General features: G+C 41.5%; 3 protein-coding genes across 8 annotated transcripts in view; 2 read left to right on the top strand and 1 right to left on the bottom strand.

Moving 5' to 3' along the window:
• Window positions 1–24,876: 24,876 nt before the first annotated feature.
• On the top strand, window positions 24,877–44,025 carry LOC121711733 (interleukin-15 receptor subunit alpha-like). Of its 2 annotated transcripts, XM_042095561.1 has the most exons (5): window positions 24,877–24,962; window positions 26,821–26,856; window positions 36,744–36,920; window positions 37,351–37,412; window positions 43,671–44,025. In XM_042095561.1, exons 1-5 carry the CDS (start codon window positions 24,932–24,934, stop codon window positions 43,671–43,673), a joined length of 309 nt encoding a protein of 102 aa, XP_041951495.1. In that variant the 5' UTR covers window positions 24,877–24,931; the 3' UTR covers window positions 43,674–44,025. The 2 variants fall into 2 exon arrangements, with proteins under 2 accessions (XP_041951495.1, XP_041951496.1); XM_042095562.1 differs by lacking the exons at window positions 24,877–24,962; window positions 26,821–26,856 and adding an exon at window positions 28,029–28,468.
• A 6,368-nt stretch (window positions 44,026–50,393) lies between these two features.
• Window positions 50,394–60,100, bottom strand: LOC121712104. 5 transcript variants are annotated; one of them, XM_042096087.1, is made up of 10 exons: window positions 58,661–58,967; window positions 58,163–58,230; window positions 55,278–55,480; window positions 54,218–54,910; window positions 53,898–54,109; window positions 53,734–53,800; window positions 53,291–53,456; window positions 52,166–52,238; window positions 50,985–51,095; window positions 50,394–50,888 (listed from the first exon to the last, which is right to left on the bottom strand). In XM_042096087.1, the coding sequence occupies exons 3-10, from the start codon at window positions 55,474–55,476 to the stop codon at window positions 50,853–50,855; spliced, it is 1,557 nt and encodes a 518-aa protein (XP_041952021.1). In that variant the 5' UTR covers window positions 55,477–55,480; window positions 58,163–58,230; window positions 58,661–58,967; the 3' UTR covers window positions 50,394–50,852. The 5 variants fall into 5 exon arrangements, 4 of the variants coding, with proteins under 4 accessions (XP_041952021.1, XP_041952019.1, XP_041952022.1 ...); XR_006032513.1 differs by having other exon boundaries at window positions 50,985–51,090; window positions 53,898–54,910; window positions 58,661–58,966; XM_042096085.1 differs by having other exon boundaries at window positions 53,898–54,910; window positions 58,661–58,966.
• Window positions 60,101–65,803: 5,703 nt separating this feature from the next.
• Window positions 65,804–72,089, top strand: part of LOC121712105 (protein unc-93 homolog A-like) — a 10,516-nt gene continuing 4,230 nt past the window's right edge. Inside the window, exons 1-2 of the mRNA XM_042096089.1 lie at window positions 65,804–65,912; window positions 68,296–68,478. Of these exons, the coding sequence (XP_041952023.1) occupies window positions 65,826–65,912; window positions 68,296–68,478 (270 nt within the window). The 5' untranslated portion in view covers window positions 65,804–65,825. The remainder of the gene's footprint in view (window positions 65,913–68,295; window positions 68,479–72,089) is intronic.

Here is a 72,089-nt window from a genome sequence, read left to right as displayed (position 1 = left end):
TTGCATGTGTACTGTTAAGACTCCCCATAGAGAATGAATGGGGGAAATTACGGAGGTCATAGTTTGACGATGTCATACTCCCGTGCGGGCCAGATGCTATATACCACGTACATGTTTTGGGGGGCCACCACAAATGAGGTGGCGGGCCGTATCTGGCCCGCGGACCGTAGTTTGGGGACCACTGCCTTAGTTGATTGAACTTGTTTGATTTAAAATATTAGTCAGACCAACATGCTATCTTTATTTGATGCAACTTCATTATAATAAATTATATGATCAATTAACTTACAATTTGAAGGCAATCAGGTTACTCACTTTTTTAAAGTTAAAGCAGCAAGTACATTTTTACAGTGTGCATGCATATGCTTGTTTGTGTGCACGTCTCTTTTATAGTGAGGTATACATTCACACATGATAAGGTTTTGGACATGTGGTTGTTCTTCTCTATGTAAGTAAAGAATACTTGGAAATTAGACAAATTAGTCAACTCTCATTGTACTGCACTGTTTTTGTATGCTTTACTGAAGTGCACTTTAAAAATTGATCTGTGTTAGTATGCTCTGTTGAACTGCAGTTCCCTTCTCACTCCACTAGAGGGAGCAGCATCTGCCCAGAGAGCTGAGGAGAGGGAGATAAGACGAATATGAGGCCGCTGCTTTGCAGGAGCTCCCCCTAGTGTCACATCAGAGTCACTACACACCCCGGGCTCAGAAGTGAAGAGGAGTTCCCCAGTCAGCTCTGCAGGATGCCACTATGAGTCTCCCAATATCACACACACACACACACTCCCAATATCCTATAGTCTCAGTGTCATTCACACACACACACACACACACACAAACACACACTCATCCACACACACACACACACACACACACACACTCATCCATCCACACACACACACATCCACACTCATCCATCCACACACACACACACACACACACCTGCACACAGCAGGTGGAGACGACTCTGGCCCTTCCTATATCGGGCATCTGTGTGTCCAGTCCAGTCTGTTGTTAAGGTGAACACCCAGGTATTTGTAGGCTGATAGCACACACACACACACACACACTCATCCACAAACACACACACCGATCCATCCACACACACACACACACACAGGTGATGGGTGAGGTTATGCAGGGAATACTGATACCAAAACATTTTACACTTCATCACACACTAATAATCTTGTTTGTATTTTAATTCATATATTTTGTGCTTGTGTGTTGTCTTAATGATAGCATGTTAGTTATTATGTGTGAGTTTGTGAGTTTTTAAACCAGTAGGATTCAATTCAACTCTGCAATCTATCAGCTCAAACCAGTCTTTAGTAAAGGTCAATTTCGGGTGTCCGCAATGCCAAGACTCGCAAAACTAGACAAAGACGTGAAAAGGATGAAATGTAGAATGAGTTTTGTTAAGCTAAAAAGAGTTGTCGACAGAGGGCTGTTAAACCAGAGTGTCTGGAAGAGTTGCCATAAAGCTACTTCCTCAAACTGCTGTGGTCTTACATACAGTAGAAGTAAGGTTGCCAAATCGTCCCGAATTGTCCGGGACATCCCGTATTTTGGGTGATTTTGATTTGTGCAGTCAGGGACAGCTCCAGTCCCGAATTTCAGTCTCAGCCTACCTGGAACAAAGTGTCCAGTGCCGCCACTACAACCTCGCGCATCACACACTGTGCGTAGCCTACGGCACCAAGGAACAGAGGGGACACCACAATTTAGCCAGAGAAGCTGTAATCTACTGTTAACTGCTTTTCACTCTTCTTAGAGAATGATTACAATGTCAAAATGCAGCAACAGCAGCTTACATAAGTTATTGTTAATATTTGTTGTTACAAAGCACAATCATATTGTGCTATAAATTTGGCACAAACAATGTTAGAGTTTGTGGAATAACCATAGGCTATATTTGAATGGAGCTGGCAAAATATTATGAATACTGTAGACAATGGTCTTAAAGTGACAGTGCATCATTTGTAAATGAGTTACAGTTTTTCTCGATCGTTTTGATACCTGTGTCAACTCTGACATCACATTCTCAAAACAGTTAACACCCGTGTCTGAACAAAAGCACTCTGGACAAAATGACACATTTTGCTTGCAAAAGGCTGTTACTCTCTCAAAACACTTAAAACATGCAGCAAAAGCAAATCTTGCCTTCAAACACTACAACTTGTTGCCAATTCAAAAACACTCTTTAATCAATCATTACACACTTGACAACAAAATGCAAAATCTAGTTCTCAAAATGAGCATTTTTGCTATGTCTGTTCCATTACTTAGTCATTTTTCTGGTATCAGAAAAAAACTGTGAAAAGACAAAATTTACTGAATACTGTAAAAAAATAATTTATTACAGTAATTCCTCCCAAGATGTACTGTAACTGTCATTGACATGTAAGACATACAGCAAACATCTAGCAAGATACTGTAAATTTCATTGAACTACAACTTTCATCGAAATAAACCTACAGTAAACACCTTTTGTACCGTTTTCTCCACCAAATAGGCAATACAGTACTTACAGTACTAGATCCATAACCTGACCCTAGCCAGATAAATTTCGTTCCGCTTAGCTCCGCCTAGCTTTACTCACATTCATCTGGGACCTCTTCCATTGAGAGTGATTTCTGCAACCGACTTTATGGTTCAGCCAATCAGGACGCAGGGCGGGAGTTTCATAGATGTGACATAGCGTAGAAGCGACTGTGAGACTGTTATTAGCGTCACGGGTTGGCTTCGATGTGAGTGGTTGAAGTAGCACGTCAATAGATGACGGACAAGTGGCTTATTCAATCATATGCAAGCATTTTTTGATTAGGCCCAGCCTTCTGAAGCAACACTTCAATGGATCGGTTCCAGATGGATGAGTGGAGCTAGGCGGAGCGAAATTCATCTGGCTAGGGTCAGGTTATTAGATCCATACTTTCAAATAGCAACACAAAACAGACATCTCTTATGTATAATGAATGATTGCTGATTGAAGAATTGTGCAAAGGAGTTTCACACAGGTGTATCAGAGATTTAGACTTATGCAAGGAATCTATACCATCTGTGAAAAGATGTTTTACTTTTGTTTAGCATGGGAAAACCAGAAATGTATGTATTTTAAAACAAAATTACATTGTCATTATTACCATTGGCAACCCTACAGTACATAGCAAACCATGCATGGTCACAGGGATGTCAGGAGTGTGATGTACTCTTAGCATTGTCAGAAAGAAACACACATTACTGTACATCTCCAATCTCTCCTGTTGATCACCGGTCGAGACATGTGTTAGCATTAGCTTTAGCTTCACACACTTTTATTTTTCTCAGGCCAAATCTCAATCCCAATTACACAAGCTGAGGTACAGTATAGTCATCAATTTTGCACAAAGAAACACAGCAGAAGAGTAATACAATTATGACAAAAAGAAAAAAGAACTATCAGCATTCAACTTGCATTCAACACAACAGAATGAGAAGAGAGTTCTACAGCATGAGAAGAGGGTTCTACAGCATGAGAAGAGGGTTCTACAGCATGAGAAGAGGGTTCTACAGAATGAGAAGAGGGTTCTACAGCATGAGAAGAGAGTTCTACAGCATGAGAAGAGAGTTCTACAGCATGAGAAGAGGGTTCTACAGAATGAGAAGAGGGTTCTACATAGAAGAGAGTTCTACAGAATGAGAAGAGAGTTCTACAGCATGAGAAGAGAGTTCTACAGCATGAGAAGAGAGTTCTACAGCATGAGAAGAGAGTTCTACCAGAGAGGGTTTAAGCAGAGCTAGTAATCAAGGATCTTTGGTTCTACAGCATGAGAAGAGAGTTCTACAGAATGAGAAGAGAGTTCTACAGCATGAGAAGAGAGTTCTACAGAACGAGAAGAGGGTTCTACAGAATGAGAAGAGAGTTCTACAGAATGAGAAGAGGGTTCTACAGCATGAGAAGAGAGTTCTACAGAACGAGAAGAGGGTTCTACAGAATGAGAAGAGAGTTCTACAGAATGAGAAGAGGGTTCTACAGCATGAGAAGAGAGTTCTACAGAACGAGAAGAGGGTTCTACAGAATGAGAAGAGAGTTCTACAGAATGAGAAGAGGGTTCTACAGAATGAGAAGAGAGTTCTACAGCATGAGAAGAGAGTTCTACAGAATGAGAAGAGAGTTCTACAGCATGAGAGGAGAGTTCTACAGCATGAGAAGAGAGTTCTGGGTAAAACACTACAAGCGCAGCCTGACATAGGACAGGTGTGACAACTTCTGCAACTCCTATGTTCATTAATATGTTAAATACGTTAAAACTCCTCACTCTAATGTTAAATATTTAATGTCCTAACCGTAATATCACCAATTTAGTTACAAGCTTTGTTACACTTGTTAATTTATAATCTAAATTTATAATGATAAATTCAATCTGACACATGTATAATGTTTAAAAAGTGCATACATCCATAGTCATAACCGTTGTACTATAATCAGTTTAACTAGTAAGACAGATACAGTAGCTGTTGTCATTAGTTTATGGTCATTGTTTTTCACTCCAGTGAATGAAATCCCCTATAACACAATGAAATCCCTCACAATAAGATCATGGAACATTCAAGGACTAAACTCCTCAGCATTTGGACTGAAGAGTCAAAACAATGAGTTCCTAAGTAAAATAAATAGACCAAGATATTATCATTTTACTTGAGACATGGTGTAACGTAGACACAGACACACACTGCCTAAAAGGATATATAGAAATCCTGCTACCTTCTATTAAACATGATCACATTAAACATGGAAGAAAATCTGGGGGAATTATAATCTGGTACAAAGAAAATCTGGCAACTCGAGTGAAACAAGTGAAAAAAGGAATAACACACACTTGGCTCAAACTGAAAAAAGGCACAATTAATTGTGAAAATGTCTATTTATTATAATCTATTTATCTCTGCAGCCTATGTACCACCCCAGGATTCACCATATTATGATGAGGAATTCTTTAATGGGCTCCATACAGAAATCAGAAGCTTCCAGGCCCAGGGAAATGTCCTACCGTACAGGCACAGAGCCTGACTGTATAGACACAGCAGGAAACAAACATATATTCAACAATCTATCAGCCCCCCTTATCCCCATTACATAGAAACGGAATAATCCTGACAATTCCATCAACAAGAATGGTAAAGAGTTAGTGCACCTCTGTCGAGCCTTAGGCCTGTACATGCTTAATGGCAGGATCAGAGGGGACTCTAGGAAGGTTGACGTATTGCTCAGCTCTTGGGACTAGTGTAGTTGACAGTGTGAACTCTGACAGTGCAACTGAATTCAATAAAACAATCTGTTCTGTTGAAATCACTAACATTCTAAACACATTTCTTTTGAAGGATTTCAACTTAAATAGTGACGATGTCAACCAGGCAGCAGAGGACATTTCTAACATATACCACAAAGCTGCCAAAAAAGCGAACCTGTTTAAAAATGGCAATAATACAAAAAGGAAACCGGCAAAGGAAAAGAATGTAGAAAGAAACAAAAAAATCTCAGACAATTATCAAACAAAAAACATCACAATCCAAAAAATATCTGTCTGAGAAAAGATTATTGTGAAGCCCTAAAAGATTACAAATTAACAATTAAAAACAAAAAACAAGAACACTACAACAAAGCTCTACAACAAATTAAAGACTCTCTCCAAACAAATACATTTTGGGAGAGCTGGAAACACTTAAATCCATCCCCACCAACAGAATTGGCCATACAAAACCCAGATACTTGGAAAACCTTTTACCAACGTTTATATAAACCTATGCCGGATAACATCACACAGGAACACAATTATATAAAACAGCATTTAAAAATGTTTGAAGATGCCATTAAAGCAAACCAAAATCCCCTTGACTATGACATCTCCACAGATGAACTTCTGAATAGCCTTAAAAAAACTCAAGCCAAGAAAAGCTTGTGGTCCCAACAACATTCGGACAGAGATGTTAAAATGTAGCCCCCCCTTACTGAAAAGGGCCCTCCTCAAATGATTTAATCTTGTTTTTCAAGCTGGCTGCTTCCCTGATGTCTAGAATAGGGGGCTTATATCCCCAATACACAAGAGTGGAGACAAATTAGATCCAAACAACTACCGAGGCATCTGTGTGAGCAGTAACCTGGAGAAGGTATACTGCTGTATCCTCAATGCCCGGTTACAGGCCTTCCTTATCAGGCACAATGTCTTGAGTAAAAGTCAAATTGGTTTCTTACCAAATTACATATACATACGCTAATAAAGCAAAATGTTCACCAAAAAATATTTGCATGTTTCATTGATTTAAAAAAAGCATTTGATTCAGTTTGGCATGAAGGATTATACTTTAAAATCCTCCAAAGCGGTGTAAGGGGCAAAATGTATGATGTCATCAAATCAATATATACAGGCAACAAATGCAGAGTAAAAATTGGCAACAAAAGAACTGAATACTTCACTCAAGGGCGTGGGGTGAGACAGGGTTGCAGTTTGAAGTCAAAAGTTATGATCTTCCAAAAACAACCCAAACCTCAAGGAACCAGACACCCGTTCACTCTAGGTAACACCGCCCTAGAAAATGTTACAAACTATAATTATCTTGGTTTAAAAATAAATGCCTCGGAAAACTTTGGTCTTGCAGTGAATGCACTAAAAGAAAAAGCACAAAGAGCATTTTATACTATAAAAAGACATTTTCAGCAAATAGATATTCCAATTAAAATCTGGTCAAAATATTTGACACCACCATCCTGCCTATTGCACTTTATGGAAGTGAAATATGGGGTCCACTCAGTATGCAAGACTACACTAGATGGGATAAACACCCTGTAGAAGCCCTGCATGCTGAATTCTGTAGAAATGTGTTACACGTCCAAAGAAAAGTGCCCACAAATGCCTGCAGGGCAGAATTAGGCCGATTTCCACTACTGATTAATATCACTAAAATTCTGGATTCACCTAAAATTAAGCCCCCAAAATTCACTACACTTTAAAGCATTTCAATCCCAAGAAGTGAGCCCTAAATCCAGTCCCCTAAGTCAACTTAGAAACTAACTTGAAACTAACTAATCCACTAACCCCTAACACAGATTATGTTCAGACCAGCACTGCTTCCCAACCATGTAAAGTTAACCAAATTAACAAGAAAAACATTGGAAGAACGAAACAATTTGGAACATTGGAAGAACAAAATCAAAACACAACACAAATTAGAATGCTATTTGGCCATAAAAAAAGATCATCAATTGGCAGAGTATCTCTACACTGTCAGAGATACAAAGCAGAGACAGACCCTAACCAAGTACAGGTTGAGTGACCACAGTCTAGCCATAGAGAAAGGCAGACACAAAAAATCATGGCTACCCACAGGGGAGGTTGAGTCAGAGGTGCACTTCCTTCTATATTGTGATAAGTACACACCCCAAAGGGATGAATACTTTGATAGACTTGACCAAGCCATCCCAGGCTTCCTCACATTAGAAGAGCAGAAGAGGCTCGCAATAGTCTTGGGAGAGGATCCCGGAACCTGCCGATTAGCAGCGGGCTATGTCTCCTCACTACACAGTGTGAGAGAAGGCATTACTGTATAATTGCAATCCCACCCCACATATTATGTCTGTTACACCATTTCTCTTTTTTATCTGTTTCATGTGTGTTATCCTTTTTTTTTTCTCTTATAACAAACTGTGTGTGTGTGTGTGTGTGTGTGTGTGTGTATGTTTTTTTTTCTCCTTCTCTATATGTATTCACAAATGTTGTTTTATGACTGTTATTTAGTCTTGATTAGTTCTAGACACTGTATGCTTTGGCAACACTTTTTTCACGAATTGTCATGCCAATAAAGCGTTTTGAATTTGAGTTCTTCAGAATGAGAAGAGAGTCCTAGAATGAGAAGAGTTCTCCAACATGAGATAAGAGTTCCACAGAATGAGAAGAGAGTTCTACAGAATGAGGGAATAGAGTCCCGAAGTGTGACGTAGCGTTTCCATGACGGCAGAATCACTGGATCTAAACAAACTTCCGAAGCGGCTTAAATAGCATTGAATGAGACTTGTGGCATCATTTCTAGCTAATAAAAATAAATATATCCATTTAAACGTGTTTTACCTGCTAGGCAGCAGCTTAGCCACATAACACAGATCCCCTGGCAGGTCTAATAGAAAGAAACAAAATTCCAGTTCTCAAAGACTGGCAGCTGTTAAGAGCGACGTTTTTGGCCAAAAAACAAAGCCAAAACACGTTCGTGAATTTATTCAACAGTCTATTCAACAGAATGAGAAGGGTTTTCAACAGAATGAGAAGTGTTTTCTTAAAATGTGAGTAACTGTCTCAGCTTCTGCTTTCTCAAAGTGAGAACTTGAACAGCAAAAATAAGATAACTTGTTAGAACACAGCAGGACACATGAAAGTTTTTCTGTTGAAGCACAACAAACTTAAAGCAGAGGAACATCTTAAAATACTCTAACACTTAAACAATAGGATATGCTGTTGATCTACTAAAGGGGTGTGTGTGTGTGTGTGTGCGTGTGCAATTGTATACGTGTGTGTGTGTGTGTGTGTGTGTGTGTGTGTGTGTGTGCAATTGTATACGTGTGTGTGTGTGTGTGTGTGTGTGCAATTCTATACGTGTGTGTGTGTGTGTGTGTTAATTCTGTGTCGTATCATTCTACTGGACGGTTGCATAACCAGTGTTGGGGTCCACAGGTCTGCTGCTGGTCTGGTCCTTACCACCAGATAACTGCATGATGCTGCTGTAGGTCACAGTGTCCTCAGACTGCTTCTGTAAACAAACAAACAAACAAACACACACAGAAACGTATCACCCCACACTGAGGAGCATAAACATTAAGGATAAACAAACATGATGAGTAGTGACTCACTGCAGAAGGCCCAGCTGGAGTTGGGTTGGGGTGCTGCAAGGCCTCATAGTACATATCAGCTCCTTCCTGAGAGAGAGGGGGGGGGGAGGGAGAGAGAGAGAGAGAGATTGTTATGAGGATGTTGTATCAACGATCTATATCTAAAAGGAAACTATAACAACAAGAAAACCTTAATAAACGTAGACTATTCTTCAACGGCCATAAGACACAGAGAGAGATTTGCAGTTGTATACGTAAGGGATAATGTATAGAATGCCGGTCATTATTGGGGAAAAATAAGTCCCGGCAGGGCAGCGGAGAGAGATTTGTAGTTGTTTACCCTCATATATCAACATAATTTATATTGAGTATCAACATCATGTATTTATAGTGAGTACAAAACCTCACATGCCTCAAGTGGACATGAGTGATGCTAGTGTCCCGTTAGCGTTTGTGCCTCAGATGGACATGAGTGATGCTAGTGTGTCGTTAGCATCTGTGCCTCAGATGGACATGAGCGTTGCTAGTGTGCATTAACTTCTGTGCCTCAGATGAACATGCGTGTTGCCAATGTGTCGTTAGCTTCTGTGCCTCAGATGTATATGAGTGATGCTAGTGTGCGATTAGCGTCTGTGCCTCAGGTGGACATGAGTGATGCTAGTGTGTGATTAGCATCTGTGCCTCAGATGAACATGAGTGATGCTAGTGTGTGATTAGCGTCTGTGTCTCAGATGGACATGAGTGATGCTAGTGTGTGATTAGCATCTGTGTCTCAGATGGACATGAGTGATGCTAGTGTGTGATTAGCGTCTGTGTCTCAGATGGACATGAGTGATGCTAGTGTGTTGTTAGCTTCTGTGCCTCAGATGGACATGAGTGATGCTAGTGTATGATTAGCTTACATTAGCTGTGGCACTGGTCCTGCTTTGACTCTGAAAAGTATTTGAAAAATGAAATCATATAGTGCTTACTTCTCTTTCCTAAAACATGTGTAGAGCCATTTCATACATCAGCATACTATATACCAACACCAGCAGTCAGAGGAACACCTAGAGCTAGGAGATGATAGAGAACAGGGAGGGAGGGAGGGGAAGAGAGAGATGATAGAGAACAGTGAGGGAGGGAGGGGAGTCAGACTGAGATGGAGGTGGGCAGTCATGTGACTCTCCACTGCCTCCTGCACACACATGACCACTGCACACACACGACCACTGTACACACGACCACTGCACACACATGACCACTGTGGAGCGTCAGTGAGAGATAAAGGAGTCCGTCTCAGCTGGGTGGATGAGAGAGAGAGAGAGAGAGAGAGAGCTGGAGAACACCACCCAGATCAAAGCTACATCTGAGAAAGCTGAAGAACACCACCCAGATCAAAGCTACATCTAAGAGAGAGCTGGAGAACACCACCCAGATCAAAGCTACATCTGAGAGAGCTGGAGAACACCACCCAGATCAAAGCTACATCTGAGAGAGAGCTGGAGAACACCACCCAGATCAAAGCTACATCTGAGAGAGAGCTGAAGAACAGCACCCAGATCAAAGCTACATCTGAGTGTGAGACCACAATGATCAGGGAGTTCAGACCTCAATACTCCACTCTGAAGACATATAGATGCCGACTAACTGCAGGAGAGCAGGTCCACACTGTTGCCATCTACACCATCAGAGTAAAAGGTTAGACTAATTATTGGTAATGTGCTGGATTCCCTGCCACACCTGCCTGCTGTTGTTGCTGTCCAGATGGTCCTGGAACCTCCTCCTGTAGTCCGACTTGGCCTTTCGGATGCCCCTCTTTAGGGCAACCTCGGGCAACCTCAGTTTCTGTGGAGGTCTGCGTTTGTGGATCGCAGCCTGCTGGGTTAAGAGAGAGTGCATGCTGCCAAGGTACCTTGTAATGGGGCGCAATCTGCATCACTGTATTTGTAGATATAATAGTTTTGAACAAGTTCCACAATACTGACAGCTGGAGGTGGGTTTAGGTATCCGCCTGTTAAAGGAGAAATTCAGCCGATTCGTACACGGATCTTGGTCGCTAGATGTCGGCGAGTGCTGTGGCTGGAATAACGTCTATTCGGCTGGGGTCAGAGGTCGGGTGGACATGGAGAAGTCCGGCCAGGAGGTCTCCTCTTCCATCTGCGTTTTGGGGCGTGTGTGTGTGTGTGTGTGTGTGTGTGTGTGTTTGAGTGTGTGCGTGAGTGTGTGTGTTTGAGTGTGTGTGTGTGTCCCAGAAAGTGTGTGTGTGTGTGTGTGTGTGTGTGTGTGTGTGTTGAAGGTTGAACAAATTAACTATACTAGCATTTATTTACTATACTACATTCTGACAAAGACCAAAACCATAAATCAACATATAAACAATGTTCCCTCTCTACGTTCTATATCTTGGCCTGTCGTCTCCACCAAGTGAAAAGAAAAACATGCCTGAATACTGTATAGCCCAAAACCAGCTGACTAATGATACAGGCCTATCAGGTCAAATTTGCATTTGTATATTAGTATCTTGTTTATAAACTCAAGTCACACTGTGGCGGTAGTGGGGTAGCGTAACGGTTGGGCGCCAGGTGGATTTATCCACCACCACTCAGACAGAGTGAAGATAAACTAAAGTTAAGAAATAATAACTAAATGGCTTTATAAAGCACCACAAACATTAAATGATTTTAACTCTAACTAAAAGACTTCAAGAAATGCAAACAGGTGTGTTCAAAAGTGGAATATATTGTTCAGGACACACATGAACACCACACAAGCAAACAAATCACAACAGCAGCAGCAGTCCATTCAGCCTATTTTTAGGTCAGGCCACTAGGAGGCGGTAGGCGGTAGCCTCGACAAAAAATGCAAAAAGGCAAGACGCAAAAAGGTCCAAAAACGAAAAGTATCTTCGGTCAAAAAAGACCTCTTCGGCCTAAGGCCACAATAAATTCAAACAGGTTAACAAATTAAACAAATTAAGCTGCTATTACAAGCTACTCAAGTGCAGCACAAACAAGACCTTTTATTTAGGCTATAACTAATTGGCTACTATAACATAGCTGACTGCTTCAAAGCTCCCAGTGTGGATAAACCAATAAACAAAATAACATTAAATAGCAAAATCACTTAACAAAAGAAGAGCTCTCCAAAACTAGAGCACAAACGTGATTGCTTTCAGTTTACAGTTTAGATTAGATTACAATAAAGGCAGGCCGGCGCCGGAGGAAAGGAAAATGTAGAAATAAAAATATCCCCAAAAGACAAAATAATAATCCCCAGGAAAACCCCTAAGGAAACCCTCCCCAGTAGCCTATGTAATCTATATTCAACTTAAAGTCGCGCCGCTCACGACTAAACAACAAGAGCGCTTTTAAAGAGCACAGGACAACACAGAGAAGTGGGCCAGCTGCTACAACTTCGCTACTGTCGCGTGTCTCCTGCAAACAATGCTAAAACAGTTCTAATGCAAGGAGATCACGGAGCGAATGGAGGGCACACCAAAGGACCGAACAACTCGCACAAAACTACTAGCTTACCCACGTTGCGTGACTCCTACAAACAATGATAAGACAGTTACAGCGCAAGGAGATCACGGAACGAATGGGGCAAGACAGGCCGACAGGCCAGGAACAACAACTTTGCTGCCGTGATCGCTTGCTGAACAATGATAAAACAGTTCGTTATTGCAAAGTGATCACGGAGCTCGGTTTGGACTAGACCAAACACGCACAAAACTCTGAACAACTCGGTGGAGTTATCAACCTGCCGAACAATGGAAAGACAGTTCTTTGAGGCTAGGCAATACTCACGGAGCGTCCGAGACAAGGACCAAACCAGGCCGCTCTCACAAGGCAAAACACTCTACCTGTCGTCACGTTCAGCCTACGCAGGGCAACACCAGCGAACCAAACACACAGCAGACGAAACACCGGTAGAGGGAAACGAGAGAGGCGGAGACAGCGCTACCTGGGCTGTTATTTATAGACGCTGACCATCTTCCGTATGTAGCTGCCATGTTTTCATTACATTACTTTATTATAGGGGGTCAGGTTTGATCGCCACAACACTATTACGAAAAGTTTATTAACTTCCATAAACTCTGGTATTGCCGGCATCCAATAACCAGGAAATGGGTAGTTTTACTCTCACTGACTAACTGAATAAGTATTGAAATTATGTTGGAACACATTTAAATGGATGCTGAAAGGAACTTATAGGCTACTATTGACATTCTCATATTATATGTGTAAACCATACTTATTACTAATTTATTTTATATTAGAATTCATTTGTGTTGTAGGTTTTTTTCTCTTAATGTTTGGCATCTAGTGGGTGCTAGTGACAAACTGGCATTTCCACACATACATACGTGCTAATGTACACACACACACACACACACACACACTCATACTCATACACACACACACACGCACACGCACACACACACGCACACGCACACGCACACGCACGCACACACAGGCAGACACACACACTCACACACACACACACATACGTGCCCATGTACGCACACAAGCGCTTACATGCACCTGTGTACACACACACACACACACATATGCTGAAATGCAAAAGCACTCATATACACGCACTTACACCCACTCATAAAGGACAGTTCCTTATTTCAGTTTCTTCTCTCTTCCCGCTCATTGCTGTTTTCCACTCAGAGGTGTGAATCTTAGTCAAGCGTCAGAAAACAGGAAAACCAGCAAAGCCACAGCATGACCTACATCCGCCCACCCCTCTTTAGTTTGGACATATTCCCAGTCAGCAGAAACCACCTTCCACGTTCACCAGACAGAGATATGTACATGTACAATTTACCATCAATCTAAGATTCCAACCATATAGTCTTGTATTTCTTAACTACAAAGAAATAGAATTGCTTCATTTTTAAGTCCAATTTAAGATTTTTTACAGTTTTTTTCAATCGCTAACAAGCGCTTACCCATGCTTCAGATACTTTTTCTAAACTCTTAACACAGACTCACACCTAAAAAACGCAATTGGCCAAATGGATCATTTTCTTCTCAAAAACACATTTTGTTAAATATATACTAACTCTTCATTTCAAAACAGAAAACATATTTCTCTGCACACACTCCCTTTACCAAAACACTGGAAATCTGACTCAAAATGAAATTATTCTGTCAAAGAATAAAACTTGTTTTCACTTCACAAGGTACATGCAGTCAATCAAAGTACACCAGGTTTCAAAATACTGACTATTGTTGACATTACAAAAAACGGCATAGACTTTTATGTTTCAGATTTACAGGTATTTGCATGCAAAACATGCTCTATCCTCAGTTTTTAACCTAAATGTCTTGGTTGGGAACTGTATGTCCACATAATGTTCACATTCAAAATCATTCCAGTAAAAAGCAAATCAGTTTTTTTCCATTTACTGTTTACTACAGGAGGTACAGTAGAAATACTGTTTACAGTATGATAGAACAGAACAATTTTTACAGTATTGCTTACAGTGAACAAAATATCCACGAAACACACAAGAGCATTCTGAATGAAAAACAACAGCAAAAAGCCCAGATAACCAGAGCGGTACAAAATATGACCGCCGCCCAGTCCAGCACATTTTTTCCACAAAAAGAAATCACGCTGAAAGGCCTATATGATTCTGTCTCACTAAATTGCATTATCCACACTCAATTCTCACTGGTATCTGCTAGACAACAAGTACCAAAACATGATTAGTTCATAGATTTCACATGTAAAATTCATTTTATACAACCCCACCTCCATCTTGCCTGTTTATAATTCTGAGAAATTCTTGATTGTTTGTGTTATGTTTATGTTATGTGTGTGGGTGTGTGTGTGTGTGAGTGTGTGTGTGTGTGCGTGCTTGTGTGTGTGCCTGCGTATGTGCCTGTGCATGCAAGCGTACATATGTCTACTGTGTGAGTATGTGTCATACGTATGATTACTGTGAATGTATGTATATGTATATGTATCTGTTTGTGCACATGAAATGGGTTAACATGACCCCTGGAGGCAAACATACGGAAAAAAATGGTCATCCTAGGCCCTACAGTTCTCAACATATTCACAGAGAACTGTGTCTGCCCTACCCTCCTTTCGGGGGGTCCAGTCCAGCGGGGGGGCTACAGATCAAAACGAAAAATGACGGTTCCATGCTATCCATGTGGGGGTACATGCCCACCAAGTTTTGTGTACCCCGGTCTTTCAGTGTCCCGGGAATCATTGACGGAAATTTGGGCATGCGAAAAATAAAAAAAATAAAAAATCTGACTAAACCTATATGACCGCCACTTCGCTGCGCGGCGGTCATAATTACTGTATCTAATCTCTGCGATCTTCAAAGTTAGGCCACATGTTTTCATCAACATCGCATCTGATATTATCCAAGGCGATTCACCTGAGATAAAACCATTTGGTAGCAGAAGCAGAGCAGAAGCAGAGGTTTTGATAGTGTATCTAAGGTTTGGAATATTGTGTTTGCTATTGTGGGATGTTGTGTGTTAACATTCGTAAATACTACAAAAACAATCCATAGTTTTGTTGGGAGGTATAGCTTGTCTGTTAAGAAAATGTAAGCATTGCGGAAATGTGTTCACTGACTGCATATTGTGTGAAAACGACATGAAATGTGTGAATGGTATGGCCACAAAAGACCGATGCTGTTCTAATTGTGTTTAGAGTTATGAAAATGTGACAACTGATTAGACAAACGCTTGTTAGCGACTGAAAAAAACTGTAAATGGCAAGTAAACCTAGTAAACATTTCTAGAATTGAATATGGGCTAAATGACCTAGGTGGGCATTCTAGAATTGAATATGGGCTAAATGACCTAGGTGGGCCTTCTAGAATTGAATATGGGCTAAATGACCTAGGTGGGCCTTCTAGAATTGAATATGGGCTAAATGACCTAGGTGGGCCTTCTAGAATTGAATATGGGCCAGGTGACTGTCCTCTTATTTTATCCAAAACCATCAAATGTGAAAGGAGACTGTCTGCACATTCTAATGAAACCATAATGCCATTGTTTTGATGAATTCCCAATAGATTTATAGACATCATGCGTATGAAGTTGCATTTGCACCCAGTGGGAAAATGTGTCTCTGTATTTAACCTAACTATGTAGGAGGAGCCATGCCAACCTGTATTTACCCTGTAGGAGCAGCGGTAGCCATGCCAGCCTGTATTTACCCTGTAGGAGCAGGGGTAGCCATGCCAGCCTGTATTTACCCTAACTATAGGAGCAGGGGTAGTCATGCCAGCCTGTATTTACCCTGTAGGAGCAGTGGTAGCCATGCCAGCCTGTATTTACCCTAACTATAGGAGCAGGGGTAGTCATGCCAGCCTGTATTTACCCTAACTATAGGAGCAGCGGTAGCCATGCCAGCCTGTATTTACCCTAACTATAGGAGCAGTAGTCATGCCAGCCTGTATTTACCCTGTAGGAGTAGGGGTAGTCATGCCAGCCTGTATTTACCCTAACTATAGGAGCAGCGGTAGCCATGCCAGCCTGTATTTACCCTAACTATAGGAGCAGTAGTCATGCCAGCCTGTATTTACCCTGTAGGAGCAGGGGTAGTCATGCCAGCCTGTATTTACCCTAACTATAGGAGCAGCGGTAGCCATGCCAGCCTGTATTTACCCTGTAGGAGCAGGGGTAGTCATGCCAGCCTGTATTTACCCTGTAGGAGCAGGGGTAGCCATGCCAGCCTGTATTTACCCTGTAGGAGCAGGGGTAGTCATGCCAGCCTGTATTTACCCTGTAGGAGCAGGGGTAGTCATGCCAGCCTGTATTTACCCTAACTATACTGTAGGAGCAGGGGTAGCCATGCCAGCCTGTATTTACCCTGTAGGAGCAGTGGTAGCCATGCCAGCCTGTATTTACCCTAACTATAGGAGCAGGGGTAGCCATGCCAGCCTGTATTTACCCTAACTATAGGAGAAGTGGTAGCCTGCCAGCCTGTATTTACCCTGTAGGAGCAGGGGTAGTCATGCCAGCCTGTATTTACCCTAACTATAGGAGAAGTGGTAGCCTGCCAGCCTGTATTTACCCTGTAGGAGCAGGGGTAGCCATGCCAGCCTGTATTTACCCTAACTATAGGAGCAGGGGTAGCCATGCCAGCCTGTATTTACCCTAACTATAGGAGAAGTGGTAGCCTGCCAGCCTGTATTTACCCTGTAGGAGCAGGGGTAGTCATGCCAGCCTGTATTTACCCTAACTATAGGAGAAGTGGTAGCCTGCCAGCCTGTATTTACCCTGTAGGAGCAGTGGTAGTCATGCCAGCCTGTATTTACCCTGTAGGAGCAGGTGTAGCCATGCCAGCCTATATTTACCCTAACTATAGGAGAAGTGGTAGTCATGCCAGCCTGTATTTACCTTAACTACAGTATAGGAGCAGGGGTAGCCATGCCAGCCTGTATTTACCCTGTAGGAGCAGTGGTAGCCATGCCAGCCTGTATTTACCCTGTAGGAGCAGGGGTAGGCATGCCAGCCTGTATTTACCCTAACTATAGGAGAAGTGGTAGCCTGCCAGCCTGTATTTACCCTGTAGGAGCAGGGGTAGTCATGCCAGCCTGTATTTACCCTAACTATAGGAGAAGTGGTAGCCTGCCAGCCTGTATTTACCCTGTAGGAGCAGGGGTAGCCATGCCAGCCTGTATTTACCCTAACTATAGGAGCAGGGGTAGCCATGCCAGCCTGTATTTACCCTAACTATAGGAGAAGTGGTAGCCTGCCAGCCTGTATTTACCCTGTAGGAGCAGGGGTAGTCATGCCAGCCTGTATTTACCCTAACTATAGGAGAAGTGGTAGCCTGCCAGCCTGTATTTACCCTGTAGGAGCAGGGGTAGTCATGCCAGCCTGTATTTACCCTAACTATAGGAGCAGTAGTCATGCCAGCCTGTATTTACAGTACCCTAACTATAGAAGCAGGGGTAGGCATGCCAGCCTGTATTTACCCTGTAGGAGCAGGGGTAGTCATGCCAGCCTGTATTTACCCTGTAGGAGCAGGGGTAGGCATACCAGCCTGTATTTACCCTGTAGGAGCAGGGGTAGTCATGCCAGCCTGTATTTACCCTGTAGGAGCAGGGGTAGGCATACCAGCCTGTATTTACCCTGTAGGAGCAGGGGTAGTCATGCCAGCCTGTATTTACCCTAACTATAGGAGCAGGGGTAGTCATGCCAGCCTGTATTTACCCTGTAGGAGCAGGGGTAGGCATGCCAGCCTGTATTTACCCTGTAGGAGCAGGGGTAGGCATGCCAGCCTGTATTTACCCTGTAGGAGCAGGGGTAGGCATACCAGCCTGTATTTACCCTGTAGGAGCAGGGGTAGTCATGCCAGCCTGTATTTACCCTAACTATAGGAGCAGTAGTCATGCCAGCCTGTATTTACAGTACCCTAACTATAGAAGCAGGGGTAGGCATGCCAGCCTGTATTTACCCTAACTATAGGAGCAGGGGTAGTCATGCCAGCCTGTATTTACCCTGTAGGAGCAGGGGTAGTCATGCCAGCCTGTATTTACCCTGTAGGAGCAGGGGTAGCCATGCCAGCCTGTATTTACCCTGTAGGAGCAGTAGTCATGCCAGCCTGGGGACCAACTCCAGTTCTGAGGTGCCTTGGTCAAGATCAATGACAGAAGTATCTGATAATATATCAATGGCATGCATGTTGTTTTAGAGTAATATACTATAATAATAATAATAATAATAATATAATTATCTTTGTGCTTAAACAGTAATCAAAAGGGTACACTGTTGCTCTCCTACCATATGCCCTGTCATCAGCACAAATGATCTGGCCCTAAATGTTAAATCCAATCCACCATGCCCCCAGATTTTTACAACTTGAGTAAGGAATATATCCTTTAAAAAAAAAAAATAATAATAATAATAAAAAAAAAAATATATATATATATATATGTCTACATTTAAAAGTTTTTCAGCCCAAGGACTATTGACTATATTATTAGGAATACTGCTTTCCTGTTTTGCTTCTGTGTGTGTGTGTGTGTGTGTGTGAGTGTATGTGTGTGTGTGAAAGAGAGAGTGCGTGTGTGTTACTGAGCGTGAGAAGATATTGGACAAACATTCACTTTCACATTCACTCATGCACACACACACACACACACACTTACACAAACACGTCAGGGGATAGTTCTGTTCATCTCTCTTTTCCACTCAGAGGTGTGAATCTAAGTGTCAGAAAACAGGGAAACTTTGTTGCTAACCGTAAATATGACGTCATATGAACCCTAATACCCAGAAACCAACTTCCCCATTCCAGCAGAAACCACTGTCTTCGTTGAACCACAGAAGTACTGTATTTGTGTAAACTAGATGTACCACAGAGCGGTACAAAATATGACCGCCGCCCAGTCCAGCACATTTTTTCCACAAAAATAAATCACGCTGAAAGGCATATATGATTGTCTCACTAAATTGCATTATGCACACTCAATTCTCACTGGTATCTTGGACAACAAGTACCAAAACATGATTAGTTCATAGATTTCACATGTAAAATTCATTTTATACAACCCCACCCCCATCTTGCCTGTTCATAATTCTGAGAAATTCTTGAATTGTGTGCATGTGTACGTGTACATGTTTATGTGTGTGTGTGTGTGTGTGTGCGTGCTTGTGTGTGTGCATGTGCATGCATGCTTACATATGTCTACTGTGTGAGTATGTGTCATACGTATGATTACTGTGAATGTATGTGTGTGCATGTGTATCTGTTTATGCACATGTGTGCATATGGAATGGGTTAACATGACCCCTGGAGGCAAACATACGCAAAAAATTGGTCATCCTAGGCCCTACGGTTCTCAAGATATTCACAGAAAACTCTGTTGGTGTACGGCACTAAATGTACACATAAATTATTTTATTGTAAGGCCCCCCATGAATGAAAGTTCACGAAACTTGGCATTCATTCGGAGGGTGTCATAATGATCCTACACTTTCAATTTCGTGCAGTTTTGATATGACAGCCAGAGATATTGTGATGAAAACACCTAATTTTTTTGCTTTTTAATTTTTAACTAGGTGGCGCTATACATGAAATAAGTGGTAATGGGATGGGTTGACATGGCCCCTTAAGACCAACATACAAAAAAAAGGTGGTCCTCCTAGGCCCTACGGTTCTCGAGATATTCACAGAAAACTGTGTCTGCCCTACCCTCCTTTCAGGGGGTCCAGTCCAGCGGGGGGGCTACAGATCAAAACGAAAAACGATGGTTCCATGCTATCCATGTGGGGTTACATGCCCACCAAGTTTCGTGTACCCCGGTCTTTCAGTGTCCCGGGAATCCTTGACGGAAATTTGGCCATGCGAAAAAGAAAAAAAACTGACTAAACCTATATGAGCGCCGCTTCGCTGCGCAGCGGTCATAATAATGAAGTGATATGAAGGGAGCTCGTTAAAATGAAGCATGATGTGGATATCATATGATTATTAGTCTAATGAAGCATGATGTGGATATCATATGATTATTAGTCTAATGAAGCATGATGTGGATATCATATGATTATTAGTCTAATCTATCTACTCGAATCTAATCTAATCTAATCCAGCGATGTGGATATCATATGATTATTAGTCTAATCTATCTACTCGAATCTAATCTAATCTAATCCAGCGATGTGGATATCATATGATTATTAGTCTAATCTATCTAATCGAATCTAATCTAATCTAATCCAGCGATGTCTGTCTGTCAGTGTGTTCATATCTGTGGAACCATTTGTCCGACCGACTTCACACTTGACAGGTGTGTTGCTGACAGCACAGGAGAGTGCAGTGTGGTCTGATGTGCAGGTAGAGTTTAGAAATGTGAAGAATATCATTAAAAATCACTCGGTCTGCAGTGTCATCTGATGTTTGGATTAGAAATGTGAAGAATATCATTAAAAGAAGCACAGATCAGCTCCTGTCATCTCCTCCCACTCTCCCTACACGGCATCGTCACTGCACACCTACAGGAAGGACCACAGGTGTGTGTGTGTGTGTGGGGGGGGGGGGGGGGGGGGGGGCAGTCTCTCCACTATGAAGTTGTTTGGATACGAAATACGACAGATAACATTAAACGTTGTCTTTATGCATGTGTGTGTTATTTTAATGTTACAATGGGGTGTGCTGACAGTAAAAATGTAAACAACTTTCTACACAGCATGAATAATGTTAAATAGTGTGATACTTATTTGGTTGGAAAGGGAAATTGGATAATGTAAGATGACGCCCATAGTCTCATATCACATGTATTCATTTTTATATAGTTTATACTAATGTTTGTGATACAATTTATGATAAATGGTGAAATGTTTGTGAAACAATTTATGATAAATAGTGTCCACCCCTCTTTAGTGTGGGAATTATTCCCAGTCAGCAGAAACCAGCTTCCCCGTACAGAAAGCTGAGGGATAGCACTGTATATCTCTGTTTCTCTCTCATTGCTGTTTTTTCCACTCAGAGGTGTGAATCTAAGTGTCACAAAACAGGAAAACTTGAAGTTACTAACCCACAGTGTGATGAATATCAACCCCAACACCCAGAAACCACCTGCACCAATCCAGCAGAAACCACCTGCCCTAATTCAGCAGAAACCACCTGCCCCAATCCAGCAGAAACCACCTGCCCCAATTCAGCAGAAACCACCTGCACCAATCCAGCAGAAATCCCCGTCCCTTGGCTTTGAACAGACAGACATAATGAAGTGATATATCATCTAGATAGATAGATAGATAGACACTTTTTTGATCCCCAATGGGAAATTAAAGGGAACTCTTTAAAACAAAGCATTATGTGGATATCATATGGCTGTGTGTGTGTGTATGTGCCTGTGTCTGTGTGTGTGTGTGTGTGTGTGTGTGTGTGTGTCTGTATGTGCATGTGTCTGTGTGTGTGTCTGTGTGTGTGTCTGTGTGTGCATGTGTCTGTGTGTGTGTGTATTTTTTGAACTGTTTGTCTGACTGACCCCACATCTGACACGTGTCTTGCTAGCTACAAACTGCCACTTGGGGCACACTGAGCAGACTGTGTGCTTTACATTTCAATTTCATTTCTTGGGATTAATAAAGTTTAATCTAATCTATTAAGTTTGTCACCCCTCTCTCTGTTTTCCTACACACACACACACACACACACACACACACACACACACACACACACACATGCTATTTGTTTTTATTCTCATCAGGTAGCTGATCTGTGTTGTGACAACTGAGGAAGTTAAGTTCACATTTGGACCTCAGCTGTCAATCAAGTTCACATTTGGAACTTAGCTGTCTATCAAGTCGTCATTCAGAGCCAATACATGACCCAGTCTGAGCGAATTAGGGTTGAAGGTGGAAGTACTGTAAATACAGCAAAAGGATATTTGGTATCAATCGAACCGTAATTTCATGTAGATTAAGAATTTCAGGTGCCTACAGCGCAGATTTGTACCAGAAAAAAGATATACAGCTTTGAATGGACCATGGTATAATGATTATTGGGCCAAAATAGTATATTATCACATATATTAGCTGATATCTCCCATACTGGTAAAAGGATCTTTACCAAACTTGGTGTACTTACTCACCATAAGTTCTTGATGAAATTAGTAGGTGTTTAATGTCTTGGGGTCAAAGGTCAAGGTCACGTGAGGTCATAGTTGACATGCAATGTTTGTTTTATACCTTTCAAGCAGATTGAAGGATCCTCATTAAACCCAACACAGTTAATTAAGCCTAAATTAACTAATAAGGCATAAAAGATCATGGGGTCACAGGTAGAGGTTAAAGGTCATGAGGCTATAGCTGGCTGAGGCATAGAATCAACTATCTGAATTGACATTAAAAAGATTAAGACATTTATTAAAGCAAAACAAACTTTATTTTCTGTATAAAAACAGTTGTTTTAACCTCCACATCTTATTTTAGTATTGTAGTAGTAGCCTCTCTGAAACTAGGGGAAATCTAAATAATTTGCTATTTCAAACATCTGTGTGAATACCTGTTTTAAAATAACTGTTTCAGTTCAGAGTTTTAGATTAAATCCAAACCATTTCTGTCAAACATCTGATAAACATTGTCATCTACAGCTATTTCCTTCAACTTAAATTATAACGCCAGACAATTAATGTAAATGTCTATGTTGATAGAATACTGTTAGAAATAAAAACTACCCTTGCATCGCATTGCAATAGTTATACTTTGTTCCCTGAAGTTGGTAGTAGGCATATAAGCAACGGCAGCAGCGGACTCATATTACCTAGGATTTTACTAGGTATTATGGTGGGTTTTCAGGATGTGAAGGGATGTAATCATGGGTTTCATAAAGTACTGGGGGTACCAGGATGAGAGGATCTCCTCCTTACATGGTTAAGGGAGAGGGGGTGTTATCAAGCTGGTGAGAACTGGACAGGACAGGGATGAGGAGGCCACTGTGCCTTACGAGTTAGGGCCTGTCTAGCTAGGAAGAGAATAAGATAAGGCCTTATTTCACCAAACTAGAAGGAACCAGAAAAACTTAGGGTTACACTATTTTGCATATGTTACCTATGCATTACATAGGTTTGCATATAGTTTTATGCATGATGGGAAGATGGTTTCCACCAATGTAAGCGACCCTGCTTGGTACTGATTGGTGAAGGGTGTTGAGGGAGAGGGGGTGAGAGGGTGGCACTTCTCAAGGGCTGAGGAGTATAAAATATAGTGTACAGTATAGCCATCTGTAGGGAAAGCCTGGAAAATCCAGACCCTGGTAATCTAGAAAGATTAAGGGTCTGGCCACGAACAATGTAATGGCCCAACTCGAGGGGCAGCACCAAGCATGTATTTGAAAATCTCACTGCACGCAATTGGATAACACTAGACCAATGTTTACTCCACTCCAATGGATCGATCCCAGATGGATTAGTGAAGCTAGGCGGAACGAAATTCATCTGCCGAGAGTCAGTTTAGTCTCATCATCCATTGCAGTGAAATGGAAAATAATGAATCAAGACAGTACTGAGCACAACTAAATACTGATATTCATCCCAGGGGAAAATATTGCTTCTTACAACAGTCTCATCTTTCAGAAACAAAATTTAGAAAATGAACTGCTATCCTAATACTTTGTGTCCCTTAATGTGCTTTGTAAGAAATTATAAGGTGGCTTGTAACAAATTCGTATTTAATTATATTATTTATATCTACCGTCAAAATCTTCCAAAATATTTAGATATTATTTTTTGCCCACCCCTAACTTCAACTGAACAGATAACAACGGACATGCCACATTACTAACATCAAAACTGGAAGACAATGCTAGACTTCAGGGTCACAGAAATTGCCAGGAGAAAGTGGACAACACCTTGTCCATGAAGGGAAAAATAGCAAGGGCCACAGTTAACAGTCATACTAACTTATAACCATAGCCCCCCCTCACACACACTCATAACCATAGCCCCCCCCCCAACTCTCCTCCCATCCACACACACACTCATAGCCATAGCCCCCCCCCCCCTCCTTATGCCCTCACACACTCTCATAGCCATAGCCCCCCCCCCTCCTTATGCCCTCACACACACTCAAAGCCCCCCCTCCTTATGCCCTCACACACACTCATAGCCATAGCCCCCCCCCCCCCCCCCCCTCCTTATGCCCTCACACACACTCAAAGCCCCCCCTCCTTATGCCCTCACACACACTCATAGCCATAGCCCCCCCCCCCTCCTTATGCCCTCACACACACTCATAGCCATAGCCCCCCCCATCCTTATGCCATTACACACTCATAGCCATAGCCCCCCCCCCTCCTTATGCCCTCACACACTCATAGCCATAGCCCCCCCCTCTCCTCATCCCCACACACACACACTCATAGCCATAGCCCCCCCCCCCTCCTTATGCCCACACACACACTCATAGCCATAGCCCCCCCCCTCCTTATGCCCACACACACACACTCCTTCTCTCTCTCTGTCTTTTCTCCGCCCATGTACGCTATGTCAGACGTCAGACCTCTTCTGATTGGCCATATGAGGTGAGAACACAGGAAATGGAGAGATTAAAAGATTAGGCTCACAAAGCTCAGAGTCAGTCAGCATCAGCACAACATGGAGATTCCTTCAGCATTTCAGCTGCTCGGTGAGTGACATCTGTGTGTGTGTGTGTGTGTGTGTGTGTGTTTCCCTTCCAAAGACATTATTGTAAACATGAGTAACTTCAGTGTTATGATCAAAGATAAGCCTTGTTTCTCTAAGCAGTTGGCTTCTGTCTCATTGGTCTTCTGTTCACCCTCTGTAATATATTCAGAAGATGAGACCATCTAACAAAATATGCTCCTCACCTCCTTGTGAAAGATGAGACCATCTAACAAAATATGCTCCTCAACTCCTTTGTGCAGATTCTGTTGTTCTGTAGACTTGACTGTATCTGTATTTTAATGAGTGTGTCTGGATATAGGGTGAGACTGTTGTGTTGTAGACTTGACTGTATCTGTATTTTAATGAGTGTGTCTGGATATAGGGTGAGACTGTTGTGCTGTAGACTTGACTGTATCTGTATTTTAATGAGTGTGTCTGGATATAGGGTGAGACTGTTGTGCTGTAGACTTGACTGTATCTGTATTTTAATGAGTGTGTCTGGATATAGGGTGAGACTGTTGTTCTGTAGAGTTGACTAATGTATTTGTATCTGTATTTTAATGAGTGTGTCTGGATATAGGGTGAGACTGTTGTGCTGTAGACTTGACTGTATCTGTATTTTAATGAGTGTGTCTGGATATAGGGTGAGACTGTTGTGCTGTAGACTTGACTGTATCTGTATTTTAATGAGTGTGTCTGGATATAGGGTGAGACTGTTGTTCTGTAGAGTTGACTAATGTATTTGTATCTGTATTTTAATGAGTGTGTCTGGATATAGGGTGAGACTGTTGTGCTGTAGACTTGACTGTATCTGTATTTTAATGAGTGTGTCTGGATATAGGGTGAGACTGTTGTGCTGTAGACTTGACTGTATCTGTATTTTAATGAGTGTGTCTGGATATAGGGTGAGACTGTTGTTCTGTAGAGTTGACTAATGTATTTGTATCTGTATTTTAATGAGTGTGTCTGGACTACTAGAGTTGACTGTAGAGTTGACTGTTGTATCTGTATCTTAATGAGTGTGTCTGGATATAGGGTGAGACTGTTGCAAATCATCCAAAATATTTGATGTGCCAGAATAGGGCAGTGTGTTTGGTCTCTGGTCAGAATAGGGCAGCAGAGTGTTCAGGCTGGTCAGAATGTGGCAGCAGAGTGTTTGGTCTCTGGTCAGAATGTGGCAGCAGAGTGTCCAGGCTGGTCAGAATGTGGCAGCATACGTATAAGTATAAATATATATGCTCTTTTGATCCCATGAGGGAAATTTGGTCTCTGCATTTTCCCAATCAGTGAATTAGTGAAACACACTCAGCACACAGTGAACACACAGTGAGGTGAAGCACACACTAATCCTGGCGCAGTGAGCTGCCTGCAACAACAGCGGCGCTCGGGGAGCATTGAGGGGTTAGGTGCCTTGCTCAAGGGCACTTCAGCCGTGCCTACTGGTCGGGGTTCAAACCGGCAACCGGCAACTTTTGACTATCCAAAAGCAACAGTGGAGACACTTTCATGTGTGGCACCTCGGTAGTGATATAGCGTAACTGTAATCAGATATAATATATGACATAAGGATCACTAATATTACTTACAGGTAGCATAAACCACAATGTGCAGTTTATGCTGTGTGTGCGGTCATTGCCAATGTGTGCCTGGAATGCCAAGTATTTCACTGTAATGCTGTTGCAGAGAGGAGCACACATTTAATATGTATTTTATTATTATTTATAATAATTATTCATTTGTTATTAAATAATGTTGTGCCCCCTTACTGATTAATGGACACCATGAAATGTTCATGACATTTGTACTGTATATGTAACAAAAACTAAATGTTATTTTTTTCATTTCTATGTTTGATGCAGTGCTCATCGGACTTCTTCAGTATAGCTACACAACAAGTATGTATTCACTTCTTTGTTTATTTGTGAGTGAAACTCTGTTCTGTTACTGTGCTTGATAACCCCAGTGAAATGCTGGCTGCTCTGTTGGTGTTTTTTGCCCCTAAAAGCTGCTCTGTTGGTGATTTTGTTTCTGATTGTAAATAATCTTGGAAAGATTATTTTAGAAGATATGTTGAGTCTGATTATGTCAATTGATGCTGGACATGTTTCGTATTTTATGTGGAAAACAACTGTGATAAATCAGTCGGAGAAAGCAAGCATGCTGGTAAACAGTAACACTAGTAATCAGATTAATGTATCAAAGTTAGTAATAAGATTAACGTAATGCCGTTTGGCAAATGGAATAATTCCAGAGAGCTCATTGATGTTTCATTTTATTGTCACCGAAGTAATAAATAACATCTGGTATTTTTGTGGATTTGTTATGATTTGTATTGGCTACTGACAGTCAGCAGGCATGTAAGCGAGTTGAGGAAACTACTGTCCATTGGAAACGTTTAATGAGGAGACACAGCACTCAAAGGATCTCCCATAGAAATGTATGGCGTTAGTTTGAAACACAAAGATGACAGTCGTCTACACATATACCGCCCCTTTCGCCACCAAAAGTAGACATGTGAATACATTGTGCCAATCATGTGGTGTGTTGCGAACACATTGTGCCGATCATGTGATCTCACATCTGGAGCGAGGTTGGTGTCGTAAAGCCTTGCGCACACACAGCTCTGCCCGATATAGGACTTTGCTTAAAGTAGGGGAGAGCCAGGACAGTTCAAACATATTTAACCTACATCTGTCCAGTTTGAACCAAACTGTTCAGAAATTATTTCAGCAAAAGTGGGACATGTGTAATGTTTTATCCGCCCTATTATAGAGTTCAAACATACAGTTTACGCCATATCAACTTCCCTCAATTTCAATATTTTTCAACACATTATGATTGGTTCTTCCAAAAGGTTTTAGATAGATTGCTGCTGGGCTAAATGTCTTAAGCCACCCTTACACCAGAAGACTTTGACAAGATTTGGGTAAGATTCTTGAAAGATTGTAGTCTTTTGAGGTAAAACGTGCATAGTGCACGTCACGTTATCTGTCATTGATTTGGGCTACAGCGTAAAACTTTATCTAGATTTATCTAACTAGTTTATCAGGTGACCAGTCGGCAAAAATGCTTGTTTGGTGCTGAATGAGACATTTTACTGCACAACAAAATTATTACATGTTGGGCTTAGAGGGCAAACTGTAAGATTTTGCTTGATCTGTATGTTACCTGGCTGATGGGGCCATGCGCGGATCTACGGGGTGGCAAAGGGTGGCAACTGCCACCCCTGGGACACAGTCTTGCCACCCCTGTTGCCACCCCATTTATAAATCAGATAATATTTTTTTAAGTATATTTTATGTTCATACATGTTGGACTGTGAGAAGGTGTGAAACCCGCACCAAACTCCTCTCAAACAGAAATCGCCGATTTAGAATCCCCCGCCCCCTCACAATGGTTTCACCCATCACCATCAGCGCAGTGACCCCCGTGAAATTTCACCATTGGCAGCAGATTTCACAGTGCATGCAACTATGTGTCAACTGTCTGTAGGCCTACAACGAAGTGGTAAGTTTGACCACCAAGTCGAAAAAGTCCATAATCAGACCCATGGTCAGTCCATCAGTTAACCCGGCAACAACCTCACTGTTAGGCTACGTCATTTACATCCGCAAGACTTTGTCTCATCGAATTTTTTGATGATGGTCAGGTCAGATAATAAGGGCATGCTCATGCGTAGCTTAACGTTTAAAGTCTATTTGTGTGTGTCGCTAGTTTATAACATTTGATTGTAGCCTAAATACTGCTGTCAATGTCAACCCATACACGTGATGATTCAACACGGGTTCTCAAAATTGTCATGCATCCACTTTCCCAGCATCTATGACTATCCAAATTTGGTCGACATGTCAAATCAAACTAGAATATCTAATCGGTGTCAAGCTGGTGGCGGTTGCGTTTTTTTTACCCTTTCTTTTCATATATAGTGTGAATCAATCTACACAAGTAAAAGTAGCCTACAGTTACATGACTGAAATTCTACTCAATCACAATAAGTAAAAGTAGCCTACTATTTTCAAACAAACCCTACTCAGAGTAGGCTACTAGTCTAGACGTTTGAAAGCACATCACATATGAAGCGTTGTGCATGAGATGTAATTGCTTAGATTCCAGTTAAATCTTCCAGTTTCATTGGGTGATAGATTTCAATAATTTGCTGGTACTGTAGATGAACCAACAAGCTGAGGCCAGCACAGGAGTTTGTGTCCTCAAGAAATTAACATGTTGCTTGTTCACTCGTGTTTGAGGTCGTTTTAATAGGATATTTATAAAGGTACTTTAATACAGTATACATGTACTTCCTTATTCACCACTTTGTGAGTGAGTGAGTAGCCTAAATTGTGAATGGCAAAACGTAACATTTGGCACTAAAGATCAGGGACTGAGGGAGACTGATTTCCATTTAGGTTCGTTCTGAGCAAAAACATTATTTGATATCATAATATTATAATATCTATATAATATTAGGTCTTAAAAATAATAGCCTAACTTAAAGGCACAGAAAATGTCCTTGCTTTAAGCCTTGCAATAGCCTAACCTATGTATGGTGCTACCAACTGCATGACAGGCCTATAAATATTTGCCTAGTGTCTCTGGTATCTTATTTCACAAATTGTTTCAGTAATTTAGACTACATACTTGGAAAAGGCAGTTAGATAGTGTTGGATATTAATATTCTTTTTTTTATCTACCGATGGCTTATTTTGTATGACTAAATTTGTCCATATTCCCTCAAAACTCACTAGAAGACATCATTTGAGGGGTCATGTTTTAAAAATACCCCCAAATCATCAGAATCTTGTTTCAATCCATATAACCTAAATCTATTTATGGCTTATTTTATAAATGTATCCATATTCCCTCAAAACTAACTAGAAGAAATCATTTGAGGGGTCATTTTTTAAAAGAATTATCTGGGGGAACATACCTCCAAACCCCCCTAGAATTGCTTTTTGACACTGTATAATTTAAGTACAGACTACACAGACTGTATAGTGATTACACAGAGAAAGAAATTCAAATATTAAGACCCACATCATCCAAAACGCCAGCTACATCTCCGATTTGCCTCCCACCTCGTGTAATGTAGTGTAGAGAACAAAACATATTCAATGAAATCCGTAGAATTTTAAGTTTTGAATAATGTCCATGGCCCCCCTCCAGGAACCTCATGCCACCCCTTCGCCACCCCAGGAAAAAATCTCTAGATCCGCCCCTGGATGGGGCACGGGAGAAGCAGCCTGTCAGCGACCATGCCTGCTATCTGAAGACGCTTACTGAACTGTTATGGTGCTGCGCATCTGGCGTGCCCTGCGCGCGACCGCGCGAGTTCACGTGACAAAGGAAGAGAGATAGGCTGGTCGGGTGTGCGCAAGGAGGTGACTCATTTCGGGGCATTGTTTCAGTCGTTTTTAATGGCTCAGGTTTTCAAAAGATCATTTCAAAACCGACCTCAGTAAAATCTTAATAATATTAATAATTAAAAAAAAAAAAAAAAAACAAGTTTCAAAAGGGCATTTTCGTAGCCTGGCAGGCCATCCTATATCATTGAAATGTATAGTCTGGCATCGAACCATTCACCTCGCTTAATCCAAGGGGCGGGCAGAGAATTGTCTTTCAAACTGCCTAGGCATGCAATAGGCCAGCGCTACGACCATATCCGTATCCGGTCGGCAAAACGGCAAATACATCCTTCTTCGAAAGGAATGACTTAAGTGCATTGTGTTTCTCAACTTTCAAAGAAAAGCACAAGTCCAACTTCTCCAAAGTTGACGCCAACGCCGATTCAAACAACCGCTCTTCGTTCGCCATAGCTACCTTCCTTGTTGTTCACCGTCGCAGGACTGTCGTTATCCTGTTAAGCCCGCCTTAAGACTCTCAAACAAAATAGAGCGCTGTGATTGGATGAGGTCCACGGCGTCAGCCAATAGAAATCCCTATGGTTTGATACTAGACGTACAGGCTGAGCAAATTAATTTGCCGCCGCTAGGGTGCGTCTAGATTTCTAGGCTAGCATTTTCGTTGATAAAGGGCAAACTTCCTAGTGCTTTAGCACCACCTAGTGTCTATTTATGCACGCCTATGCCCACAGCCCACCAGTTCCATACGAAAACTTGATCCCCTAACTAACATCTTTCTTAAACTGTTTTTCCATGTCGCACCACCTTAAATTATAGCATAAACAGAGATCAGAGATCAAGGACAGGGCAAATGAAACTGAAATGACGGAGAAGTTTAACTACAGTAGCTTTAACATTAGGCAGTTGTATTGGTCTATAATGTAGGCCTACATTCAGGCCAACTGCAACAGAAAGTGACGTCATGTCAAGTGATATCAAGTGAACATGCCAATGCACAAGGCTGTTTACCATCCATTTGGGCCTAGACTGGAGCAGAGTTGCGTTCTGCATGCCGTTCATTCTCGTTAATAAATTCTCTGACGGTAGGCTAGTATATTTTTGTATATTTTGCTTACACAGGCAGTGCAGATTTTACGTAGACCTAGGTCACTAAGGGTTCCTATGCAAAGGGAAAAGACCCTGCCCTGAGGTAGAAGCTGAAAGACTTATAGGAACTGCGGTTAGAGTAACCTAATAATCTCCAAATCCGTCCTGTCCGACCTTCGGAAAAAAGGGTTATAGGAACTTTATGCAGCAAAAACCGTAAGGCCTAGGAATGTGAAACTTGATAATGTGGTCCCAGACCTCGATCTCTACTCAGACCCCAAACCATGAGGTACTGCACTGATAGGTGGTGCTAACCATGAGGTACTGCACTGATGGGTGGTGCTAACCATGAGGTACTGCACTGATAGGTGGCGCTATAATAACTCTACTCAGACCCCAAACCATAAGGTACTGCACTGATGGGTGGTGCTAACCATGAGGTACTGCACTGATGGGTGGCCCTGTAATAATCATCTCTACTCAGACCCCAAACCATGAGGTACTGCACTGATAGGTGGTGCTATAATAATCAATTTGAAAAAATGCTCATACTTCAAGCCCAGCCCAGTACAGTAATAACAGCAGTTAATGTATAGCCCAGCCCAGTAATAACAGCAGTTAATGTATAGCCCAGTAATAACAGCAGTTAATGTACAGCCCAGTAATAACAGCAGTTAATGTATAGCCCAGTAATAACAGCAGTTAATGTATAGCCCAGTAATAACAGCAGTTAATGTATAGCCCAGTAATAACAGCAGTTAATGTATAGCCCAGCCCAGTAATAACAGCAGTTAATGTACAGCCCAGTAATAACAGCAGTTAATGTATAGCCCAGCCCAGTAATAACAGCAGTTAATGTATAGCCCAGCCCAGTAATAACAGCAGTTAATGTATAGCCCAGTAATAACAGCAGTTAATGTATAGCCCAGTAATAACAGCAGTTAATGTATAGCCCAGTACAGTAATAACAGCAGTTAATGTATAGCCCAGTAATAACAGCAGTTAATGTATAGCCCAGTAATAACAGCAGTTAATGTATAGCCCAGTAATAACAGCAGTTAATGTATAGCCCAGTACAGTAATAACAGCAGTTAATGTACAGCCCAGTAATAACAGCAGTTAATGTATAGCCCAGTACAGTAATAACAGCAGTTAATGTATAGCCCAGTAATAACAGCAGTTAATGTATAGCCCAGTAATAACAGCAGTTAATGTATAGCCCAGTAATAACAGCAGTTAATGTATAGCCCAGTAATAACAGCAGTTAATGTATAGCCCAGTAATAACAGCAGTTAATGTATAGCCCAGTAATAACAGCAGTTAATGTACAGCCCAGTAATAACAGCAGTTAATGTATAGCCCAGTAATAACAGCAGTTAATGTACAGCCCAGCCCAGTAATAACAGCAGTTAATGTATAGCCCAGCCCAGTAATAACAGCAGTTAATGTATAGCCCAGTAATAACAGCAGTTAATGTATAGCCCAGCCCAGTAATAACAGCAGTTAATGTATAGCCCAGTAATAACAGCAGTTAATGTACAGCCCAGTAATAACAGCAGTTAATGTATAGCCCAGCCCAGTAATAACAGCAGTTAATGTATAGCCCAGCCCAGTAATAACAGCAGTTAATGTATAGCCCAGTAATAACAGCAGTTAATGTACAGCCCAGCCCAGTAATAACAGCAGTTAATGTATAGCCCAGTAATAACAGCAGTTAATGTACAGCCCAGCCCAGTAATAACAGCAGTTAATGTACAGCCCAGTAATAACAGCAGTTAATGTATAGCCCAGTAATAACAGCAGTTAATGTATAGCCCAGTAATAACAGCAGTTAATGTATAGCCCAGTAATAACAGCAGTTAATGTATAGCCCAGCCCAGTAATAACAGCAGTTAATGTATAGCCCAGTAATAACAGCAGTTAATGTATAGCCCAGTAATAACAGCAGTTAATGTATAGCCCAGTAATAACAGCAGTTAATGTATAGCCCAGTAATAACAGCAGTTAATGTATAGCCCAGTAATAACAGCAGTTAATGTATAGCCCAGTAATAACAGCAGTTAATGTATAGCCCAGTAATAACAGCAGTTAATGTATAGCCCAGTAATAACAGCAGTTAATGTATAGCCCAGTAATAACAGCAGTTAATGTATAGCCCAGTAATAACAGCAGTTAATGTATAGCCCAGCCCAGTAATAACAGCAGTTAATGTATAGCCCAGTAATAACAGCAGTTAATGTATAGCCCAGTAATAACAGCAGTTAATGTATAGCCCAGTAATAACAGCAGTTAATGTATAGCCCAGCCCAGTAATAACAGCAGTTAATGTATAGCCCAGTAATAACAGCAGTTAATGTACAGCCCAGTAATAACAGCAGTTAATGTATAGCCCAGCCCAGTAATAACAGCAGTTAATGTATAGCCCAGTAATAACAGCAGTTAATGTATAGCCCAGCCCAGTAATAACAGCAGTTAATGTATAGCCCAGTAATAACAGCAGTTAATGTATAGCCCAGTAATAACAGCAGTTAATGTATAGCCCAGTAATAACAGCAGTTAATGTATAGCCCAGTAATAACAGCAGTTAATGTATAGCCCAGCCCAGTAATAACAGCAGTTAATGTACAGCCCAGTAATAACAGCAGTTAATGTATAGCCCAGTACAGTAATAACAGCAGTTAATGTATAGCCCAGTAATAACAGCAGTTAATGTATAGCCCAGTAATAACAGCAGTTAATGTATAGCCCAGTAATAACAGCAGTTAATGTATAGCCCAGTAATAACAGCAGTTAATGTATAGCCCAGTAATAACAGCAGTTAATGTATAGCCCAGTAATAACAGCAGTTAATGTATAGCCCAGCCCAGTAATAACAGCAGTTAATGTATAGCCCAGTAATAACAGCAGTTAATGTACAGCCCAGTAATAACAGCAGTTAATGTATAGCCCAGTAATAACAGCAGTTAATGTATAGCCCAGCCCAGTAATAACAGCAGTTAATGTATAGCCCAGTAATAACAGCAGTTAATGTATAGCCCAGTACAGTAATAACAGCAGTTAATGTACAGCCCAGTAATAACAGCAGTTAATGTATAGCCCAGTAATAACAGCAGTTAATGTATAGCCCAGTAATAACAGCAGTTAATGTATAGCCCAGTAATAACAGCAGTTAATGTATAGCCCAGTAATAACAGCAGTTAATGTATAGCCCAGTAATAACAGCAGTTAATGTATAGCCCAGTAATAACAGCAGTTAATGTATAGCCCAGTAATAACAGCAGTTAATGTATAGCCCAGTAATAACAGCAGTTAATGTATAGCCCAGCCCAGTAATAACAGCAGTTAATGTATAGCCCAGTAATAACAGCAGTTAATGTATAGCCCAGTAATAACAGCAGTTAATGTATAGCCCAGTAATAACAGCAGTTAATGTATAGCCCAGTAATAACAGCAGTTAATGTATAGCCCAGTAATAACAGCAGTTAATGTATAGCCCAGTAATAACAGCAGTTAATGTATAGCCCAGTAATAACAGCAGTTAATGTATAGCCCAGTAATAACAGCAGTTAATGTATAGCCCAGCCCAGTAATAACAGCAGTTAATGTATAGCCCAGTAATAACAGCAGTTAATGTATAGCCCAGTAATAACAGCAGTTAATGTATAGCCCAGTAATAACAGCAGTTAATGTATAGCCCAGTAATAACAGCAGTTAATGTATAGCCCAGCCCAGTAATAACAGCAGTTAATGTATAGCCCAGTAATAACAGCAGTTAATGTATAGCCCAGCCCAGTAATAACAGCAGTTAATGTATAGCCCAGTAATAACAGCAGTTAATGTATAGCCCAGCCCAGTAATAACAGCAGTTAATGTATAGCCCAGTAATAACAGCAGTTAATGTATAGCCCAGTAATAACAGCAGTTAATGTATAGCCCAGCCCAGTAATAACAGCAGTTAATGTACAGCCCAGTACAGTAATAACAGCAGTTAATGTATAGCCCAGTAATAACAGCAGTTAATGTATAGCCCAGTAATAACAGCAGTTAATGTATAGCCCAGTAATAACAGCAGTTAATGTACAGCCCAGTAATAACAGCAGTTAATGTATAGCCCAGCCCAGTAATAACAGCAGTTAATGTATAGCCCAGTAATAACAGCAGTTAATGTATAGCCCAGCCCAGTAATAACAGCAGTTAATGTATAGCCCAGTAATAACAGCAGTTAATGTATAGCCCAGTAATAACAGCAGTTAATGTATAGCCCAGTAATAACAGCAGTTAATGTATAGCCCAGCCCAGTAATAACAGCAGTTAATGTATAGCCCAGTAATAACAGCAGTTAATGTATAGCCCAGTAATAACAGCAGTTAATGTACAGCCCAGTAATAACAGCAGTTAATGTATAGCCCAGTAATAACAGCAGTTAATGTATAGCCCAGTAATAACAGCAGTTAATGTATAGCCCAGTAATAACAGCAGTTAATGTATAGCCCAGCCCAGTAATAACAGCAGTTAATGTATAGCCCAGTAATAACAGCAGTTAATGTATAGCCCAGCCCAGTAATAACAGCAGTTAATGTATAGCCCAGTAATAACAGCAGTTAATGTACAGCCCAGTAATAACAGCAGTTAATGTATAGCCCAGTAATAACAGCAGTTAATGTACAGCCCAGTAATAACACCAGTTAATGTATAGCCCAGCCCAGTAATAACAGCAGTTAATGTATAGCCCAGTAATAACAGCAGTTAATGTATAGCCCAGTAATAACAGCAGTTAATGTATAGCCCAGTAATAACAGCAGTTAATGTATAGCCCAGCCCAGTAATAACAGCAGTTAATGTATAGCCCAGTAATAACAGCAGTTAATGTATAGCCCAGTAATAACAGCAGTTAATGTATAGCCCAGCCCAGTAATAACAGCAGTTAATGTATAGCCCAGCCCAGTAATAACAGCAGTTAATGTATAGCCCAGTAATAACAGCAGTTAATGTATAGCCCAGTAATAACAGCAGTTAATGTATAGCCCAGCCCAGTAATAACAGCAGTTAATGTATAGCCCAGTAATAACAGCAGTTAATGTATAGCCCAGTAATAACAGCAGTTAATGTATAGCCCAGTAATAACAGCAGTTAATGTATAGCCCAGTAATAGCAGCAGTTAATGTATAGCCCAGTAAGTAAGGAATAACGGCCGCCGAGGTGTCCTATATGTGTATAAAATGTGTATATAAAGCCTAGTCAGCAGTAACTGGTAAAATCTCAACATAATGTAATAACACTGTTGTGGTCTTTACTGTTTATTGTTTGTCATCTGACTGACTCTCTGTACTCTGTAGGTTGTGGCCCTCCCCCTCAGGTGGAGCACACCAAGCCGATAGAACAGACCGTGTTTCCAGTGAACCACACAATGCGTTACGAGTGTGAACATGGTTTTAAGAGGAAAGCGGGAACATCAAGCCTGATCAAATGCAAAACAACAGGCTGGGAATCCAAACTCAATCTGACTTGTATCGGTAAGACACTGATCTGTAGGCACCACAGTAGTGACTGATGAAGTTTAATGTTGTTGTATTGTTCTGTGCTAGTGGACATTGTCGCTAGCCTGATATCATCAAAAGGCGTATAATGACATTAGCGTATGAGCCTGATATCATCAAAAGGCGTATAATGACATTAGCGTATGAGCCTGATATCATCAAATGGCGTAGAAGCCTGATATCATCAAAAGGCGTATAATGACATTAGCGTATGAGCCTGATATCATCAAATGGCGTATAAGCCTGACATCATCACATGGCGTATAATGACGTTAGCGTATAAGCCTGATATCATCAAATGGCGTATAATGACGTTAGCGTATCATAAGTCATTTAGCGTGTCATACAACACATTTTTCACGTTTCACTTCTCAATATGTTTACATTATTGTGCATTGTCTCAAAGAATCCAGAAACGGAAGGTACCGAGCAGAGAGTAAAACGAAGATTCCAAATCGGGGAAAGGAGGTGAGATGAGTGGCTTTGCCCACAACAATTTCATATTATGATGTGTATATTTGCAAATCTGATTTGATTAGAAAAAAATAGAACGCCATATATTACCCTGTGCCATATTTTTGGTGCCTCATGTGGTTTATTCACACTTTTCTGGCTTACTATTGCCTAAACATGGCTATCTTCTGTGATTGCCGCTAGCATAATCATTTTGCTAGCAATTGAGCAAAGCATTCTAAAGTTGATTTAACATTAAATATTATGCCAATGGGCAAGACTGTCAATTCAGAACACTTGTAATTGATCTAAAGTAGGCTACATGTACATGCATCTGTAAAAACGCTGTTGTCAATGTAAATTAGCATCGTCATACGTGGGGGCATATTAGGGGGCAGCCGTGGTCTACTGGTTAGCGCTTCGGACCAGTAGGCACGGCTGAAGTGCCCTTGAGCAAGGCACCTAACCCCTCACTGCTCCCCGAGCGCCGCTGTTGTTGCAGACAGCTCACTGCGCCGGGATTAGTGTGTGCTTCACCTCACTGTGTGTTGACTGTGTTTCACTAATTCACGGATTGGGATAAATGCAGACACCAAATTTCAAAAGGGATCAAAAGAGTATATATACTTATACAGCTAACTGACACTGGGGATCAGGGGCAGAGTGGCAATCAGGACGATCGGGAGTTTTCCTGGTGGGCCGGCCGAGGTGCGGGCCGGCCCACAGAACTTCTAGCGTGGCCCTGCGTTGTAGGCTACATGAGACATACTTATAAACTTTTCCGCGAAAATCTCAAAGATTTACACAAGTTATATTAAGTCCAACCAATATTTATACCACTCACTGTCTGTATGTTATTCATGGTTACCCTGCACACTCATCTCTACCATGCTGATTTATGTGAAGACTAGCCTTAATTTTTTATCTTAATTCATTTTTGTCTTATTCAGGCGTTACAGAACTTTTAATGGTCACAAATTAAAAAAAAATACAATTTAATTTGTTTGTTTGTTCTTAAATTAACGCAGGCCTAGGCTAGAATGGAGCAAAGCCTCCTGGGAATGGGGAATGAGTTTCTGGTTTATCCAATGAACAGATTGCAGGTCAAGTCTATTTACAGAAGTGTAGGGGGATAAATGAGCGGCCCCTTGTCTAATGGCATGACCCTACAGGCGATAAAGTTCGAGGAAAACTGTTACTGTCTATAGGAAAACTACAGGATTTTTGACAGTTGATGGATTTGCGTGGTTGCTTGCTTGCTGTTTTACACATAGATGGAAGGCAGAGAGAAAGGTTAGGAGCTAAAGCATTGACGTTATTGCTAGGCAGAAACTAGCACAAGCTAGTCTTATGTTGATATGTGACTAATTAATGGGCCACTCAGGCTGATAAGTGGTTTGTGGAACTCGTTGGAACTATCTATATGTAAGCCTTTATAGGCCTACTTTAATCTACCTATTGAAAGTGCCTGGTTTTTCAATTATTCAATTCCATGTGTTATTAGGTTGACATTGTCTGTGGCTAGGCCTTTTTTAAATTTATACGGGCAACTATTGGAGTGCTATGATACCCAGCTTGAAATTCCCATCCACCCACAAAGCTGTTTTTATACTGCACTTAAACATCTAGTTCCTTACACATTTATTGAAAGTGCCTGGTTTGTGGTTGATAGGCTTGTTGTATTGCATTAGCACTACAGTTCCTTTCTCCAAATGTAGCCTATACGTAGCCAATTTTAAATTGACATATATTTTGTTTGTGCTATTGATGTGTGCGTGTTTGAAGGGGGGGGGTGGGTGTTGGGAGGGGAAGGGGGGCCGGTGCCTTCAGAATTTTCCCGGTGGATTTTAGTGCCCCACTCCGCCCCTGTTGGGGGTTATCAGACAGGTTTGTGTAATCCAATTTAATCTGCAGATGAATGTGATACAATAGATTTGCTAGCTAAAACGCATCTTATGGTTTAAATGAGGTATAAAACAATTGTAAGCGACTCTAAAACAAGAGTTCTCCAGATATTAGATATTCATAAGTTATAATATTGAATTTGTTTAATCTGATTAAGAGAGGTGTTAATTCAAGAGAGACGTTCAATGTGTGTATAACCTATAACAAAATGAATTGATGATGATGATAACAATAATAATAATAATAATAATAACAGTAGGCCACTCCCCTACTGTCCCATGGCACTCAACCCAGTAGCAGTAGGAGCAAAAACTATTCTGTACTGTTGTTGGTGACATGCCTACTGTCTCCTTTACTGTCCTGCCCCACTCACCTACTGTCCTGCACCACTCACCTACTGTCCTGCACCACTCACCTACTGTCCTGCACCACTCACCTACTGTCCTGCACCACTCACCTACTGTCCTGCACCACTCACCTACTGTCCTGCACCACTCACCTACTGTCTGGCTCCACTCACCACTCACCTACTGTCCTGCACCACTCACCTACTGTCCTGCACCACTCACCTACTGTCCTGCACCACTCACCTACTGTCCTGCACCACTCACCTACTGTCCTGCCCCACTCACCTACTGTCCTGCCCCACTCACCTACTGTCCTGCCCCACTCACCTACTGTCCTGCCCCACTCACCTACTGTCCTGCCCCACTCACCACTCACCTACTGTCCTGCACCACTCACCTACTGTCCTGCCCCACTCACCACTCACCTACTGTCCTGCACCACTCACCTACTGTCCTGCCCCACTCACCTACTGTCCTGCACCATTCACCTACTGTCCTGCACCACTCACCTACTGTCCTGCACCACTCACCACTCACCTACTGTCCTGCACCACTCACCACTCACCTACTGTCCTGCACCATTCACCTACTGTCCTGCACCACTCACCTACTGTCCTGCACCACTCACCTACTGTCCTGCACCACTCACCTACTGTCCTGCACCACTCACCTACTGTCCTGCACCACTCACCTACTGTCCTGCACCACTCACCTACTGTCCTGCACCACTCACCTACTGTCCTGCACCACTCACCTACTGTCCTGCACCACTCACCTACTGTCCTGCACCACTCACCTACTGTCCTGCACCACTCACCTACTGTCCTGCACCACTCACCTACTGTCCTGCACCATTCACCTACTGACAGTGACATGGGACAGTGAGTGAGTAGTACAGGACAGTGAGTGAGTAGTACAGGACAGCGGTGCGGGACAGTGAGTGAGTAGTACAGGACAATGGTGCAGGACAGTTGGCAAGTGGCACAAGACAGTAGCTGAGTGCAGCAAGGCAGTAGACGTGTCACGGGACAGTGACGCAGGACAGTAGGCGAGTGTCACGGGACAGTGGCGCAGGACAGTAGGCGAGTGTCACAGGACAGTGGCGCAGGACAGTAGGCGAGTGTCACAGTGACGCAGGACAGTAGGCGAGTGTCACGGGACAGTGGCGCAGGACAGTAGGCGAGTGTCACAGTGCAGGACAGTAGGCGAGTGTCACGGGACAGTGGCGCAGGACAGTAGGCGAGTGTCACAGTGGCGCAGGACAGTAGGCGAGTGTCACGGGACAGTGACGCAGGACAGTAGGCGAGTGTCACGGGACAGTGGCACAGGACAGTAGGCGAGTGTCACAGTGCAGGACAGTAGGCGAGTGTCACGGGACAGTGGCGCAGGACAGTAGGCGAGTGTCACAGTGGCGCAGGACAGTAGGCGAGTGTCACGGGACAGTGACGCAGGACAGTAGGCGAGTGTCACGGGACAGTGGCGCAGGACAGTAGGCGAGTGTCACGGGACAGTGGCGCAGGACAGTAGGCGAGTGTCACAGTGGCGCAGGACAGTAGGCGAGTATCACTGGACAGTGGCGCAGGACAGTTGGCGAGTGTCACGGGACAGCATACGAGTCAGTTCCTTACGAGACAGCACTGTGCGTGTACTGTATAACTCAAATAGTGTGAGAAAACAGTATTAGACTTGTGTTTGTACATGCAGTCACATATCTTGATGGACTTTTATAGACTTGATGGACTTTTATAGACCCCTTTCTTACACACCGCGAAATACACTAATTAACTGGGAATTTAGTGGGATGGCCATGTGTGATAATGCACTGGACTCACTAAAGTTGACATGAGGTTTTTGAATTACACATACAGTAGCCAGCGGTGTCTCGTAAGTAACCAAGTAGTGTTGCATAGCTCCTGTAAAATTGACAAAATCAGACTCAACATATCTGCTCAATTACAAATTCAACAACCTGAACTTCCAGCAACAAACAGAGGGAAACTAAACTTGATGTCAGAGTTCAGCTTGATAGACTACGAAACACTTGAAAAAACGGTACAGAATCTCAGCTCTTCCACATGTGTCTTAGACACTCTGCCTACCAATTTCTTCAAAACTGTTTTTCACCTCATAGCGGCGGATGTCCTTCAAATTGTAAATGTATCACTGCTGTCTGGCACTTTTCTAAGTTACTGAAAACAGCTGTTGTAAAGCCACTTCTCAAGAAGAATAACCTGGATGCCTCCATGCTAAACAATTACAGGCCCATATCCAATCTACCTTTTATTGGCAAAATTATAGAAAAAGTAGTCTTTAATCAATTAACCACCTTCCTAACATCAAATGGGTATTTTGATTACTTTCAGTCTGGTTTTCGGGCAAATCACAGCACTGAAACAGCTCTCATTAAAGTTTCCAATGACATACGCCTCAACACAGATTCAGGTAAAACATCAGTCCTAGTGCTACTGGACCTTAGTGCAGCATTTGACACTGTTGATCACAATATTTTACTACACAGACTAGAACACTGGGTTGGATTTACAGGCATAGTTATCAGCGTCCTTGACCTGTGGTGTTCCCCAGGGGTCGATCTTGGGGCCACTATTATTCAACCTCTATATGCTCCCACTTGGACAAATCATTCAAAATAATTTGATTTCATATCATAGCTATGCAGATGACACACAAATTTACTTAGCTCTATCACCAAACGACTATGGTCCTCTTGAATCTATGTGTCAGTGTATAGAAAAAATCAACACCTGGATGTCTCAAAATTTTCTTCAGCTGAACAAAGAAAAAACGGAAGTAATTATATTTGGTAAAAATGAGGAAAGACTTAGGGTTGCCACTCTCCTTGACACAAAAGGGTTGAAGGCAAAGGATACTGTTAAAAATCTTGGTGTATTAATTGACAGTGATCTAAATTTCAACAGCCACATGAAAGCGATAACTAAATCAGCTTTTTACCACCTCAAAAATATTGCCAAACTCAGAGGGCTGATGTCAAAACATGACTTAGAAAAACTCATTCATGCATTTATCTCCAGCAGGGTTGATTACTGCAATGGACTGTTCACAGGCCTTCCTAAAAAGACTATTAAACAGCTTCAGGTGATACAAAATGCAGCAGCTAGGACTCTAACAAAAACTAAAAGAATTGACCACATTACTCCAATTCTTAAGTCCTTGCACTGGCTTCCAGTAAGTCACAGAATTGACTTTAAAGCACTATTGCTTGTTTATAAATCAGTAAATGGAGCAGGACCAAAATACTTGTCAAACATGCTTCAGCAGTACACACCTTCTCGTCCTCTCAGGTCCCAGGTGAAAAACCTGCTAGTAAAACCTACAGTTAGAACTAAACATGGTGAAGCAGCTTTTAGCTGCTATGCGGCTCAGCTGTGGAACCAACTTTCGGATGACATTAAAAAGGCCCCAACTGTAGCCAGTTTTAAATCTAGACTTAAGACCAAACTGTTCTCAGATGCTTTCTGCTAACTGTGCCGAGTTACAAATTCTGAATCTGCCTTGATAATTATTCTACTTTGTCTTTTATTACTTTTTTTTTACTACTTTTGCCTTTGTTTTTGCTTACTAATTACTCTTTATTTTTAAATGATTTTACCTTGTGTTTTATGTTTTCTTTTTATTATGATCTTTACCTTTTAACTATTCTTTGACTATATTGCCCTTCTATGCTTTTATTTGTTATTATTGTTTTGTTTTGTTTATGTAAAGCACATTGAATGACCTCTGTGTATGAAATGTGCTATATAAATAAACTTGACTTGACTTGACTTGACTTGTAGCCATTTTCTTACTATGTTAAGAGGTCAAAAGAGCGGTTTGAAGAGTTACTCCCTTAGGCTAGCTTTGTAGCTTGCCTGGTTTCTCGCTTTTTTAAACACTCGGTGACCCTAGGAAAACAGAACTACAGTAGGTGTTAAAAAAATGTGCAGAATTGTCCTTTAACAACCGGATTACCAAATCTCATGTACACTTTCGTTTCTGTTTTCAGTGACATCTGCATAAGACTGCCCAATGCAACAACCCTGGCGGGCCTTCCTTGTCTCCCCCTGGTGGCGGCTGTGCGCCTGTTTGTTCACAGTGTCTCCCTGTGTGGCACAGGTGACCCGACCAGGTGTGTCTGATTGGCCAGGGATTGATGGGGCTATGAAAGGCCCCATTCTCCTCCTCCTGGGATTTTTTACCTATTTTTTTGTTTGTTTTATATCCCTAGACTGACTTTGCACCACATGTTTGGTTGTCTATCATTACACTGACCTGCAGCACACTTTTGCATTCTTTATTCTTATTTATTATTATTATTATTATTATTATGCTTTAATAAACTGACTTTATTATTATTGAAATCTGCATGTGGAGTCCCCTTCATGTATCATGTCTAGAGAAGAGGTCTGTTCAGTCCCATTTGTGCGCCTGTTTCTTTAAAAATATAAGGCATCAAAAGTTGGCCTGTTGGACTTTTGGAATGACACGTTTTGTATAATAGTCATGCAAAAATATGTTTAATAGTTTTTTTTAATTTTCATACAAATACAGAAATACAGAAGATAGCAACAAAGGACAAATTATTGAAAAGATTCGATGTGTTTACAGCCAGGTGGGGAATGTGTGTAAAGGGTAGCTGAGGTAGGGGGTGGATTAGTGAACAGGTGGGGTATGTGTGTAAAGGGTAGCTGAGGTAGGGGGTGGATTAGTGAACAGGTGGGGTATGTGTGTAAAGGGAAGCTGAGGTAGGGGGTGGATTAGTGAACAGGTGGGGTATGTGTGTAAAGGGAAGCTGAGGTAGGGGGTGGATTAGTGAACAGGTGGGGTATGTGTATAGCTGAGGTAGGGGGTGGATTAGTGAACAGGTGGAGTATGTGTAAAGCTGAGGTAGGGGGTGGATTAGTGAACAGGCCTAGACCAGAGTCAAGAGGGTGCAGAAGCCTCCAAAACTCTGTGGCATGTAGGTGAGCATTGCCCTTTCACTGTGCAAGATGCACAAATCAGCACAGAACTGCACTCTAGTGCATTTGAAACATCTATACCTACTGTTCTTACATCAGTATGTCTGTTCTACTCTATGATACTGTTTAAATTGTCCCTTGGAGATAAATAAAGGGTTTGAATTGAATTGAAATGTCCACTGCTGAGTCCACTTCCGTGAGACACTCAGGAAGTCAAAAGCTAGCACACACACCCCCATCCTCATTAATGGGACCGAGGTGGAGCCTGTCACCAGCTTTAAGGTTCCTGGTGTCCGCATCTCCAAGAAGCTCTCTTGGACCCTCAACACCTGTACCCTGATCAAGAACCTCTTGGACCTTCAACACCTGTACCCTGATCAAGAACCTCTCTTGGACCCTCAACACCTGTACCCTGATCAAGAACCTCTCTTGGACCCTCAACACCTGTACCCTGATCAAAAACCTCTTGGACCCTCAACACCTGTACCCTGATCAAGAAGGCTCACCAGCGTCTCTTCTTGCTGAGGAGACTAAAAAAGGTCCACCTGTCTCCTCAGATCCTGGTGAACTTCTACCGCTGCACCATTGAGAGCATCCTCACCAACTGCGCCACAGTATGGTTTGGCAACTGGTCTGTCTCCGACCGAAAAGCACTGCAGAGGGTGGTGAAAACTGCCCAACGCATCACTGGTTCCTCACTCCCCTCCATCGAGGCCATCTGGCATGTGTGTATCCTCTGCGTGCCTGGAACACCCACAATCCTGTGCACAATTATGGAAGATTTCAAATCTGTACCAAACAAGGCAGTTCACTACTGTATGTATTTAAATGTAAACATTGTCTTATTGCCAATATGTAAAATAGCCTAAATGAAGTATGGGCTCAGGTCATTTTGACACCGTAGTCGTGAAAAGAAGGCATTTAGGAAAGGTATTTAAAACTTTTCTAATGAGCACGATTGCAAACTAAATATTACACTTTTCTCTTTACGATTTTGCTTAATGGTTGCTGCTCTGTGGTTTATTTTGGCAGATTAATCAAACATGTTTAATTGAATTCATGACGTGGGAGAATGGCAGTGGTGCATTTTAATCAAACATGTTTAATTGAATTCATAGACGTGGGAGAATGGCAGTAGCGTATTCATTGTTTTTCAAAAAGAAGCGGGCAGGAGGCTGTTCAATTACACACACCTGCAGCTTCCTGCACACTCGCTAGTCTGACTCCCATGCAGGCTGTCATTAGTCTCTCACTCCAAAGTCTCAGGGTCCCTCTCCCTTATACTTATATCGGGGCAGCCGTGGCCCACTGGTTAGCACTCTGGACTTGTAACCGGAGGGTTGCCGGTTCGAGCCCCGACCAGTGGGCTGTGGATGAAGTGCCCTTGAGCAAGGCACCTAACCCCTCACTGCTCCCTGAGCGCCACCGTTGAAGCAGGCAGCTCACTGCGCCGGGATTAGTGTGTGCTTCACCTCACTGTGTGTTCACTGTGTGCTGTTTGTGTTTCACTAATTCACCGATTGGGTTAAATGCAGAGACCAAATTTCCCTCACGGGATCAAAAAAGTATATATACTTATACTTATATACACACACACAGACACACACACACACACGCAGACACACAGTGGGGGTACAGGCAATACTAAATACCAAAATATCAAACATCCTTAAACCAATTTTTAAATCAATATGAATTCAAGTCTCAATGACTTCAACCACAACATGATGAGGGTTTTCTTAGAACTCTGAGTAATTTCTTGAAATTAGAACTTGAACTGCAACTGTAAGGGTCCTGTCGTGTTTTGTTTTCCCTGTTTAGTGTTTTCCTTCATGTCTGCTCCTCTTGTGTCTTCCTGTTTGCTTTGTTTACTTCCTGTGTCCTGTTCCATGGGCTCCTTTGTTTTGCCATGTGTTTCTGTTCCATGTGCCTGTGTCTCCGCCCCTCACCTGATCCTTGTTAGTTTAATTATGGTTTCCAACTGTCTCTTGTTCCTTGTTCGCCTGTGCTTTGTTAGCCCCTGTGTATTTAAACCCTCTGTCTCCCCTCAGTCCCCTGTCAGTCATTGATGTTGTTACGTGGTTTGCTGTACGATTCATCGCATTAAAAATGACGGTTTTCCTTAAACTCGCCCTGCCTCGACTTGCCCTGCGCCTCGGTCCAGCTCTCTACAGCCGACGGTTACAGAATGACCGACCAAACTACCGATCAAGCAGGCAAGTGTTTGGTTTGGTTTGCTATCCCGTCTCCTACAAGGATTTTGGAAAGTCGGCCTTCTGGGCAACCCGACTCGCCATTAAGAGGTTCCCCAGTATTTTGAAAGACTGCTGGTCCTCTGGGGAAGGTTGGCATTGTTTATGTGGCCTGTATGGGCTCCCCCTATTAAGTCAGGTTCTGCTCAAGGTTTCTTCCTGGAATATGGGAGTTTTTCCTTGCCACAGTTGCCATATGGCGTGCTTGTGGGGGGTAAGAGGGTTAAGGCTGCCAGTCTTATGACGTCATTTTCTATATTTTTGATATGTTGCTGAGTAGATCATAAACAGCAAAGAAAAGTGATTTGATAATGACTGACTGACTATTATTGTGTTACATGCTTCAAATGTAAAGCACTTTGAGCTGCATTCTGTGTATGAAAGGTGCTATACAAATAAAGCTTATTATTATTATTATTATTATTATTATTATTATTATTATTATTATTATTATTATTATTATATTATGTAATCGTTTTTTCGGCTTTTAAAAATACTTTTGGAACTACTCAGTCCCTGTGTGCGATCTCCCCTTTCTTCACTTGGTCCTCTGGGGAGGAATGGCCGGGCCTCACTCCAGTCCCGGCTCCCCGACGTTCTCCAGTCCCGGCTCCTCGCCTCGCTCCTGTGCCGGCTCCCTGCAACTTCTGGTCCCTTCCTGTTCCTAACCTCCCTGTTCCCATGACTCCAGTCCCCGCTCCAACTCGAGTCCCCAGTCCAGTCCCGCATCAGATTCCTGCTCCAGCTCCTGCTCCAGTCCCGAGTTAGACTCCTGCTCCAGTCTCGAGTTCGACTCCGATTCCGGCTCCGACTCCAGCCCCCATTCCGGCTCCGGCCTCAGGCCAGGCTCCAGATCCTGCTCTAACTCCAGCCCTGAGTCATACTCCTACGCTGGCTCAAGCTCCAGTCCCGACTCCGGCTCCAGTCAGGACTCCGGCTCCAGCCATCCATGTCCGGTCGTCCACCCCAGGGGGTCAGGATTTGGAGGGTTAGCTTCAGCCAGTTAGCATGGCATTTGGCCGCCGACATCTTTGAAAACATGGCGTTACATGGTTGCAACTTCCGGCACCAGTTTGCACATGCTGATTGGTAGATGCTTCATTGACAGCTCATGCACGAGTTTCGAGTTGGGCATGAGCTCCGTCGCGTGTGCATGGTGGTAAACCATTTCTCTGCATTTCCTGGAAGACGATGAGCGACTTGTAGGCCTACCTGGATTACGCTCCAAACTTCAGACATACAGCCTAGTTTAATATTGTATGAGATTATTATGTGGGGACTAAACTAATACAAAGAAAATATTAGGGATGCACGATATATCGGCGGCCGATATATTATTAGCCGATAAGTGAAAAAATGAAAATATTATTATCGGTCCGATAACAGAATTCTGGCCGATAATTTGCGCCGAAACTTTTTAAAGTCCTAATTTAGGCCTACGTAAGGTCCGTCTGGCTACACTGAGCTACTTGAGCTTGGTTGGCTATAATTTTTCCTCAATATAATGTCAGCGGTGTGACTGTATTTCACCACTCTAACAAAATCTGTGGATATGCGTTCATTTGGGAATCTGTGCATCTCAAAATCCTCTCATGAATGATCCGCCATTTAACCTTAACAGAGCGGAGCTCAGCCCTATCTAGAGCCGTCTTGTGCTGGTGTGTTTGCACTTTACCGCGCTGGTCGGAGAAACAAAAAAAAACAACTTGTTAGTGGGATGAGTACGTAAGTAGGCCTACTTCTAAGTTGTGTTTTAGTATTCTATTTGCATTACTTTAGCTTGGGTTTTGTATTACCTAGAATTATGCTAACCATTCATGCTTCAGTTCCAGACAGGTCATCATAATAAGTTATTAAAACCTTCGGGGCTAACTCCTTTCATTTCTGCTGCAGCAGGTTGTGCGCAACAGAGTAGACGGACATAAGATACAGTCTGAGGAGTTGCAGCTTTATTCAGTTACCCGCAGTTGAAACTAAACCTAAGTTTCAACCTAAAATTATGCTTATAAAATGCTTTCCGCAAATCACTTTTCACAATTTTTCAAGAGTAATAATATCGGTTATCGTATCGGTATCGGCCACAATAAACCAATAGGCTTGGGAATCGGTTCCAGGTATCGGTTAGGAATCGGTTTCAAACGTTCCGATCCATCAGAATCGTACACATCCACACGTTAACGATTCCACTAACGATTCCAATACAAAGCTTTGTTTTAGAAATGTTTACTTTTTTAGAAATTTTAAAGCATTCAACTTCTGTATTGATATTGCACACTTGATATTCATTCTCTAAAACCACTTTAAATTAGACATTCAAAGCCAACAACTCTCAAAGCCATCCTATAAGTGTTCAGCAAATGGTACAGGAATCGATATGGGAATCGATAAGGAATCGCATTGATAAGCAGACTCGACAATGGCATCGATATCGATAATTTCTTAACGATGCCCATCCCTACAAACCAATAAATATCGGTTATCGGCCCTAAAATTCCATATCGGTGCGTCTCTAGAAAATATTAGTAAATGTCGCCATATTGTTAATGTTTGTGTTATTTGTGTGTTTTTTTTAGAACGCACAGTGTATGGGCAGCTGGTTTGTGCCTAAGTAGCCCATGACAACGAGACGCAGCTTTGGGTTCACGTTTATCCCCTGACGAAAAATAATATAGGCCTAGTAGTGTCTTCATATAGGCCTATAATACTCCACTGGTGTTCAGTAATGCCTCATCATACACCCATGCTCTGTAGCCTACCGTCTTACTGTATAGCATGTCCACAATAACGTAGCCTATTTCTACAAGATTAGTCTATTATAATAGGCCTACGTTGTCTCAAAATACTACCAGATCTCTGTAGTCATAAAATGTCCCTCGGGATGAATAAATCTCTTTCTCTATCTGTCTGGTTCTTTTTTATAATGGTCTCCTAGTAATTATGACAATCAATGTCTGATTATTGGTTTGCTTTTCAGAGACAATTATGGTGCATTTTATTGAAATCATGCTGCCTGCAATGAAATATCTAATCAGACTAATTAAGCCTACAGCCAATAGCCCCTGTTCACACCTGCTTTAAATAGATGTAGTGTTACCTGAATAGTTCCACATCCAGATTGCATAGTGTCACATGATCATAGTTACAAGACTTGCAGACATTTAAAATGCCTGGATACTCAGCAATTAATTGCTCAAACCGCAATATACCTGAATGCCAAGGTGTGGACTTCTATAGGTAAGTTGTTTCATTTGCATGACTTCATTTCAACAACCTATAAGTGTAAGGTTAACAAGCTGCAAGTCTTACATTGTGCACCTGCACACTGAAGGATTTGAATACCAGTCCAAAGCATTAGGCAAAGTAAATGATTGGTGTATACAAAGTCTGTGATCCTACTCAATAATGACTCCCATTGTGTTATCCTAAAAATGTACATCACACTATAGGCCTTGAACAGAAAATCTACAGCAAACTACATTTTTATTAATTTGAATCTTTTATTAATGAGTTCATCATTTGTGCAACATATGTGCAACATATACTCTGCATATACTCTGCACTCAGCCTTTTTGGCCGAGGATGTCACTGATAATGAACAGGAGGGTTTGGCGATGGGAAAGGCAGGTATTGATGATGAGGTGGGGGGGGATTTTGATTTTGATGCAGAGGAGGCAGGTATGGGTGACGTGGAAGAGGAACTGGGCAATGAGCACATTGTGGTACATGATTATTGTTACCCTAGCACAACAGAGACATCCAATGTTCTTCTAGACCATGCATACATGGTCAGTGATTCACCACAAACACTGAAACGCAAGGTAAATGTGGTGGAATGTAAACTCCAAGAATGCCGCAAACGGATAAAGGTCCAAAATGACAGAATTAACAGATTAAAAAACAAAAGTTCACAGTCTATCCTCGATCATCCTTGAGTTGAAGCAGAAAGCGCTTATTTCGTCTCCGTGTGCTGAGCTTCTAGAGGGCTCCATATCTGGTGTGCCTATGGAAATGCTGTTGAGAGTTACAAGGAACAGGACGTCTATTAGAATTTCAGAACAATTAAGAACATTTGCCTTAACCTTACACTTCTATTCTGCTAAGGCTTACGAGTATGTGCGCCAGTCCTTCGATCTCGTCCTTCCACACCCCCAAACCATCCGGAGCTGGTACAACTCGGTGGATGCAGGTCCTGGATTTACCAAGGCATCCTTTTCTGCACTTCGGTGTCATGTGGAGGACAATAAAAAACAGCACTGTAAAAAAATTTTTGTGAAATTTACGGTAAATTACTGGCAATAAAGTTGCCAGCTAATACCTGTAGAATTACAGTAATGTCCAGTAATACTGAATTACAATACATTACTGTAAAATAAAAACAGTACCTTACTGTAGTTGTGTTGCAATTTATTGACGTTATTTTACAGTGTTTAACTGAATAAATAATGTATAATACTGTAGTTGTGTTGCGATTTATTGACGTTATTTTACAGCATCTAACTGAATAAATAATGTATAATACTGTTTATTATTTACAGCAACAACCTGTGACTAAATTTGCTTTACAATACTTTATTGTAAGTTACTGTAAAAAACTGCATGCTAAAAGTACTGTAAAATTACTGTAAAATGAATGCTAACATGCCTAATCTTGTTTCTCATTAAATGCTTTTCAACTAAACTAATCCCTTGGAGTTAGGCTAATCCATAATGATGACTGAGAAGGTTCAGAGTTAAACTTCCAACTTTATTTTGAATGTATAAAGAATGCCATTCATTCAACTCACTCCGCATAATTTCACTATTATTTGGGACAACATAGACCGAAATAATGGCCCGGTAGCTAACGCTAACCTGATGGGGCACTTTGAGTGAAACTTAAGGAAAGTGTCCTAGCTTTATCTGGCGGGCCACTAATTCGGTCTATGTTGTACCAAATTTTCTCATTGTTTTTCCTGCCGCCAATAGGGCTTTTAGCGCAGCCAATACACCACAAACCGGACAAACATTCTGGGGTTGGTCACTTACAATGACAAAACATTATGTGGATTTTTAAAACAAGAATGCTGAATGTTAGCAAAAGCAATAAACATCTGAAAATTGAACATTGGAAAAACATTGTGAGTGCCTAAAAACCAAGCCAGTCAAAGTCCATGAGTGGATTTTTAAAACAAGATGAATGTTACCAAAAGCAATAAACGCCTGGAAAAAATATTTAGAAAATGAGAGAGTGCCTAAAAACCAAGCCAGTCAAAGTCCATGAGCTTGCGTAAAAGAGTGCAGACTTTTACATTGATTGTGTGACGTTTTTTCTTTCCACTTGAAGCCTTGGAGCCGGTGTCTGGGTTGATTCCCACAAAGCACCTTCAAAAAAAAGGGGGAGGGGGAGAGAGGGGGGGAAGAGTGGTGTTGAGAGGGTTGGACAAGTAGATAAGATATACTAAAAGATGAATGATGGAGTGGTGAGCAGTCTCCAGATCCAGATGGTATTTACTCACATACACAGCACATGTAGGCCGCAAGCTACGGGGCCTTACTATGCTGAACATGAATTTGAATGTTAAAGGAGAATTCTGGTGTGATACTGACCTAAAGTGTGTTGAAACATGATACCGACTGAACGTATGTCTCATAGCTCATCTCGGCTTGTCCCCTGCACTTGTCCCCTGATTTCGGAGTGCAGGGGACAAGCCGAGATGAGCTATGAGACATACGTTCACACTTGGTATCATGTTTCAACACACTTTAGGTCAATATCACATCGGAATTCTCCTTTATTATTGAACATTTTCGGTTGCAGTACCTGTTTCAGCCCCATGAATAGATTTACATTGGAAATGCATTATAGGAACATGACAGTCCATGACATTGACATAGGGGAAGGTGTGACATCTGTCTTTGCATGTTTCATCACGTGTAGAGGGCATAAGCTTTCAGAAAATGTATAGTTCGAGTGGTTTAATTGGCTTTTCCCAAAACAATAGAGACCAAAATAGTCTTTCTACTTGATTTGCCTGGTGACTCTGGTGAGAAGCTTATACATTTTGGTCTCTATTATTTACATATCTATCTTGTGACTAAACATGCAAAGACAGATGTCACTCCTTCCTCTATGCCATGGACAGTGATGTTCTTCTAATGTATTAACAATGTATTAAAATAGATTGATTTTCAATGTAAATCTATTCATGGGGCTGAAACAGGTAGTTCAATCCAAAATGTTCAATGTTAACATTCAAATTCATGTTTAGCATGGTCAGACCTTCAAAAAAAAAGTTGGTTCCCTTGGGAGGTGAGGGGGTGATTGTAAGGCCCCGTAGCTCATGGCCTAATTAAAATTCTAAGAAAAGACTTTAAAACAAACACTAGGCTATCACTCAAGAAGCTGTGTCATCATATTTTTCATATTATAATACCTTTGGATGAATTCAAGGACACATGAAGCCTCCTCTTGGTACTCCAAATTGAAGGTATATAAGGTTGCAAACAAAGTGGCCAGGCCTGCAGTGAAGCTTGAATGTGGAGTCATCACCACTTGTTTTTCGATGGTTAGCATCCATTTGTTGGAAACAAATTTGTTCCCTGAAATGAAACCAAGAACATAAGAAATGTTCACACACACACACAATCACACACACACACACACACACACACTACCAGTCAAAGGTTTGGGCACACCGATTCATTTATGGGTCTTTTTCGGACTGCAGACTACAAACAAAATTGACATCTGCCACATTAAACACCCAGCAAAGGACAAATATCATACATAATACATTTCCTCTTAAGTTTTATTATGGTCTTATGTTGCCCTTTTCAATTTTTTACCACTACCAAAAAGCTAAATTGGAACACTTACCTTGAATAACTAATCTGGGAGCATCTGGTAAAGGCAATCTCTCCACGTCTGCAGGAGTGGCTGTTTCCTGAAACAGAAGAATAGCAAAACAAAACATTACACAACTGATTATAGACAAACTAGACACATACATAGACAGATATAGTGAAATATTGTATACTTACATCAACTTGTAACAGTAGTCCATCTGGGTTCTCTTTGAAGTGTGCCATTAAGCACAGGATAACACAAGGTCCAACTACGGTAGACCCACTGGCCTCAAACATGGACAGCACCTGCTTCACCTCCGAGTTTGTTGGCTTTTGGCGAAAAAACTGGAGGATCATCTTTCCCTTTTCTGCAATTGCTCCCTCCATTTTTTCCAGGATGGGTATGTCTGTAAGATGCTGAAAGTGACTGTAGAGGCCTTTCTGAGTGAAGAGATATGGCCAATCTTTTCTAAGCTCAGCAATTGTGTGAGGTGGACTTGCGTTGATAGACTTACGTTGCAGGTAGTATGTAACATGCATTAGCTGGTCGACACATCCTCTCTCTCCCCCCACTGGACCTTCTCTTGAAAACATCTCTTGCATTTGTTCTTTTTTCCCCTTAAGGCTGTCTTCAGTTTCCCCAGTAGGACACTCAGGCTGCCAACTGATACACCCATATTGATCTGATGGTCCTTTGGTGCTCTTGGTGGTGGATGAGCTTGGCAGTGTTTTTCCTCTCCGGCGTCTTGCTGTAACATTGTCCCTATTCAGGTGTTCAACCCTGGATTTAATCTGATTGACAAGGGAAGCATATCCACTTCCAATTTTAGTGCCATCTTTCAAGACATCGGCAAAGCTCTTGGGATACTGTCTAACTATTTTCTTAGCAACAGAAAAGCAATCAGATCTAGAAGGATTGGCTTCAATCACCCTCATTTCATCTACTATGATCCGGACCATTTCTCTTCGGTCTCTTGGAGCTGGGCGCTTTTGTGAATGCACAGCCATTGATATGGCATGAGGCATTTTGCCCCAAGGAACTTTAAAACAGTCTGGCCAAGAGTCTATGTCGACTGTGCTGGTGCTGCTATTTGTGCTGGTTGGGCTGGATGAGAAGGATGAGGAGGATGAATCCAGTCTGCATGGACTACGTGTGGAGTCTGATTGTGAATTGTCACTTTGTAAATTTTCAGCACACCTCAGCTGCCCTGGAAAGTCAGATATGCATTTTAAAAACAGACATAAATCAACTTTCACATTCATATGTACAATATGGAACCCATACAACCTCAACAAACAACTAAAAACTTCTGAGACTGCCCCTATGTCATCACTTTTCTCCCTATGCAGTGCTGTGGCAATTCCACAGAGCTCTGGGCAAAGCTGAAGTACAGTGCATTGTAACACAACAAGAGACCGTGGTGTCAAAATTAAATGAACTATGTTTTTTTCTTTTCTTGTCACACTCAGGGGATGTAACTATACATCTTATGGCCTAGCTGAAAATAAACTTTTTACAATATTAAACAAGATATGAGTGATTTCCTAATATAAGAACAAAGCAAAGTACAATACCATCGGTGCTCCATTTGTTTAGCAGTTTTCGCGATTCTATAGGTCGAAGATGTTCTGACAGATCCTCCTCCTTCACATATTGCAAATCCGACTTGCGGTCCACGCCAATGCTGTTAAGTCTGGTCAGCAGCAAAGACAGGGTATCCTCTGCTAATGTAGGTAATACCTGCAGGATTGCCTCCTTTATTTCTTGAGTCATGGCTCTATAAAGAAGGGAAAGAGTGGTGAAGGATGAGCACTGACATATCATTCACTTTATAGACTGGCAAGGGATAATAATCAAGCAGTTCTTCATATCTAAGACAAACAAAGTGGGAGCCCTGTTCTAAGTCATGCACTGAATATACACCCAAATTAACTTCCAGATGTGTCTGATATTTCTTTACAACAAAGTAAACTTCAGACTGAGTGTGAATCAGAATCAGTTTGATTTCCCCAACAAGCAATACATCCTCTTCCTTTCCAATGATCACATGGAGTCCCTTTCTGTACTTAGTGCCTTTGAAGGTGACATCATTCGTAGCACAAGTGTTATTGGGAGAAAAATTGAATTGAGATACTGCAGTTACAATTTCTGAGTTGTAATCATTCGAATGAAATTCATCTCCTTTGTCATTGCGAATCAAAGGAGGAAAGATGTTGCCTGCACTCAAGTAGGCTTGCAGAAGCTGATGCCTTTCTGCTAAGGTGGAACACAAATTCTTGAAATTATGCAATTTTCGAGCACACTGTTTAAAATAAGTGTGTTTACTCTCAAACCTCAAGGTCCAAAGACGTATTAGTGGCCCAAACTTCAAGATCAGCTCTGGATAATGGCACAGGTAGTGGTGTTTTGGTCTCAAGGGCTTCTGAGGAAAGGATTCAGCTCTGTCAGAAATGTACTCTTCGATTAGAATTTGCAAATATGCCACCTGATCTGCAGTTATAGCAGGAGCACATATGTATGCAACAATTTTTCGAAGGAGCAGAACCAGATGCCATATCTTACTCTCGGCCAGGCTCTGTAATTTGTTCCCCACTAGCAAAGGTAGCACTCTTAAAAGGCACCAGTTCTGGACAGCATGTCCGGATAATTTTTCATTGCCTGAATTTATTTCTGGTGGCTTATCATTAGCGTCATTACCAAGAAACTGCAAGTGATCAATTGCCCTGTTTAACTCTAAATGGGTAAAATGTTTTTTCCTGAACCACTAACTGATTAATCAACAATGCCATATCAAAGGAAACAACACCCTCAAAGAGATCATGACCCAAGCAAGGCGGCAATCCAGGCAGACACACATGAAAGTACTGAAGCTGATTAAAAATTTAATCATATTTGATACCCTTTTCATTGTTCTTGTCAGTTCTTTCTCTGTTTTGAAAGTTTTGCAGAGTTTCTTGATAATTCTCAACAGTTCTGGAGGTAGCAGTTGACAAAGGGTTTGATTCAAATTCATTTCTGCTAATATCACAGAACCGACAAAAATATTCACTTCGACTGAAATTTTCTACAAAGCCTCCAATGTTATGAGAGCCCAGATTGTCTCCAGCTATGGCACACAGACCACCTCTAAGAACACTGCCATCTTTCACAATGCCATTATCTTCCAAGTTGTTCAGATCCTTTATCAAAGGACTGAAGACTAACTCCTGTCCAAATGTCTTGAAGTCCTGTTCTCTACACAAAAGAACAAGCTGCATATGATCAATATTTGATCTGTACCATGGCGAAATATTACCCAGGGTTAGGTACACAGCTAGCACCTTGTGCTTTTTTTTCCCTGATCCCAGTGGATTCACCACCTCAAATGAATCTTGATAGAGTATTAAAGCTAAAGATGACCTGTCAGACTGGAATAAAAAGTGTTTGGACACAACCTCTCCATCCCAAATGTCCTGCATAACACCACCATTAGTCACACGATTACGCACTTCATCATACTGTTGCTTCATAGACTCATTTTTAAAGAGAGCAAGAAGTGTTTCTTGTATTGGAACATATTGGGCATAGGCTACTTTTCCTGCATCAGTTAAACCTAGATATACTCGTAATGGTTCAACATATTGGAAACTGTTTTTAAAGATGGTCTTACGCCGTTGATCTGTTTTGAAAAGGCAGTTAAAGCGTGTTAGCAGACTTTCTGTTTTAAGTTCTTCAATTACTGGTTTGATCGTGCTTTCTGACATGCCTAGCGAGGTCAACTTCTCAGTTAATATTCCAAACATATGGCATTGTTCAACATCATGAACATCCTGGAATTCTTCAAAAATTGTTTGAATTACAGAAGCTGGTAATAACAGCTTAGCCTGAAGCTTCAAATAAAACAGTGCCAGATTTTTAAGGTAGAGTGTTTCATCAACATCAAATATATCCTGCTGCCCACCTGACTCGCTTTCTTCACCATCATTGTGAATGTCAAACGACTGACTACTAGTCTCACCTGTGTGGTCACTACCTAAGGCTGGCCCTAGTGTAACAAGTTGATCGGCTGAAGTATTCTTATGTGTTCTAGATATATGAGAAGCAAATGTGGATTTCACATGGAATGTTTTGCTACATTCTCTAAAAGGACAACCAATTGTTCTACCCTCTTGTATATGCCCCTTCAGATGTGAAATGAGACCTTTTAGGTCTTGGAACTCTGACTGACAACCTTCAATGTGGCAAGTGATAGAGTCTGATAAATTAAATTGTAAACCTCTAACATTAGTAATCCTATGATAGTCCCTGTGGTCTCTGTATATATGAGACTTGCAAGCGCTAAATTTCCTGAAAGACCGTGTACAATCAGGAACTCCACAAGTAAATGATTGGTTTGGGGTATTTTTATGTTGCTTTGTATGTCTACAAAACCCCAGTATGCTGTTAAACTCATGCTGACAAAACTTACAAAGAAACATACCTTGTTTCAGGACGAACGGAAGGTTGTCACGGCTTGTTTCAGGATGAACCGAACCATTTAACGTTAATCTGCAAAATAACAGAAACAAACGGTTGTGTTAGAAAGGCACTAACGTTAACGTTAGATCATATGTAATGCTAGCCTAATATGTTAGAGGTGCTAGCTAGCCTATCATTTCACAAACCTTGGCTAACAACCGAATGCTTCAGTTCGAAACCCGCAATTAAAGATTTAAAACACTGAAATGCTGACAGTTTTACTAATATGTTAATATTTTTTTTTTTTTTTTTTTAAATATACCATGAGTGCGTGGCTTTCCCATGCTAGCTAGCAGCAAAGACAACTAGAATTTAGCGCCATCAAGAATTTAGAATTTATCGTCATTCAACCTACAAGCTGGCACTTTATTTGAACAGATTTTGTGTTTTCGAGGATATAGCCCACTACTGCAAACGTTTGAAAAGTTTTTTATGGCTGTGGTCATGAAAATGTACTTACTAATACATCTCTTTGTGAACCGCTGTAGTGTCTTCCTCTTCTACCCACAACGTGTTCGTAGTGTCTTCTGTTAGTCTTACCGTGGGAAAGTGGTTGTGGTTTCTGCTCAATTTGCAACAATGTATGAGGTTGTCAAGACGACCTCGGCGCAGTGCATTTGATTGCAGAAAGCCCTAAGCACCCTTTCACTCATTATCAGCAGAAGTTTAAAATGCAAAAATGCATTACAAATCATTTGTATTACAATTCAAAACTAAAAAAGACAACATCACTATATCTTTTGGAGCTTCCTGTATGCAGTTTGCGTTAGGCTGATCTACCCATTTCTTCATCCAGCCTCCTCCTGATATGTCACAAGCTACACCTACACCAAACACCACTGCAAAGAAAAAAAACTGAAGCTAAATATGCATGGGGTAAATTAACAGGCAAAATAGTGGTTTTAATATGATTAAAATAAAGCAATACATAAATAGGCTACACATTCTGGTTAGGCCTACAATTCGTTTTCATATAGCCAACAAAGCCTGACAAATCAGGAAATTACGGGAAAATGTTGTGGAATCTCGTTGGTCTTATTGTAAAATTGCAATGCTGGACTGTAAACTGTATGATAACCCATAATGCATTGCACATTACATCATTTTACTGTAAAGTTAAATATACAGTAATTTCCAGTAAGATTTTACTGTAAAATTACAGCAATTTTTTACAGTGAGGGTAAAGAAACTATCTGTTCTCTCATGATGGATGAGATGTGCATTAGAAAGCAGGTAGAATATTCTGGGGGTAAAATTCAGGGCTATGTGGATGTAGGTAGTGGCCAAGTAAACTACTCCTTACCTGAAGCCAGAGAGGCATTAGTGGTCATGACTGTGTCCATTAATGAATCTTGGAAGATTCTTGGAAGATCCCTGTTGCCTATTTCCTCATCAATGGTTTGACTGGGGAAGAGTAAGCAAACATGATGAGGGAATGCTTGCACCGGCTCCATGCTACTGGTGTGCGTGTAGTGTCCCTCACCAGTGATGGCACAGCATGCAACTTTAGCATGTTTAAGGAGCTGGGAGCCAAGCTTCAGGTTCCACACATGGAAGCTTCTTTTCCTCACCCTGCTTATCCCTCGCAAAATATCCATGTGTTGTTGGATGCATGCCATATGATCAAGCTCTTACGAAATGCCTTAGCGGATGGTGGTGTTTTTCAGACTAAATGGCAGTATTTAGCACATCTGAATAAATTGCAGGAGGACGAGGGCTTACGCCTGGGCAACAAGTTGAAAATGGCCCATACTGAGTAGCAAAAACAAAAAATGAAAGTGAACCTGGCAGCTCAGGTATTGAGTTCTAGTGTGGCAGACGCCGTTGTCTACTGTGATAAAGAGCTCCACTTACCTCCAGTTAAAGGAACACGCCACCCAATGTCAGTAGTAATATATGTTCTTACCTTAACTTTCACGAGTTGAGTCATACCTCTCCCGTGTCGGTACGTGCACTCAAGCGCTCTGGTGCACAGCGCGAATGTGTTAGCATGTTGCTATGCTAGCGTGCTCAGACGTAGCCAGACGTAGAAGTAATCAAAAACATCCACGTTTTCCCGACTTAAATACAGTTACACGAGTAGTTGATTAAAATGTCTATGGTCAAACAACATGAAACGTGGCGATTTTCCAAGCGAATAAACAGGAGAACTACAATGTTTGGCGCAATAGCACTTTGGAGTACTTCGACCTAGTGTAGTAATATTAATTAACACCTAATTGTAGATCCTATCCACCACAGAGTATAGAATTCATGCTTGATCGACCCCTCAGCCTCCCCCTCCCCTCTGAGTGAGAGAGAGGCACATGCATAGCAAAACTTATCATCCATCCGCCATCCATCAGCACCAAAGTTTTTTTGACCAATTTTCAAAAAAGCACCCGCCCACCATCCGTAGGTTGTTTTAATGTATGGGTGATGCTGCTGACGTGAGTCTAGAAAGCTCTTGCCTGTTCTAGAAAGACTGATCCAAAGCAGCAAATATATTAAAAGGCTAAAGTCCTACATTGGCTATGTTGTAGCCTATCCCCAGAATATCAGCAGCAAACTCGGTCACTGTCTCGCAAAACAGTCTCCAAATAAAACGCACATCGGCATGTTGCCTATTTTGCCAGCTTGTGCAAATATATCATCCAAAATGCTTGATTGCATTCTCCACATTTTTAGCTAAATTTTCATGTACCACACAGAGGTGGGACCAAGTCACTGTTTGGCAAGTCACAAGTAAGTCCCAAGTCTTAGCAGTCAAGTCCAAGTCAAGTCCCAAGTAAATACAGAGAAGGGCAAGTCGAGTCCAAGTCCAAGTCACATCAAAGCCAAGTCGAGTCCAAGTCCAAGTCCCAATCTTTTTCAAGTCCTGAACAAGTCATCAGGTACTCTTCACTTAATAATGCCATTATTAGACTATCGATCATAATTTTAGCACTTCCATCTAATCCACAGTATTTTTTGTTTATAAATACAGATTAAAATATGTTCAATGTTTCTGTCTTGTAATCTTTTACGACATATGCATGCGCATACCTGTGTAATCTGTAAATGGATAGCTACATAACACTCAGCACAGCTGCAAATATATATATTGTTTTTCCAAATTGCGGAGCCCACTGTAAGGATGAGTAATAATTTGACTGATGGCAGTTCACTGTGCTAGGCCACAGATTTGCCTGCAAACAATTTATTAGGCTGTCTGGCAGTGGCGACTCATAAGGGAAGCCAAGGTCAACACTTTTATATTATTTAAAAGATAATAATGACAGTAATTTTGTTTTAAAGTATTCATTTCTTAAGAAATACTACACATTTGATGCTGTTTATCTCATTTGTAAATGGTGCACTGTCACTTTAAGCCCATTGTGTCACACGTTCTCATAATGATCCTTTTTTTACCAGCTCCGTTCAAATATAGCCTATGGCTAGTCCACAAACTCAAACATTGTTTGTGCCACATGTATAGCACAATATTAACAATGATAAGCATGATATTAAGTTGGCACAAACAGCTTTCATTCCCTTGGAAAGAGAAGCATGTATGACATGATGCTTGCTTGACATTTTCTGTTTGCAATTAAAAGTGAATTATGAGCCTGGTAGCCAGTAGCCACCTAGCTACAGTAGCTGAGTGAAATGTATTTCAATCGGCATATCATGTGCTTCATGTAAATAAATTATTGAATACTTCAAGACTATTAAGACCAGTTCCATTACACAAGGCTAAGACAACTCTTCATAATATTCTTGTCCACTTTCCAAATCACAGTGAGTGCAGCTATGTCATAGTGACCTGGATCTCATAGTTTATAACAGTACAGTAGGCTAGTGAGAACCGGATAATTCACAATCTCCTCTAATCTCGTATTTGTTGCCTTCACGATTTCCTTTTATATGTTTCTTATATTTAAAAGAAGATATCAATCATCATCAACAATGACAAGCCAGCTGGAACCTACTCATTTTCTCTCCCTCTTGTGCGTGCTTGGATGCGTTCTCAGTTAAATGCAGTAGGCTAGCATAAGTTCAAATTGGATCTTAATGGAGAGGACTCGAAAAGTATCAACTTTATGTAACATGCTGTTGGTGCTTTTTGACATTAAACGTTCTCTAACAAGAGTGCAAATCAGTTTGCAGTAAAGCTACTAGTGATTGGCTAAATGTTGGTCCTTCCTCTGTCTCTTGGTGCCCTACACAACGCGTAACGCGTGTGGGGGTAGCGGCAGTACTGTACTGTGCTCTGGCCGCTTGTCTCCGCTATTTTTTTTTAGTCGCGGGAAAGCGTCTGTGGGGTGACTGGTCCACGATCAGGAAATTTAGTTTTTGATTCGAGACATGTCAAGTCATCACAAGTCAAAGAGGCAAAGTCCGAGTCAAGTCTCAAGTGAATAGTATTCAAGTCCAAGTCGAGTCGCAAGTCATGCCGAATTTTATCAAGTCAAGTCTGAAGTCATTAAAATCATGACTCGAGTCTGACTCGAGTCCAAGTCATGTGACTCGAGTCCACATGTCTGCCACAACAGCATTTTTGTTCAGTGAATCTTTTGTAAATTGCTTTACAATAGCGTCGGGCCCTGTCAGCAGCCTTCGGCTTGCCTCTTGCCACTATTCACTCCTTGTCTTCCGATGCCATTTCTGAATCATCTACAGATGTTTACACACATTCACCTCCCTAAACAGAACCAACTTCACATTGACTTCAACCTGTGTTATATCCTAGATGGCTGGGTTATTTTGTTTCGATATTAGCCTATATATAAAACACTAGTAATTGTAGCCTACCATTCAGGGAATAGGCATTTAAAAGAGAGACAGAGAGTGATATGACTCAGAAATGACATTGGGCGATGGCAGTGCGAGATGTTCAGAACGTAAGAGCTAAAACTTCTACAAACTCTATAACATCCAACGGAAAAAGAAGGTAAGAAAAGTAGTCGGAAAACTTAGATGTGTAAGGCAAGCAAGCAAGTTGGCGGTTGTTACTAAAAATGTGAACATGCACGTTGCACTGTTGGGCAGTGGACTTTCAGAATGAATGGAGTCGGCGTTTCTTTAATATCGAGGCGTTTAGTCCGATTGGACTGCTGGTATAAAATTAATTGCGCTGTCTGTCTGAAAAAGACGCGATCTCTTCCCGTGCAGTCAAAATGAATGGGAGTCTTCAGAACAAGCTTGTCATAGTGTCACCCTGACATGACAGTGCGTAAAGTAGCCTATAATGTGAATGACTTGTTATTTTATCAAGGATTTCTTTCTTTTTGCAAAAAAATAAAGTACAATAGGCATTAATTAGTGGGTCAGCAGCATGTTGAAATTATGTGGCAAATTGCGTTTTTTATTACAATGATGCAATTGTAAAAGGATGAGACCGAAGCTGAGGCAAGCCAAGCAGTAGGCCTATAGGCCCGACGGTAATTGTAAAGCAATTTACAAAAGATTCACTGAACAAAAATGCTGATGTGGAACATGAAAATTTAGCAATCAAGCATTTTGGATGATAAATTTGCACAAGCTGGCAGAATAGGCAACATGCACAAACAAAGATGTGCGTTTTATTTGGAGACTGTTTTGCGAGACAGAGACTGAGTTTGCTGCTGATATTCTGGGGATAGGCTACAACATAGCCAATGTAGTAGCCTAGAAATCTAGACGCACCCTAGCGGTGGCAAATTAATTTGCTCAGCCTGTACGTCTAGTAGCAAACCATATGAATTTCTATTGGCTAACACCGTCGATGTTATCCAATCACAGCGCTCTATTTTGTTAGAGAGTCTTAAGGCAGGCTTAACAGGATAACGACAGTCCTGCGACGGTGAACAACAAGGAAGGTGGCTATGGCGAACGAAGAGCGGTTGTTTGAATCGGTGTTGGCGTCAACTTTGGAGGAGTTGGACTTGTGCTTTTCTTTGACAGTTGAGCAACACAATGCACTTAAGTCATTCCTTTCGAAGAAGGATGTATTTGCCGTTTTGCCGACCAGATACGGATATGGTCGTAGCGCTGGCCTATTGCATGCCTAGGCAGTTTGAAAGACAATTCTCTGCCCGCCCCTTGGATTAAGCGAGGTGAATGGCTCGATTCCAGACTATACATTTCAATGATATAGGATGGCCTGCCAGGCTACCAATGTAGGACTTTAGCCTTTTAATATATTTGCTGCATTGGATCAGTCTTTCTAGAACCGGCAAGAGCTTTCTAGCCTCACATCAGCAGCGCTGCATCACCCATAGGCTACATTAAAACAACCAGCGGATGGTGGCGGGTGCTGTTTTGAAAATTGGTCAAAAAACGTTGGTGCTGATGGATGGCGGATGGATGATGAGTTTTGCTATGCAGTTATGGTTGAAATAATAGCCTATCAGCGCATCTCTAGTGTGTCAAAAGTCAAAGTCAAAGTCAGCTTTATTGTCAATTTCTTCACATGTTCCAGACATACAAAGAGATCGAAATTACGTTTCTCACTATCCCACGGTGAAGACAAGACATATTTTGCCAATTTAGGTCCACAGACAAACATAACATTCAAGTAAACAAAAAAGTAAGTAAATAAGAGGGCACATATAATAATGAAAAAATAAGAGCAGCAAAATTTGGTTGAAATTTTGCATAGACAGTCAATAAAATACTAGTGCAAAGTCAGGCCAATAAAAGGCTTGGGTAGTTCTGTTTGACCTAAGTAAGAAAGAAAGTGGCATAGTGGTGCAAGTTATGTAAGAGCAGCAGAAGTGTTGTGTTTTCAGGACAACAACACCAAGTTGTAAAGTGTACAAGTGTGCAAGTGTGCAAGTGGAGTAGTGCAGGCGGCCATTTTGGGTCCAATGTCCAGGATGTTATGTAGCTGAGGGTGGAGGGGGGAGAGGGGGGAGAGAGTTCAGCATCCTTACAGCTTGGTGTATGAAGCTGTTGGTGAGTCTGGTAGTGCGGGAGCGCAGGCTTCTGTACCTCTTCCCAGAGGGCAGTAGATCAAACAGATTGTGAGCGGGGTGACTTGCATCACTCACAATTTTGGTCGCCTTGCGGGTGAGGTGGGTGGTGTAAATGTCCTTCAGGGAGGGGAGTGAAGCACCAATAATCCTTCCAGCTGTGTTCACTATGCGCTGCAGGGCTTTCCTGTTGTATTCAGTGCAGCTTCCGCCCCACACAGCGATACAGCTGGAGAGGATGCTCTCAATGGTGCCTCGGTAGAATGTGGTCATGATGGCTGGTGGAGCACTTGCTCGCCTGAGTTTCCGCAGGAAGTACAGGCGGCGCGGTGTGTGTGTGTGTGTGTGTGTGTGTGTGTGCCTCTCTCTCACTTAGAGGGGAGGGGGAGGCTGAGGGGTCGATCAAGCATGGATTCTATACTCTGTGGTGGATAGGATCTACAATTAGGTGTTGATTAATATTACTACGCTAAAGTGCTATTGCGCCAAACATTGTAGTTCTCCTGTTTATTCGCTTGGAAAATCGCCACGTTTCATGTTGTTTGACCGTAGACATTTTAATCAACTACTCGTGTAACTGTATTTAAGCATTCAATGAGTTAATCTTGACAATGAGGACAAAGGTTCACCGCTGGGAAATCACAGCAAGCACAGTTACTTTGCTCACAATAGTTACGGCAGACCAGAGAACCAGGCTGATAATCTGTTAAAATGGGGCGGCACATGAAAAATGTTGTGGTGGTTTCATTTGGATTTTTGCTTTTATTCACTGCTACTGGAAGTCTGCTCAATCTGCAGGTAAGACTGTGTTTAACACATTGAGCCTTTTATTTCAATATACTGTAGGGTCGTAGCCTAGAAATCTAGATGCAATTGCTGGCAGGGTTAGTCTTAGCAACTCTCTGTTGGCTTGTGAACTGGAAAAATGAAACTTCTATCAGGCCAATCAAATCGTGTAGGCGAGCTTAACATAATGATTGATGGCAGAGTTGCAACAGTTTGGCTTGAATTCCCTGCTACTTGAAAACAAAGAAAATGAATGTTGCTGTTGGCGAACAGCGTGACACGAGTTAAGCTTTTTTTTAAGTTGGCAAAAGTGGTGGGAAAACACATGGGACTCATAACGCTGCCGCTGTCCTATTGCGTGCAGAGGGAATTTGAAAGGCAACCGATTATCCCGCCCCTCGGACTGAGCACTGCCAATAGTGAGTGCCCAGACCCTACATTTTAATGTGGGCCTGGCTCGTCAGGCTAGTAGAGTCGGCCTGTGACAGGTAAAATAAGGAAACTGAAATAAGGAGACTGAATTAATGACAAACCTCTCGCCTCAGACTACACAGCAGGCTGACCTAAATTTAGGTACGTTATCTTTGTTTATGGCCTAGCATGGCCATTTTTTGGAGCTAACCTATGTTAGACACGGAAAGGCCAATATAAATCAGCTGGAAAGCTGACGCCTAATTGTGTAAAACATGATTGCACTTCCACCTACCTTGGGAAGCGAACTCAAGAACGAGGTCCACCACTGATGGAGTGGTGCTCGGCCAACAACCTGATACTAAACACTATCAAAACCAAAGAAATCATCCTAGATTTCAGAAAGTACATAGCCGACCTCTCTACATCAATGGTATCTGTGTAGAGAGGGTAAAAACCTCTTGGCACCTACATCTCTGTTGAACTGTCCCTGTCTCAGAAGAGCGAGAAACATCATCAGTCATTTCAAACTCATGCAAAAGTCCTTTTAGGCAAGTCCCTCCACTCGGTGGCCATATTGCAATGCTTTTTGGGCACTTACCTGGCATCTATTTGGGGTAGAATTGCATGTGCACAATGCTTCACAAATCAAGACCCATCAATCTCTCTCCAGCTGCACAATCACAACACTTGATTGGCACCTTATTTGAAAGCTACAGCATTGTCCGGCGAGTTCTATTAGGTGGGGGTCTATATTGCTGGGGGCAACACCTTTACTGTCTATAGGCAACACTTGTTGGCAATCAGAGACACCTGTCTGCTTTCCAGTCAGAGTCACATGCTTCTCCATTGCCCTCCAGTGATTGCTGCCCCCACCAAGATGGTGTCGCTATTTACGTACGATCTGGAGCCCAATGTGGTATCTAGCTTTCTAATATCTATGATTGGCATGATGTACTCACAACATACCACATGATTGGCATGACATATTCACATGTCAACTTTTGACAGCGGAAGGGGTGTAATATGTGTAGACGACTGCCATGTTTGCATTACGAACTAACCTCATACTTTTCTATGGGAGATTCTTTGAGTGTTGTGTCTCATTAGAAAGTCTCTGCCCATGCCAACATCTGTTTGACCTGTTGCCCTCTGGGAGGCGCTACAGGTGCATCAAATCCAGAACCAACAGACTCCAAAACAGCTTTATCCCATAATAACCAATAACCATGGCTTTATCCCCAGGGCAATAACCATGTTGAACTCAAATAAGCACTAATCCCCTCCCCACTGCCAGAGCATTTATCATCATTCCGTCCTGACTGTTTATTTGTTTTAGCACCTCCCTTATTTATTCTGTTTTTACATCTGAGGTGCAATAATTTAATGCATCAAGGACTTTAGCTTTCCAATCAGGTCACTGCGTGAATGTGGTAGGTTGGCTTCAAGTTTTATGTCCTTTTTATGTTGCAAATGCACTTTAAACTGATCTTTTTAATTTCATTGTACTGTTCAATATCAAATTAAATTCTGATTCTGAAGCGCCTCTTGTGTGGTGAAATCCATCATGTGATGAAAGGCAATATGATTCATTGAATTAAAGGTACTATGTTTTTGGGAAAGACCTTACTTGAACATATTAAATATGTAACGATGCGCCGTGAATCGGTTACAAAATGATACAAATGTGTCAAGCTGGTTGAGATAAAAAAAAGTAATCGTGATACATTTTTTGAACAGAATAGGGCGTAATCTGCTTTTGATTTCACTTGTTCAACGTTCAACAATTGGTCAAAAGATTATTCTAATGTAAGCCTCATCAGGGACAGATAAGACAAGGTGATGGGTTGTGTTCCCTTTAGTTTCTATAAAGAAAATATTTGTGATCTGTGAACTTAAAATTGTAAATCGTACCGAATTGTGAGTTGAGTGTCTCATTGCATCACTAGAACATACAGGTGCCCATGTTTTGCGTTTGCTACAGAGCAGCCTGAATGCTGATGAAGGCATGGGTCTGGCCTCCAACAGCGTGACCTTTTCCTCCATCATCCTGTCCTCCATGTTCATCACCCCAACAGCCATCAGGTACCTGGGATGCAAATGGACCATCTTTGCTGGGATGGCATGCAATGTGGTGTACACCGTACGACATTTTTTATCCAAGCTGGTAAGCTTTGAATTGTATAATTTAATAATTGACATGAAGTGCAACACACCTGTTGGGCTCATAAATGTTCATAAAAAGAGGGTAAATCGGCACTATAAAGGGGGGGGGGTGTTGTTATCCTTCGAGCCTTTTGGATAACTGAAACAATATGATCATGGGGGAAAATAGTGCAAGGACATAGTGGTCATAGCCTATAGTGTTCAATAGACTAGCACACAGTGTTAAATAGAATAGTTGCATAGGCTACAATACAAACAAATAAGATCCTACTCAAAAGCCAATTGCACATAGGGCCTTCTGATAATATTGCAACATTGAACGTAGGCTATGTGATCGCTCGAAATGTTCTTTAAAGTACATAACTTTAACACATTTACGATTGGATGGATTCCATGGACCCGATTTTCACCTCAACAAAGCAACCAATCACAGAACGGAGGGGGGACAGCAAGACGATGATGACCCACTGAAGCGATTATGAGTTACGTCTAACAAGAGCCAAGGAGCAGGACCGGAGCACTCAATGCTTAACATATTTTTATTTGTGCAAACTGACTAACCTTTCGACGCCCATGTGTCTTCTACAGAGTCAAACAGTCAATGGCAATGATGTATATAAGTATATATATACTTTTTTGATCCCGTGAGGGAAATTTGGTCTCTGCATTTAACCCAATCGGTGAATTAGTGAAACACAAACGGCACACAGTGAAGTGAAGCACACACTAATCCCGGCGCAGTGAGCTGCCTGCTACAATGGCGGCGCTCGGGGAGCAGTGAGGGGTTAGGTGCCTTGCTCAAGGGCACTTCAGCCGCAGCCCACTGGTCGGGGCTCGAACCGGCAACCCTGCGTTTACAAGTCCAGAGTGCTGACCAGTGGGCCACGGCTGCCCTCCGGTTCCAAGTCCAGAGTGCTGACCAGTGGGCCACGGCAACCCTACTACTACTAGGGTCCTACTACATACAGACCCATTTGATAGACATACGTAGCAACCAATAAATGGCTCTGAGCATTCGCAAACCACGTCTCAAATACGAGAAAATGAATGTGTATTTCCCAGACCCAAGCTCAATGAGATGAGGCCAGGCTATGTGGCTAGGCAGAGGCACCAAATGTGATAGAAAGTTTAAAAGCGAACAGGACACTCGGCATGGCTTTTAGTATCTGCTCTGACAGTCCACTTTTATTGACTGTTAGTCTACTGTTTGAGTTTAGAGATGTACTGTTTCACAGCAACAGGAATGCCGACTTCACAACTGTAGCACTTCCCAGCCAGTTGGCGTAATAGATTGCCCACTATGAATCAGTGACAATAATTCAAAGACAAACAATCCAAATGGATGACTTATTTAGAAATTTAAGCTATTTAACATTTCATCACAGATGAATAATTTTGTATACACCTGAAACTGGTGTGTGCACAACCTCTATCAATGTAAATAAAAAAAAGTAAAAAGAAAAAATCAGGTTGCCACATTAATACCATCCAATCAGTTAAGCCAATTATTATGACATTATCAATCATTTCTTATTTAAAATGTGCAAAATTGGAAATGTCCTTGTTTGAGGTATCTTCAAGTTACCATAGCACTGAAATATTTAGATATTTAAATATTTATACATAGACAAATTTAAAGTCTAGACAAATCAGTCCAGCAAAGGAAAATAAACTCTCTGAAGCAGAGGGGCTTGACCATGCAAGGGTACCACAGACAGACAGAGACAGAGATGTTGTGCTTTATAGATAGTTAGATAGATGTCATCACAGTGTTTCACAGAAAGTATTTTATTTACTAGTAGTATATCAGTATTTTGAAAATACAAAAATACACAACAATGAAGTATTTTGATACAAAATACAAAGGCATTTTCATTATCTTAATAAATACAAATTACAAAATAGTATTTTGTATTTGAAAAACGTATTTTAAATATATGTTTTCCCCTGAGATTTCATGGCAGTCTACACATTATTGTGAACATATTATTAACTTTATGATGTCATGCTGCTGACATACAAATTAACCTTTACACGGCCACGCTCTGAAGTAAAAAAGCATACAATATCAAAATACAGCAAAAATGTCACACTGAGAGCACTGTGATACTGTTTAAGATTATGGGTATGATTTAAGGTGTCTGTTCATGTGGTGAAAAAAAATAGTTAAATTCCTTAAATGTATGTCTCCACTGTTGTCTAATCACATCGACTATTTCTTGGCCTTAGCAATTTCATGCTGACAGGGTCATAAGGTCAAGGTCAAGGTCAAAGTTTTTTTTCTTTCTTTAGTGAACAGCACAGGTGATGATTTACTGTTCTGTGGAGTGGACAGCTGTGGTGCCCCCGATGTTTCTTCTGGAAATTCCACCACCAGGCCAAACGACAGACTGGTGTACAGTACACACTCTTGGGCTGTTATGTACTGTAGGTAGGCCAGCATGACATGACTGGATAAATGTACCCAAACATGCACAGTAACAGGTTTATAATGTACAATATAGAGGTGGAAATTTCAGGTTTCACTAAATTAAATGTGCTAGTTTTTTCTAGTATTATTTCCACAGATTACTGACATTTGTGGAGCATACAATAACTTCAGCTGTTGTTGTTCTATAGGCGTGGGTGTTTTGGCGATGTTGCTGGTTGCTGTATTCCTGGATAATATTGACAAAAAAATTACACCAGCGGCAAAGAGCCAGCAGACAGAAACATTTTGCAGCACACTCTTAGCCACATTCAGACTATTAAGAGACAAGTGGCAAGTTCTCCTCATACCAGTGACATCATACATTGGACTGGAACTCTGCTTCCTATCTATCTATCTATCTATCTATCTATCTATACTTTATTGATCCCGGGGAAATTCAAGGTCTCAGCAGCATACAGACAACACAAACACATTCTCTAACAGCAGAAAGAGTATATAAGTATATAATATAAAAACACAACTAAGCAATAAGGACAGTAGAAGATAAAGAATATGCTAAATATACTAAAATACAAATTATACTAACTAAACTTAAATACAATATATAAAAATATACTAAAATACAAATGACAAATACAAATTATACTAACTAACACTTAATCTAAATCAATTCTAAAAACAGTATCCACATAGTGGTGATTAATCAATCAGAGGCGCTTGCAATGACTGAGGCAGGGACTGAGCCTGTGATTCTCTGTGCATAGTAAGGTAAGGTAAGGTGCTCTAAGGTGCTCTGTGTGAATGAGAGGTGGCAGTCCAGGATAAGAAATAGAGCAGTTCAAGAAATTAAACTAAACAGTTACACAGTGTGAATGGAAATGTAGTTTGTGAAGTTATTGGAATGGAAATAAATGTAACCACCGTCATCATACTTTTGAAGACAATTATTTTCAAGTGTGCAATAAATGTAGTCCATTTATTAAGGGAGTTTGTCGGTTAGTTAGGGTAGGCTCAGCAAAACGTTAGCAAAGTTAGCTTTGACAAGGCTGGCGGCTAGCATTATTATCATCAAGATGTGTGCTAACTCAGCTAGCATTATTATCATCAAGAGGTGTGCTAACTCGTAGGCTTAACTCTGGATTGTTTTGCATTGAGGTGCTACTTCAGACTTGAGAGTAGTG

The sequence above is a fragment of the Alosa sapidissima genome, chromosome 6 (assembly GCF_018492685.1).
Source record: "Alosa sapidissima isolate fAloSap1 chromosome 6, fAloSap1.pri, whole genome shotgun sequence".
Lineage (NCBI taxonomy): Eukaryota > Metazoa > Chordata > Actinopteri > Clupeiformes > Clupeidae > Alosa > Alosa sapidissima.
This window is presented reverse-complemented; position numbering and strand designations above follow the sequence as displayed.

What these genes read in the sequence shown, in the direction of transcription:
- LOC121711733 (XM_042095561.1), top strand. Translation starts at nt 24,932, where the DNA reads ATGGAGATTCCTTCAGCATTTCAGCTGCTCG. An exon ending in TTCAGCATTTCAGCTGCTCG is followed by an intron (nt 24,963 to 26,820) that starts GTGAGTGACATC and finishes TGTTTGATGCAG; the next exon opens with TGCTCATCGGACTTCTTCAG. An exon ending in ACTCAATCTGACTTGTATCG is followed by an intron (nt 36,921 to 37,350) that starts GTAAGACACTGA and finishes ATTGTCTCAAAG; the next exon opens with AATCCAGAAACGGAAGGTAC.
- LOC121712104 (XM_042096085.1), bottom strand. Translation starts at nt 55,476, where the DNA reads ATGACTCAAGAAATAAAGGAGGCAATCCTGCAGGTATTACCTACATTA. An exon ending in GACTACTGTTACAAGTTGAT is followed by an intron (nt 53,801 to 53,897) that starts GTAAGTATACAA and finishes CTTCTGTTTCAG; the next exon opens with GAAACAGCCACTCCTGCAGA. An exon ending in GTCCTTGAATTCATCCAAAG is followed by an intron (nt 52,239 to 53,290) that starts GTATTATAATAT and finishes TTTTTTTTGAAG; the next exon opens with GTGCTTTGTGGGAATCAACC.